Source organism: Triticum urartu, chromosome 3, assembly GCF_003073215.2.
Source record: "Triticum urartu cultivar G1812 chromosome 3, Tu2.1, whole genome shotgun sequence".
Lineage (NCBI taxonomy): Eukaryota > Viridiplantae > Streptophyta > Magnoliopsida > Poales > Poaceae > Triticum > Triticum urartu.
Genome location: NC_053024.1, coordinates 195,604,589 through 195,658,112, shown reverse-complemented (window position 1 = coordinate 195,658,112; position 53,524 = coordinate 195,604,589). Strand labels below are relative to the sequence as shown.

The 53,524-nt window shown below is 47.2% G+C and overlaps 2 protein-coding genes across 3 annotated transcripts; one reads left to right on the top strand and one right to left on the bottom strand.

Annotated features, from left to right (window-relative positions):
- Positions 1-3,038: 3,038 nt before the first annotated feature.
- Positions 3,039-16,706, top strand: LOC125543573 (serine/threonine-protein kinase RUNKEL-like). The gene is made up of 10 exons (XM_048706946.1): positions 3,039-3,325; positions 3,476-3,565; positions 4,390-4,442; positions 4,607-4,682; positions 5,746-5,807; positions 5,893-5,971; positions 6,068-6,127; positions 6,221-7,798; positions 14,147-15,016; positions 15,214-16,706. Exons 1-10 carry the CDS (start codon positions 3,278-3,280, stop codon positions 16,330-16,332), a joined length of 4,035 nt encoding a protein of 1,344 aa, XP_048562903.1. The 5' UTR covers positions 3,039-3,277; the 3' UTR covers positions 16,333-16,706.
- Positions 16,707-24,453: 7,747 nt separating this feature from the next.
- On the bottom strand, positions 24,454-35,786 carry LOC125543571 (probable serine/threonine-protein kinase PBL7). Of its 2 annotated transcripts, none has more exons than XM_048706945.1 (5): positions 35,335-35,786; positions 34,539-34,723; positions 34,198-34,387; positions 32,993-33,384; positions 24,454-25,314 (listed from the first exon to the last, which is right to left on the bottom strand). In XM_048706945.1, exons 1-5 carry the CDS (start codon positions 35,441-35,443, stop codon positions 24,805-24,807), a joined length of 1,386 nt encoding a protein of 461 aa, XP_048562902.1. In that variant the 5' UTR covers positions 35,444-35,786; the 3' UTR covers positions 24,454-24,804. The 2 variants fall into 2 exon arrangements, with proteins under 2 accessions (XP_048562902.1, XP_048562901.1); XM_048706944.1 differs by having other exon boundaries at positions 34,539-34,732; positions 35,335-35,775.
- Positions 35,787-53,524: the final 17,738 nt, after the last annotated feature.

Here is a 53,524-nt window from a genome sequence, read left to right as displayed (position 1 = left end):
TTTATTACAACCAGAACTTTCCTAACGTATAACAAATCACGGATCTAACTTCCTTAAATTATACAAATTAATCGATTCCTTTTATTGGTTCAATTTGTCTTAGGAAACAAATAACAGATTTTCAGGAAACAAATAATATATTTTAATCTAACTTTCCTAACTTATCTAAATCAATCGATTTCTCTCATTAGTGAAATTTGTTTTAGGAAACAAATAACAGACACGTCACAAACTTTCATCCCAATAAATAGTTTCTTAACATTTGCAAACTTTCCTAATCAGACACGTCACAAACGGGCAGGTACTGATATCACGTTACCAAATAATAAAACCACATTTGCATAGAAATTAGTTCAAAATCCCAACTTTCCTAAATTTTTACCTTTTCTTGATAACAACCAATATTTCCTATGTTTTCCACCTATAGAAGGAAATCACCCCTTCATCGATATTAGCATTTTTTTTTGGAATGAGATCTCCAGGTTATGATTTTTTTTTGCGATTCTTTCCAATTGTGACCTCTCCTTCCGCTCCGGCTCCTTCTCGCATAAACACCTCCACCACAGCCAGCTGACGCCACCCCAGACCTCCTGCCTCTCCACACCTTCTCCGCCACCTCCTCCTCGTACTCCATTGACAATCCCTCCGCCATGTTTGTCCACGGCGGTGTCGAGGACATGGCGCAGCAGTGTACCAGCGGTAGAGCAGCGCATAGCAGCAGGCGAGGCAAGCGACCGGCGTGGCTGAGGGGGCGGCCGGCAGAAGATGGCCGTGACAGGAGGGGGCGCGAGGCAGGGGCGCGGCTGTGGGGCGAGCGAAGGGATAGGCGGCAGTAGACGGGGCGAGCGCAGCTAGCGAGAGTGTGGCACGTGGCCAGGGTGTGCGTCGCGCGGGTCACAGTGGTGCGGTGGCTGCGGCGAGCGCGACGGCAGTGGCGGGCGCGATCGACGCGGTGTGGCACAGGTGTGGGCGTGGAGAGGGAGTGGCCCCGCGGGCGCGAAAGAAGAGCAGCAGGCTCGGGCATGGGCGCGCATAGGAGCGGGCATGTGCCACGGGGTCAATCCGAGGAGCTTGGTGGCTACCCCTGCAATGGCCACGGCGGACGGCGGTTCTCGGCCATGGCGAAATACCTAACGAGAGCAAACGAGAGGGAAAACAGGGGAAAGGCAAGAGAAGATCAAAGCGGTGTCAATGGCGCCCTAGGGGAAGACAGGGGAGCTCGGGGCGGCGCGGATCGAACGGCAATGTTACGGTGGCCGAAGGTTGAGGAAGACGAAAGCGATGTCGATGCGGGGGTGCTGGACTTGATCTCGTTGGCGCAGACGAAGTAGCGGAGGAGCTCGGAGCTCCTCGACAAGCTCCTAGCCTGCAGGGAGAGCAGTGGTTGTGTGGACGGGGTCGGTCATGGTGGCCGTGGCCTCTGACTTTGTCCAGATCGACGGGATCGAGCGAGCGAGGAGGAGAAATGGATCTGGGAGGGGGCGTCGAGGAGTGAGGCCATGGGGGGAATGGGAGGCGGTGCTTGACCCTTATCCATTCCCCTTCGATGCCGGCGAGGTGGTCGGGCGGGAGCTCGGCTCTGTAGCAACGCAGCTCGGGGAAATATAAGTTGGGGTGGCAAATATCTATACCTACTATTAAAGGGAATATGTATTCTTGGTTTGGTTTAGTTCTTTTCGTTTGACTCATACACAGGCTAAGCCACCTGGGCCAGGTACTTATATGTTGTTGGGCCTTTTATGGGCTTTCACAGAGACCGCGAAAAATAATTGGGTCAAAATAAATCAACATTGTTGGAATTGAACACATGACCTTCTGTCTGGATTTTCGATATAACAACCCACGACCTATGCGCCATTCATATTTACTAATCTCAACTCACTCTAAATATATGAGTGGCAGTTCTCATGTTGAGAGCGAGCTAATCAAGTGAATGAGCTAATTAAAGAAAGGATTGTGGGCTTAAATAAAATATTTAAGCGGATGTGGCTAATTAAAGAAAGAATTATGGGTAAACCGGTGGAATAATTGAAGCAAATATTGTGGTCTTAATAAATAGAATATTCAAATAGACAAGGCTAATTAAATGAAGGACTTGAGGTAAAAATGTAGGATAAAAGGAAGGATTAGTAGGTTTCAATGTGTTGGGGCTGCTAAACTAGAAAAGGAAGGATTTGACTCCCGACTAAAACGAGTGAGGATGTCATGGTAATTAAAGAAAGGATTATACTTAAATTAAATCAGCGAGAGATTATGCCCGGCAAAGAAAGTATGAACATGACTAAATTGCATCATATTTTTTATGTTCATTTTGTAGAAGGATGTTGGGTTGCAGCATGTTCTTCATAGTGAATCCGGTGCTGTGGGACATTATACTCGCACAAAGCATCAATTTTACCGTTGCAACGCACGGGAATATGTCCTAGTAATACACATAATCCATATTGTTATGCACTAGCGCGTGTGCGTGTGAAATAGATGGATTATGATCCTGTACCCAATAAGGTGGATATGTGTGTGCGTTAGAGAGAGAGGGAGAGGGGAAGAGAGAATGAGGAAGAGGGAGGAAGAGAGTGTGTGTGAGAATTTGATGGTAAAAAATGCCCTGTTCAAGAATTTATCCGATTAACCAATTAACTTGCCGATTAATCCCTACTCATAGGGTCTCCGAGTAACCGATTATCCGATAAATCGTCCGATTAATTGATTAAATGGCCGATTAACTTGCCAATTAGCTTATTAATCCTCTACTCACCAGCCGATCGAGCAGCTACCAGTTAACGATTTCCTCAACAATGAAAAAATGTCGCCAATGTCACTTATATGTATGAGAATATTAAATGTAATATTAACATAACTGATATTAAACTCTTAAAGTTAATGTGACCCGTTGCAACGCACAGACGTTTAATCACCTAGTTTTTCATACTCGGTTGAAGATGCTCTTGTATATAATAAAGATCAAAGGCAGGGTCTCATATGAAACAATCACAGCCAAACCGAAGACGACGAAGACGACGAAACGATAGAAAATTCGAAATCAACAGGAGCGCCTCCTCCGAAACCGAAAGCCCCAAACCAGTCCAAACTAGCCGAGCGGCGGCCATCTCAAATCCAAATCCCGCTCCCCGTCTCTCTCTCTCCCCTCTCCGCCCCGCTCCCCATTTCGTCCACTTCTCCGCCCGCCTCAGATCACAAGCCCTAACCTAGCCGGAGACCAGAGGAGGAGCCCTCTTCCTCCTCCCGACCTCCCCCCTCCAGCTGTTGCTGCTCCGCCATGAACAACTTCCACGTCTACGAGGCCATTGGCCGCGGCAAGCACTCGGTAACCCTCCGCCCCCTTCTCCTCCATCTCCGTCGGTCTCGCCCCCTTCTCCGGCCTCGGATCCGCCCGTATCCGGCCGGGGCTGGCTCGAATGCGAGGGATTTCTGATTGTTTCTGTTTTTTTTTTTCGGGTGGGGTTGCGGTGCGAAGACTGTCTACAAAGGGCGGAAGAAGAAAACCATCGAGTACTTCGCCGTCAAGAGTGTCGACAAGTCGCAGCGCTCCAAGGTCCTCAACGAGGTGAGCCAGCCCCTCCTCTCACCCCTATCCGAACCCTCTTGACCCCGCCGCGGCCATTTTGGGGGTCTTTGGGGGGTATTTTTGAAATCGAAGGTTGTGCGGGTTTGCATTGGTTTAGGAGCGGCTTCTTGGTCTGGCGACCTGTGTTCACGTGCTGGTGCGTGTATGTCGTGATTCGCATAATTTACTTGATAAAGCTTCCGTGGCTCCAGGTTGAGGCTTGGTACAATGTCAGTATTTGATTAAGTGTTGTTTGCCGAAGCATTTCTGATTTCTGGTTAGTGTTCTGCTTGAGAAATGACGCAGTATGAAGGGGAAACTGCCCCAGGCTAGATGTAACTGTGACTAAGATAACGATAAGCTTGGCGTGCTGTTTTTCTCTTGCCACAAAGTGACACCAATTCTTATTTTTCAAGTGCTGGACAAAAGATGAACTTCCTAATAATTTTGCACATAGTTTGCTTCTCATACCCAATTATAGAAGAGATGTGCCCATGAAGATAAGTTACAACCTGTGCTCACTAATGGATGCTGTTGACCTATCAGCAAGTGCTATTCTTTCATCGGGTTTGTACTTAAGTTTTTGTTATTGTCCCTTCCAAGGACCCGTTTTTCTTTTGGATGTGCCTTTGTCTATCTGAGCAACTGCTCAGGGTAAATATAAAAAAAGGTAGATAAATTGTTACCAGATAGAGAACCATTCTCAAGTTTCGTAAGCATTCTTAGATGTTCTATCATAAGTTTGATCAATGCTTATGCACATAATTTGTTTATTTTTGCTTTGTTCCGTTGTGCCAATGATGCTTTTGAACTTATATTTGCAGGTCCGGATGCTTCATTCTTTAGATCATGCAAATGTCCTGAAATTTTACTCTTGGTAAGTTTTCAGGGATTCGTATTGACTTATTGCTTTGGCCTGTGCTAATTTTCAAGTATAGCCTGACAAGTACTTTGCTATTCTTGTTGAGGTTATCCTTATTGTTCACTTAACACTTGACCACCGTAGTGCATACCATAACTATATCTTGCTTTTCTCCCTAGGTATGAAACTTCAGCACATTTTTGGCTGGTACTGGAATATTGTGTTGGTGGAGACCTCAAGGGCTTGCTTGAGCAGGTATCTTGCTTATCCTTTTAAACAATGCATGTATGTCTCTAATTTGAAGAAGGGAACACAAAGCATCCACTTGCATACGTTTGTAACCGATATATTCTGCAGATATCACAGATAAGTGAGAAAAGCTGCACCTAAAATTTAGGAGCTCGGAATATTTGAACTAGAAGTACAAGGAACAAAACTTTACGTTTCATTAGCTTTTAGGAAAATTCCACATGAAACTTTATATCACAGCTTGCTAATTGCTCTTCTAAGAGGAATAGATGTTTCACACAATCTTGTTGTTGTTGCTATTTATAATTGTGTACCTTCAATCTGACAACTTGAAGTTGTGAATGCTACTAAAACTATTTTTGCTTGAGAAAACTATTTGTCATTACATTGAAGTATGGTCAGCCCGAACCAGCTGCTTTTATGATCTTAATTCTATTTTTTCTTTTATAGCATTTATGGTTTAATACTTTGTGTTCATGCACTGAAGTATGAGCTTTAGTCCCGTTTGTGCTCAGCTTGGAAAAGAATTAGACAATTAACTGTTTCAAGATGGGAAACTGGAGTGCTGCTCTCATTTTCTCCACTTGGAAACACTCAATGCACGCTGCATATTCTTTGGCTCTAAGAAATGCTTGATTTATCTGCTATCCTGATAATGTTGCTCTATTGTTTTTAGTAGTGTATTATATTGTTGCGGCGTAAAGCTTTTGCAAGCCTGTTTTGCCAGTACTTGCCTTTCATCCTAGGCAGGCGACCCACATAATTCTCTGCGGTGATTGTTTGTGTTCCAGAGACCTGTTGTGTGAGTAGATATGCAGACCTTCTTACTATATGTAACATCAGTGAAGACAAAATGCTACCCCATTTTTCTGCTTGCTTGTCATCCTACAAACACGTGTTGATAAGGGCAACCCACACAATTCTCTGTGGTGCTTGTTTGTGTTCCAGAGACCTGTTATATGACATATGCAGACTTTTACTATATGTAACATCAGTGAAGACAAATGCTACCCCATTTTTCTGCTTGCTTTGCCTCTATGTATTCTGTCTCATGTCTATTTTTATGCAGGATAAGAAGCTGCCTGAAAGTGCCATGCATGACCTGGCTTACGATCTTGTCAAAGCCCTCCTGTAAAGTTTCTTTGATAACCTCGTTTCAATATATCTATTGTGTTACGGGTGGACTTTGATTGACTGAAAACATGTTGGGTGTTAGGTTCTTGCATTCACAAGGAATTATATATTGTGATCTGAAGCCATCTAACATCCTACTTGATGAGTTTGGATGCATGAAGGTAATCAGTAGACCACTGTGAAATATGTAAATACAGTAACAGCAAAGGAATAGAAAATTGTTGGGAGCTAACAGTAACTTCCCCTTATTGTTCTAGCTGTGTGATTTTGGATTAGCAAGACGTTTAAAGGACATCGAGAAGACCGACCCTGGAGATGTGAGGTCCCATTTCCTTTTCTTCAAGCATTTCGTTTTGTTCGGTTTTATCTTATTTTAATGATTCCCTTTGGTTTGAACACATGTCCTTTAGGTGCCACAACCTATGAGGGGGACACCATGTTACATGGCTCCTGAGTTGTTCCAAGAGGGAGGGGTCCACTCATATGCTTCTGATTTCTGGGCTCTTGGTTGTGTGCTATACGAATGCTATGTAGGAAGACCTCCTTTCGTGGGCCGTGAATTTACCCAGTTAGTCAAATCCATACTTTCAGAGCCTGCACCACCTTTACCTGATAATTCGTCAAGGTCTTTTCAGAATCTGATCAACTGCTTACTCATGAAAGACCCAGCTGAAAGACTACAGTGGTCTGAACTCTGTGCACACAACTTCTGGAGAAACAGTATGCCAATGATTCCGTTACCTCCTCAACCTGCCTTCGACAACATGGTTGGACTTCCCACTACACCATATCTAGCTGAGCGAAATGGGGATAAACCCTCCAGACAGCTGACGCCACCCAAGACTCGTGAACACCTACGCAAGAAAGATGAAAATTCTGCCAAGATGTTCACGACCCCTGTTAAGAATGTGCTAACTGGTAAGAAAAATAATGCAAAACCTTGTAAGGCTGATGGTTTGAAGGGTGTAAATGTCCTTAGAATGTCTCGCATAGCTAAGAAAAATTTGCAAAGGGAAAAAGACAAGGAGAACTACAGGCGTCCTCCCACAGAAACAGACGAAAATGAGGCTGAAGTTAAGATAGAAAATAATGACATGGAGCTTGATTTTGGTGAAAATCCAGAAGGCGATGCACCTGATGATAATGATGGATCAGATAATGTTGGATCCACAGCAGATGAAAAGCATACGACCGAAGGAACTGATGGAAATGAAGAGAACTGCATAAATCAGGTGGATATGCTCACGGATGAGTGTTCTGTTAAGCCTGATACCATGTTGAAAGCTGAGCAGAACTGCTCAGAGAATCCTGATGTGGTGGCCACTCCACCTAGTTTCTGTATGAGGAAAGCACGTCCGAAGATAACTTCTGGTGCTGCAACGGGTTCTGAGCCGTCTAACATCTTTGAAGCATTCTGGCATCCAACAGATCTTGCTGTTAAACCAGTTATGCCCAGTAAAAAAGGAGATAAAGCTACTGAGACTGTCACTGTGCTTCCTTTTGAAGCTCTCCCTGCTGCTGATTACATCAGGTTACCACGAGAACAGATGAATGCATTCCATAGCCAGATAATTCAGAGTTTGAGTGGATCTTTTCAGGTTTCAGAAAAACAGAATATCATCAGATACCTGGAGTTGCTAAGCATGAACTCTGATGCTGCAAATATAATCACTAATGGCCCAATTATGTCATTGCTTATAAAAATGCTTCGACTATCAAAAACTTCAGTCTTGCGTGTCCAGGTTGCTTCACTTATGGGACTGTTGATACGCTACTCCACTATCCTTGATGCAGAGCTAGCTAGTTCAGGAATTGTTAATGCCTTGTCAGATGGCTTAAGGGACCGGCATGATAAACTGAGGAGATTCTGTATGGCAACACTTGGAGAATTACTGTTCTACATATCAACTCAATCTGATCAGGATAGCAAAGAAAGCAATGCCCAGGAATCTCCTATGAAGGACAACAAAGCTGGTGCTTTGTGGCAGGTTAGAAACTCCAAATGAAAAATATGCTCTACATGTTTATTTGCATGTCAGTGGTTGATTTACCTGGACTTACCTTCTAGTATTACCCTATACTGCATCACGTTGTGAAAAGAAAAGTTGTGGCGGTAAGATACTGGAAATTAGATTCCAACATCTTTAGTACAGTAGTTGATACTGATTCTTCTATAGGAGCATATTCCCTTTGCCCACCGTAATGTACTGAAGTAGAAATTTATTAGAAGTTGAAACTGTATTAACTGCAAGAACTAAATCCACACATAAACATAAACCAGTGTATAGCCCACACTAGATATTTTAGTGAGTTTTTTTTTGAGAATTTAGTTAAGTAGAAATTTATTAGAAGTTGAAAGTATATTAGTGAGTTTATTTTGAAATATTTTTAGATAAAGTTTGCGTTTTAGACATAGAGTTGCAAAGTTCATATGTTGTTGAAGTGCATAAACAAATTGAAATGGTAAATTTTGGTACATTAGTGTTCTAGCATAGTTAAGGCAATTACAATGGTCACATCTTTTGGGAAGTTAATAAGAAGACATTATTTTAAGGGGTGTTTCTTTCCACGAAGAGACATTTTTTCACCAAGGGACATGTTTTCCATAAGAAGACATTCATTCACCAAGGGATGTGCCTTTCAACTAAAGGACATGACTGTTCGTAGGCCCTGTTAGAGTTATAATATAAGTCATGTACCCCTTTGTATTTATCCCATTGTATAAGGGGTTTCCTGCATATGTTCCACACCTGTACATGTATATATATCGGCCTATGGCCTCATGGGAATACAAGTTGCATATTTCCTAACATGGTATTAGAGCTAGGTCAATTTTTTGCACGCTGCAACTCGTGCTGTTGATCCACCTCGCTATGGCCGCCGCGACTACCCTATCTGTGGCCGCCGCTCCTTTTTCTCTATCACCGCTGCCTCTCTGCGCCTGCTGATCCCCCCGCAGGTCAATCCCAGCCGGCGCGTGTCCCCTCATCCAGCCCGCTCGTGGTCCATCCCAGCCAGCGCGCAGGTCAATCCCACGCGCTCCTCTGGCCCCGATCGAGCCGACCGACTGCTGCTGCTCTCCGCCGCCAGGAGTGCCGCCCGTCGCCGATCTTCGCTGTCCTCGCGCCCTCGTCAGATTCTGCCGCCAGCCGCCGTTCCGTTTCATCCGCTCCTGTGATTCAGATCGAAGTTGTCACCTTCCGTCAGTCCAGATCAAGCAGCCGCCGCTCCAGTCTTCTTGTTGCATGCAAGCTGCTGCAGATCGAGACTCCTATAGTCTGCCTCAGAAAAAAAAGAAAAAAAAAGAAAAAAAACAGGCATGATGTCTCAGTCCTCGGGTTATGTTGCTGTCCCTCGCTGTCCAGTGATCTTCGATGGTACTAACTACACTGAGTTCACTGGCTTCATGCGCATTCACATGCGTGGCATCCGTCTCTGGGGTGTTCTTTCTGGCGAGGTCTGTTGTCCGCCACGTCCGGTTCCTCCGGTGGCTCCTATTCCGCCGACTCCACCGGTTCTTCCTCCGGATGCTAATCAGGCCGCCAAGGATGCGGCTAAGCTTGCTGATGAGGCTGCTGATCGTGCTTATGATGAGAGGGTTTTGGCTTATGAGGAGGCTCTTCAGACGTATCATGGTGCTCTGTCTGTTTACACCCAGTGGCTTGATGATGATGCTCGTGCTGCAGCTGTTCTCACTGCTAGTGTTTTGCCTCAGTTTGCTTCTGAGTTTCTGGGTCTTCCTACTGTCTTTGAGATGTGGACCCGTCTTCGTCAGCGCTATCAGCCCTCTGGTGATGCCTTATACCTTTCTGTGGTCTGTCAGGAGCATGCTCTTCAGCAGGGTGACTCTACTGTTGATGACTTCTATGCACAGAGTTCTGCTATCTGGCGCCAGCTTGATTCTCTCCGCAGTGCTGGTTGTCGTACCTGCCCTTGTTGCCAGGCTGTCCAGGCCAATTTGGAGTTTCATCGCGTCTATGAGTTCCTGTCTCGGCTCCGTAAGGAGTTTGAGCCCCGGCGTGCTCAGTTGTTTGCTCGTGGCCGTATTTCTCTCATGGAGGCGCTTTCTGAGATTTGTGCTGAGGAGACTCGCTTACGTGGTGCTGGTTTGCTGGAGGTTCCCTCTGTGCTCGCTACTCGTGCTCCTACGCCACCTGCTGCACCGACCCCTTCTCGCTCGAGTGCTCCGCCGCTCTTGCCCACTCCTTCTGGAGGCTCAGGTCGCCCCCGTCCACATTGCGACTATTGCAACAATGATGGTCATCTTGAGTCTCAGTGCTACACGAAGAAGAAACACCTGCGCAAGGCGCGATCATCATCTTCAGGGACTTCGTCATCTACCTCGACAGCTTCAGCCATTGCTTTGACTGACCAGGATATTTTGAAACTTAAGCGTCTGCTTGCGGCTTCAGGTTATTCCTCGACGGGTACTGCTGGTTCTGTGACTGATACTTCCCGCACTGAGCAATCACCCTCTACACAGTCAGGTACATCCCCATGGGTTCTGGACTCTGGAGCTTCTTTTCATATGTCTTCTCATTCTTCCACTTTGTCCTCTCTTCGATCACTGGATTCTCCTGTTCATGTCTTCACTGCTGATGGTACTCCACTTTCTGTTGCTAGTAGAGGCAATCTTACCACTCCTTATTCTGTTCCTGATGTTGCTCATGTTCCTCAACTTACCATGAATCTGTTTTCTGCTGGTCAACTTACTGATTCTGGTTGTCGCGTCATCCTTGACGTTGACTCTTGTTCTGTCCAGGACCGTCGCATGCACACTTTGGTTGGGGCTGGCCCTCGCCGCCGTGATTCTCAGGGTCTTTGGGAGTTGGACTGGCTTCATGTTCCTTCCGCTGCCACCATCATCGCCAGTTCTTCCGCTTCTGTCGCCTCCGTTACTGGTTCCTTCCAGCAGTGGCATCATCGACTTGGTCATCTGTGTGGTTCTCGGTTGTCTTCTTTAGTTCGTCGAGGTCTTCTGGGGTCTGTCTCAGGAGATGTCTCTTTAGAGTGTCAGGGTTGTCGTCTTGGCAAGCAGATTCAGTTACCATATTCACATAGTGAGTCAGTGTCCAAGCGTCCTTTCGATTTAGTCCATTCTGATGTATGGGGTCTGGCCCCTTTCGCTTCGAAAGGTGGTCATAAATACTATATTATTTTCATAGATGATTTCTCTCGTTACACATGGCTTTATTTCATGACTTCTCGTTCTGAGGTGTTGTCTATTTATAAGCATTTTGCTGCCATGGTTCATACTCAGTTCTCTTCACCCATTCGTGTTTTTCGTGCTGACTCCGCTGGCGAGTATATCTCTAAGATGTTCCGTGGTGTTCTTGCTGAGCAAGGGACTCTCTCTCAATTCTCTTGTCCTGGTGCTCATGCTCAGAATGGTGTGGCTGAGCGAAAGCATCGACATCTTCTTGAGACGGCTCGTGCATTGATGATTGCTGCCTCTCTCCCGCCTCATTTTTGGGCTGAGGCCGTCTCCACATCCACCTATCTTATCAATATACAGCCTTCCGCTGCTCTACAGGGTGGTGTTCCTTTCGAGCGACTTTTTGATCGTTCTCCCGATTATTCGATGCTTCGCTCGTTTGGTTGTGTTTGCTATGTTCTTCTTGCCCCTCGCGAACGCACCAAACTGACCGCTCAGTCTGTTGAGTGTGTCTTCTTAGGCTACAGTGATGAGCATAAGGGCTATCGTTGTTGGGATCCTATCGGTCGTCGGATGCGTATCTCTTGAGACGTGACTTTTGATGAGTCTCGTCCCTTCTACCCACGCCCATCTTCCTCGACTTTTTCAGTGCATGATATCTCTTTCCTCACTTTTTCTGACTCACCTATCACCCCCGTCAAGCCTGTACCTCTTCGTTCCACTTCCTCTCCTTCTCCACCTCTAGTTGATTTGCAGCCACCATCCTCCCCGGTCTCCTCGCCTAGCATGTCACCGGGTTCTCCACCTTCATCTCCGGTGACTTCCTCCTCGGTCTCCTCTCCCAGCATGTCACCGGATTCTACACCTTCATCTCCGGTGACTTCTTCGTCGCCACCCCCCGATTCTACCTTGACGATTCCTCTTTCTATTATTCCATCTTTTCCTCAGCATTACACTCGTCGTCCACGACCAGTCGATGCCTCTGTGGATGAGTCGTCATCTTCCTCTCAGCCTACTTATGGCTTGCGTTCTCGTCCTCGTCCGCCTGTTAATCGCTTTGGATTTCCCACCGCTGGTGCTGCTGTTCTTGAGCCGACTTCTTACCGTCAGGCTGTTGTTCATCCTGAATGGCAGTTTGCGATGGCAGAGGAGATTGCTGCTCTTGAACGCATTGGTACCTGGGATCTTGTTTCTCTTCCTCCCGGAGTCCGTCCGATCACTTGTAAGTGGGTCTACAAGGTTAAGACTCGCTCCGATGGTTTTCTTGAGCGTCACAAAGCTCGTCTTGTGGCTCGTGGTTTTCAGCAGGAGCACGATCGTGATTATGATGAGACTTTTGCTCCTGTGGCCCATATGACCACTGTTCGTACACTTCTTGCCGTTGCCTCTGCACGCCACTGGTCTATATCTCAGCTTGATGTTAAGAATGCCTTTCTTAATGGTGAGCTGCGTGAGGAGGTGTACATGCAGCCACCACCTGGGTATTCTGTTCCTGATGGCATGGTATGTCGTCTTCGTCGCTCTCTCTATGGCCTTAAGCAAGCCCCCCGCGCCTGGTTTGAGTGCTTTGCCTCTGTGATCACTGCTGCTGGTTTATCAGCAAGTGCTCATGATCCAGCATTGTTTATTCACCTTTCTCCTCGTGGTCGGACTCTTCTTCTTCTCTATGTTGATGACATGATCATCACGGGGGATGACCCCGAGTATATTGCCTTTGTAAAGGCCCGTCTTAGTGCGCAGTTTCTTATGTCTGATCTTGGACCTCTTCGCTACTTTCTTGGGATTGAAGTCTCTTCTACCTCTGATGGCTTTTTTATATCCCAGGAAAAGTATATCCAGGATCTTCTTGCTCGTGCTGCTCTTACTGACGAGCGCGTTGTTGAGACTCCTATGGAGCTCAATGTTCACCTCCGTGCTACTGATGGTGCTCCTCTTCCTGACCCGACGCGTTATCGTCATCTTGTTGGCAGTCTTGTCTATCTAGCTATCACTCGTCCGGACATCTCTTATCCGGTTCATATTCTGAGTCAGTTTGTCTCTGCTCCCACCTCGGTTCACTATAGTCATCTCCTTCGTGTTCTCCAATATCTTCGAGGCACGATCTCTCACCGTCTATTCTTTCCTCGCTCCAGTTCTTTACAGCTTCAGGCCTATTCGGATGCTACGTGGGCTAGTGATCCTTCAGATCGCCGTTCACTTTCTGCTTACTGTGTTTTTCTTGGTGGTTCTCTCATTGCCTGGAAGACGAAGAAACAGCTTGCAGTTTCCCGTTCGAGTGCCGAGGCTGAGTTGCGAGCAATGGCTCTTTTGACGGCAGAGGTGACTTGGTTACGGTGGTTACTTCAGGATTTTGGTGTTTCTGTCACTACACCGACTCTGCTCTTATCTGACAGTACAGGTGCTATCAGCATTGCGCGTGATCCTGTGAAGCATGAGCTCACCAAGCATATTGGTGTTGATGCTTTCTATGTGCGCGCTGGTGTGCAGGATCAGGTTATTGCTCTTCAGTATGTGCCTTCTGAGTTACAGTTGGCGGATTTCCTGACGAAGGCCCAGACTAGAGCACAACATGGCTTTTATCTCTCCAAACTCAGTGTTGTTCATCCACCATGAGTTTGAGGGGGGGGGGGTGTTAGAGTTATAATATAAGTCATGTACCCCTTTGTATTTATCCCGTTGTATAAGGGGTTTCCTGCATATGTTCCACACCTGTACATGTATATATATCGGCCTATGGCCTCATGGGAATACAAGTTGCATATTTCCTAACAGGCCCAACTGTTAAGATCTAAGACTTGATTGATCCTCAATATAATCCAACGACTGCAATTTCAGGGGTGATGTGGCTTAACGTGGATGCTGCATTAGGAGTATGTTCTAGATTAAAGAGGGAAGGGATATGCCTAGATAGTAGATATCGACTTCACGTTCCAATACATATTCTTTTCTTTATTCATGTGTCTAGGCACAAGTCTATTATGAACGTGTGCGTTGAGCTTTTGCAGTTATTATAAGTACATAAAAGAGTATGTATTGGAACATGAAGATATATAACATATGTAAATATCTTAGTTGTATGTGGTCATGTAGTGTAGATATACATATGAATGGCTCCTTCCTTATTTGCAGCTACAGATTCAAAGTACTGTCTTCTCGTGATTTAACTTGGCAAACTTTGCAGGTTCCTAGTTCTGTAATCGCACTAGTGTCATCTATCTTGCGTAAAGGGGAAGATGATCTAGCCCAGCTTTATGCCTTACGGACAATTGATAATATATGTAGCCAAGGAACAGATTGGACATCACGGTTTGCTTCCCAAGATGTAATTGGTCATCTTTGCTACATCTATAAAGCAACTGGGAAGCAAGAGAATACAAGGCTTATTGCAATTTCTTGTTTGAGCCGCCTAGCTCGATTCAGTTCGTCATGTACTCATTTAATACTGGAGAAGCTAACATTTAAGGATATTGCATGCACACTCCTTAAGGGCAATCCACGTGAGCAACAGATAAGTCTGAATCTTCTGAACTCGGCATTAGGGAACAGTCATATCATACCAAATATGAGCCGCTATATTCTGTCATTAACTGAGGAGAAACAGTTGGTCCCTGCACTTATTTCTCTGATAGAACAGGGAACTGACATTCTGCGTGGGAAAGCCCTTCTATTTGTTGCTCTTCTTTGCAAGAACAGTCGAAGGTGGCTTCCGCAATTCTTTTGCAATGCAAAGCTACTATCAGCAGTCGATAGATTGGGAAAGGAGAAGGATGGTTTCATTCATCAATGTACAGAAGCATTTGTTCAGTTAGTTGCTTCGTTGGTCCCAGGCATTCTTGACACTGTATCCAGTGATATACAGCAGGTCATGGGTGGCAAACGTCATGGACCTATTACTGCTTTAACTGGACGTGCTCATCCAAAGAGCACAATTCATTTGTTCCCTGTCATCCTTCATCTTCTTGGGAGTGTATCCTTCAATCACAGAGTTGTGACAAGTCAAGTATTGCTCCAGTTGGCTAATCTTATGAAGATATTGGAGACACCATTTCAGGTATGGCCTGTAACTATCTGGACCCAACCTGATGAGAAAATACGGAGACCATTCATTATATATTTGTACTGCAATGTCTAAAATAAACTCGTCCTAGAGTTATTGTTGTCTTGCCTTAACAGTCTTTGCATTACGCAATGTGTTCACTAAACTCCTGTCTTTTGTGATAATTTGTGTACACTTTATTGTACTTCCAGGCTCGGGATGATTTCCAAATGACATTGCTGAGGGTTCTTGAGGCAGCTACGGAGGAGCCTTCTGTTATACTTAGGGAACACAAAATATTCACAAGTCGATTCCTTCCAAGCTTATCCATCTTATACAAGGGCAATAAAGATTGTGATGCCAGATTCCTGTGTTTGAAGATACTGTCTGATGTGATGATTGTGATCTTCAGCGATTCTTCATTGACTGCAGATGAACAATGTTTAGCTGACCTGAAAACAATCTCTCACAAATATTTTCTCCCAATGTACCCTTCATTTGCAGAGGATGAAGATCCAATACCTATGTATGCACAGAAACTTCTAGTAATGCTGATGGAACATGATTGTGTTAAGGTATCTGATATCCTGAATGAAGCGACAGTATCCCAGTGCTTTGAATTCTTGCTTGGAGATCTTTCAAATGCAAACGTAAGCAATGTCAAGCTTTGTTTTGCTCTGGCATCTGCTCCCGACATGGACTCCAATATCCTTTCGCAGCTTCAGGTTGTCAGAAGAATAGGGAATCTACTTGAGTTTGTGACTGCCAAAGATATGGATGATTTTCTGGAACCAACCTTGGAACTGTGCAGAGCTTTCATTATCCGTGGCACCGGCAGCAACAGAAGTATCGTCCTCAGCAAAGAACCTGCACTCCTTGTTGATAGCGCCTTCAGCATGAGCATTGCTGTTGATCAACAATCTTGCATCATGGACATATGCGACCTTGGTGGCAGTATGGCTATATTTCTGGAGGTGGTTGGAAATTCAGATCCACAGATAAGCGATTTGGCGTCAGATTGCGTGGTGTTGCTGCTCAAGGCAGCACCTCGAGAGGCCACAATGGGCCTGCTGACAAATCTTCCTAAGCTGAGCGCTCTTCTGGACTCGTTGAAGCATGGCGCCCCCTTGCCGCTGACTCGCCTGCTATACAGCCTAGCATTCTCTTGTAGGCAATACCTAACCCAAGGAATGATACTCTCAATATCAGTGCCAGCTCTGATGCGAGTAGAAGCGCTTGTGTCGTCTTTCAAGGGCTCACAGGATAGCTGTCTTGCTGATGCTGCTTCGTGTGTGGGTGCCGAACTGCAGCGCCTACCTCGCTGTGGTTGAGCAGAGATGTGGTGAAGGAACCCGTCAGTTGGCTGCCATTGCATAAGTGATCTTAATAGGAGGGTCTTGGCTCGGCTTGGTATCTCTGGCGCCAAGAGTATGAGCAGGGCCATTGCCTCAGTTGCTACTGTCTGGCACGGGAGTGCTGTCCGTGCGCAGGACACCGTTACATGTTATGTAATCTTTATCCGCGATGATATGGGGCTGCTGTATATGGTACTTTTGGCCAAATCTGTATTCGCCTTGCCAGTTTTGGTTGGCATGTAGGTTTTCAGTTTCATGTAATTCCCTAGTTGCGCATCATGATCATGTATACAACAATACATTTGTCTTATTTCTGTTACCAAGCAAGTGGTGGAAATTTCCATTGTTCAGATCGCTACGAAGTCCGTATAAGCAACTTTTGCTTCAGTGTCTATAATGAAGCATGCAATTTATCTCTTGTTGGGTTTTGCTGCGGGCCCAGGTAGGCAATAACACACGATGAGGCCAAAAGAGTTCAGTTTCCATGATTGATCATTTGTTGGCATTGGCTTCCCCTGCGTGCGCATAGTGGAGCAGAGGCGACGAATAGTTCAGACTTTGACCACGTCCTTGTGGCCAGTCAATCTCTTCTTGTAATCATTACCTTTCGGCTCTCCGGGGGTGTTATCCCACGCGGTTCACATGATGTGGACGCATCACAACAATCAAAGTCATTACCGAACACGGTGTTTGTCCTGTACCCCACCCGACTTGGCAATAAATCTTTTTTTTTTGCGAATGACTTGGCAATAGCTCTCGTTCACAGAATTAAAGAGGGAATGCGTTTTTCCTAAAAGGAAGAGATAGAGGACGGCTCCTTTTCTTTTTGTCTTCCGGGAAGAGACGACGACTTAACAGATGCACGTCCTTATCTTGTCCAAGGAAATTTCGGCATTTCTTCTTCTTCTTCTTCTTCTTCTTCTTTTTCTTCTTCTAAAAATACACACAAGCATGCGTATCACATATTAGAGGAGAGAATAAAACACCCAATAGCACGCTCATGATCGAGCGTGTGGATACAACTAATCCACTATGCAGTTAAGGCTCACCGAGAACGAGCGCCATATCATCATCCGAGCTTTTGACATGCGTCGCCGTGCACTTACCATGGTTGTTGGTTGATCCTCATCCCCGAAGCTACGCCTAAATCCACCAGGATTGCCAAAAATACCTCCACGTCTAGCTCCCATAGATCGAGGAAAACCATAACATCATCCGTGAAGATCAATAGTCTTTGGAACACGGCGGCACGGTGGCCTCTGAGAGTGTGCCGGACCGGTGTGTACCCCAGACCCGACAATGTGGCTTGGTTGGGGCCTCCGGCTTTAGATGTTAAGCTATGGTGTGAGGTCTGTTTGGTATTCAGCTCGGACTATCGGCATTCCTTCATCACATGGATAGCCGTAGCGACAGATTGCCAAGATGGTGACTTTAGACGTACTGATGTATTACTTTGTAAGATCTTTGTGAATAGTTAATAAAGTAGTTGCATGTATCGTCCAGATGCAGAGGCCGGGGGTCTTCCTCCTTTTCTAGAAAAAATAGTCTTCGGAACAAGGTCGGCTTAACAAACGGTCCAACAACCCCACATGAAAGCATGAGCGAACATGCGATGCGAAATTTCCATGGCCAAGATGAATACCATCGCTAACAAGGGTCTCCCTGCCGCAATCCACGCCTATTTTTTTAGAACAACCCCGGGGGGGGGGGGGGGGGGGGGGGGGGGGTGGGGTGGGGTGTTGGTAAGACACAAATGGCTTCTGGACAATGAACCCACACCCAGCCTCTACATAAGGATGCACACATCCACACTAACGCACGCACACGAAAACACGTTGGCAAATAACAAAGTCACATGGGATCAAAGTTATGCGGAGATGAGAAAAAAAATCAAAGCGATTAGATCTGCAATCGGCAAACTATAACAATGAGCATATCCACACCAATCATCTCACGACATCACACATACGACGAGATTCCTCAATAGCAATGCCTTTAGAAAGGGAGCGAAAGTGTGTTTCTCACCGGATCCAACCAAGGCATATTAGTGACATGATATAGTATTAAACTGGATGATACACCGCGCGTTGGTGTGGGAACCTTGCTAAAATAATGAAAATAGTTGCTACATAAACATTTAAAACTAACAAAAATCACATAAGCTTAAAACAATATGAAGCGTATATTGTAGCAAAGAAAAGTCATTTTTAACAAAATGGGAAGGATGAACTCTAATAAAAAATTAAATTTATGACTAACATGCATGAATTGATGATGTGACAGCATTGCATGCATAGAATTTAATGCAAACGTAATTTATGGCTCACATGCATAAGTTGCTTATGTGACATGGTTGCATGGCTAGAAAAAATAGGTAGTGGGTTGTAGCTATTTAGAAAAAGAAGATGGAGAAAGAGCTGATGACTATGTTATCATCATATAACGCTTCCTAACAAAAAATGAGTCTACGAGCTAATAAATAAAATCATACTCCCTCCTTCCATCTATATAGGGCCTAATACGTTTTTCAAAACTAACTTTGATCAAATGTTATAGCAATAATATATGACATGCAACTTACACAAAGCATACAGTCAAATTCGTATGTGAAAGAAGCTTTCAATGATATAATTTTCATATTATGCATGTCATGTACTATTAATTTTATCAATAGTCAAAGACGGTCTTAAAAAATACATTAGGCCCTATATAGATAGAAGGAGGGAGTATATGACACTACCTATATGTTACTTTGCACTATAAAAATAGTAACATAAACTAGTGTTATATATTACATGAGACATGAGCCTTTCTAAGAAACATGTACTCCCTCCGGTTCTTTTTACTCAGCGTATTAGATTTATGACAAGATAAAGTTTGATTAAATTTATATTGAAAAATATTAACATCTATAATACCAAATATAGATACTATGAAACCACATTTATAAGGGCATCTCCAACGCGGGCGCTAGCCCCGGACGCCAGGATTGATTCCCCAGCCGTTACGGTCATATCCTAATTCATCCTAGGATTTTATCTGGCATCGATGCCTACTGAGTCGGCGGGCGCCAGCGGAAGATTCAACGTACCAATAAAAGGAAAAATCTGCACAAACGCCCATCAGATCGTTCTTTGCGTTGGAACGTGAGGCGCTAACAAAGCCACCAGATTAAAATATTATTTACTTCTATATTTTAAGCGGCGCTTTGCATTGGACATGCTATAATGAATCTAACAATATTGATTTGGCTCCCTTGAGAAACTGCATTTCAAAAACGACCTCCAATGCATTTAGATATCTTCGTTGCGACTTGCAAACCCCCACACGACTTGCCTATAGCTCTCGTTCACAGAATTAAAGAGGGAATGTGTTTTTCCTAAAAGGAAGAGATAGAGGACGGCTCCTTTTATTTTTGTCTTTGGGCACGAGACGACGACTCAGCAGGTGCATGTCGTTATCTTACCCAAGGAATTTTCGACATTTCTTCTTCTTCTGAAAATACATACTCCCTCCGTCCCAAAATATAAAAACGTTTTTTACATTATATTAGTGTCAAAAATGTTCTTATATTATGGGACGGAGAGAGTACAAACTTGCATATCACATGTTAAAAAACAAAGAATAACCCCGCAAAAAAAAAGAGAACAAAACACCCAGCCTGCGGATACGAACTATTCCACTGTGCAGCCAAGGCTTGCCGAGACGAGCGCCATAATATCATCTGAGGTTTTGACCGGCATCACCGTGCACTTATCATGGTTCTTCCTCATCCCGGAAACTATGTCTAAATCCACCAGGATTGCCAAAAATACCTTCACGTCTAGGTCTAGCTCCTACAGATTGAGAAACACCATGACATCATCCGCAAAGATCGATAGTCTTTGGCACAAGCTCAACTTATCCAACAGGCCAACAACCCCACATGGAAGTGTGAGCCAATATGCGATGCAAAACTTCCATGACCAAGATGAATAGCATTGCCGACAAGGGTCGGCCTGCCGCAATCCACATCTATTATTTTCTTTTTTGGAACAACCCTCAAGTTTTATTGCATGGTGTCAATAAGAATACAAGCCGGGGGGCGAGAATACAAACACGAACACACACTTTGTCTCTTCATAATAGGATGTACACAACCAATACTAACACACACACATAAAACACGGGAGAATATCACATGATACCAACACTTATATGCTCCCATGATACCAATTTAAAAAAAATCAAATTTAAGCGTGTCAAAAAATTCCAAAAAAATCATAGATGTTCTCAACATACGTGTCTACAAGCCCTAAAAAATTCAGATCCAAATTCAAATTGTGCAATGAGAAACAAAAAAGACAAATTCAGCATGAATAGTGTCAATAAAGACAAAACATGAATAGTGTAAAAATACATTATTCCCAACAGATTTGTCTTTTTTGTTTCTCAATGTGTATATCGAATTTGGATCTGAATTTTTTAGGGCTTGTAGACACATATGTTGAGAACATCTATGATTTTTTCGGAATTTTTGACACGTTTAAATTTGAATTTTTTGAATTGGTATCATGGGAGCATAGAAGTGTTGGCAAATAACAAAGTCACATAAGACCAAAGTTATGCGTATGTGAGGAAAAAAAATAAAGCAATTAGATCCACAATTGGAAAAACTACAATAATGACCATATCCACACCAACCATCTCATGACACTACTAAAGAAAACCCTATAGGCATGCGCTTAATAGTGGCGCGGGCTAAGGGACCTGTGTTGCTATTAGTTAGTACTTAGTACTAGTGCGGGGTCAGACACTGACCTACAGGTAGAGAATAGTAGTAGCGCGGCTTGTGAAACCCGGCGTTACTACTAAGTGTGCCCCACGCTACCCCCCGGGCCAGGCGATAGTAGCAGTGCTGGGTATAAGACCCGTGCCAGGTATATGCTATCACACAGACGATGAGGTTCTTCAACAACAATGCCTTCAGAAAGGGAGCGACACTCAAGTGCGTCCGTCACCGGATCCAACCAAGGCATATTAGTGATATGACATAGTATTGAACTAGATACTGCCTTGCGCGTTGCTGTGGGAACCTTGCTAAAATAATGCAAAAATAGTTGCTATAAAAATATATAAGACTAGTGGAAATCACATAATCTTAAAACAATATGAAGTGTATAAAGAGAGAGAAAAAAATACAGCTAAAAAATGTTGGCTAACAAAATGTGAAGGATGAACTCTAATAGAAAAATAAACTTATGACTAACATGCATGAATTGATGATGTGGCAGCATTGCATGCATAGTCTAATGCAAATGTAATTTATGGCTTGCATGCATAAGTTGTTTATGTGACATGGTTGCGTGGCTAAAAAGGAAACGGGTAATAGGTTGTAGCTACTTAGAAAAACTAGTTAATTTCCCCGCGCGTTGCCGCGGGAATATATAAAGATTAGTTACATATGACATATATTTCAAAAGCTCTAAATTTAACATATAAATATTCCGTACTTGCATTCTGTGTAAATCATGGCATTTCACAACCTTTAGGAAGTAAATAAATTAAATAATTATCTAATCTACCACATATGTCCAGTGACAAAAATAAATATATTATAATGGTTTGCGTGGGCTGGAAAAAATGTTAGTGTATGGTGAAGTGGGATGCTTGCATATTGAGAGAATTAGTGATAATGAAATAAGGTTTGTAGGGGCTAAAAAATATTGTTAGTGGATGCTGACGTGGCACACTTGATGAGATGGATGGTTTGCATGTTGAAAGAATTAGAAGTAGTGGGGATCAACTATTTATGTATTATAGATAAGACGAAGAAAAAGATGATGGTTATGTTACCATGATGTAACACTTTTCAACAAAAATAAATCTACAAACTAATAAATGAAGTCATATATGATACTACTTACATGTTACTTTGCACTACTAGTGTAATACAAACCTTTCTGATAAACATGTAAATGATTGTTTTTGTTCGTCCGCGCGTAGGGCGAAGGGCTCGCTAGGCGGAGATGGCACCTGCATGGACCCTCCACTCGCTGACCCAGCCCAGGCGCCATGGCCAGGCCTAGCGTTGTGCTGGTCGGCAGGGCGGAGGGTCGGAGACGATGTCGCCGTACTCAAATTTTAGTGTAGCGACTACGCCTCGTGTGTTCGCATAAACGATGATGTACGTATGTGTACATCATCCATCTAATCTAAATCACGAAAAGAAACGAGGGTAGACGGAGTCATTCCAGGACGAGAGATGATGGTCCAGAATAATAAAGATGGTCCTGGAAAAATACCTTTACTTACCAAATACTCCCAATTGGTGTGGTGGTGGTGGTTCGTCTACTAGACGGTTGAACGGGTTCCAATTGACTAAAGAAACGAACCCGCAGTTGACCGACATAGCCACCCCACTGTACGTAGTTTTCCTTTTCTTTCAGAAATGTCTACTGTACACACGTCACATATTTTTGTTACGACATGCCCCCTTTTATACCCCTCCTCTTGGATTAGTTCCTCTCAGTGGAGAAAAGAAGCCACCGCCCAGTTGCACCAGACACGCGCGGCCATGGGGAAGAAGGTATGCCTGCTCTCGCTGGACGAGGACATCGTCATGGTGCTCATCGTCGTCGCCGTCGTCGTGGTGGGGCTAATACTCGCCGCCCTGCAGCCACCGCCCCGCCGCCGCGCCGTCGCCTGCTTCTACGGCTGACTCCCATCGTCAAAGATCGACCCTTTTCTTAATTTTCTTTGGTAGTATAAAGTTTGCAGTTGCAGATAACGTGAGCTACGTCGTGATTTGAAGTCTTGTCATGTTTTCCTGATCTGGAAGCTACACTCTGCTCGGTTTAATCCTTCTGGCCGTGCTTTTCAGTACTGTAGTGCAGTTGTGTGATTTCTTTCTTTTTAGAAGAAACGTATCGATCCCCTCTGTAAAGAAGTATAAGAGCGTTTAGATCACTACCTGTAACCACCATGGACTGTCACCGGTTGTGTTAACGAGAGATTTGGACTTGGTAGTGGTTTTGACGATGTCTGTCGTATTACTATCCTGTTTTGGGATTTGAAATGTGTAATACAGTATATGTTTGATCACTTTCTCGCATAAAAATACAACTTCCTCTCGTATAAATTCCTGTGACTGGGAGTCTGGGACCCTCACAAAATGAAACTGTCTCGCATATAAATTCTTGCCCTGTGAAATATTGCATCACACAACAAGGCTCTGCCGCTCAAAAACCTTCACAAGTTGTACTACCACTTTGATCTGCCATGGGTCAAGTTCATATTGGAGCACCCATTACAATACTGGCTGGCCCCATTCAATTCAATTTAATCTGGCCTTTTCCAGCAGCAATTCCCTGAGCTATGTACCACCCTGGCCAAGTTCTTCAGGCAGGGGATTTTGCAGAATTTTTCCAGCCCAAGCTTATGTCCAATGTGCTGATTGAGGGTACCCTTGCTCATCTTCCTTGTCACTGGGTATGGAAGAGTGCTTGCCAGCTCAACCACAAAATTTTCTCCTGGCTGCTGCTCCAGGAAAGCTTGGACACCAGAAATCTTCTTCAAAGGAAGTCTTTTCACCTGCCTGCATAAACATGTGTTCTCTGTAATGTTCAAGTGGAGGAAGCACAGCTGCACCTATTCTGGGATTGTGAATTTTCTCAAGACTGCTGGCAGATTATTGCCCACAGTAAGCTCAGAGGAATTTCTTTCATTCATGAAATAGAACTATTGAGATCATCATTTTTGCGCTATTGGACATTGATTTTTAATCATGAGAATCCAAGTGTTGCTACTTGCCAGAGAAACCTCAAAGAGGATCACACTCTAGTTACACACAGAGTGAAGCCAAAGCTTTTACTTCCTTTCAAATCCTGGACACATCACTTCCTGAAATCTTCCTCTTTTCACTTTGTAGTTTGTACATAACATTGTAGATATTCTTTTTTTTTACAGTAGGACCCTTTCCTAATGTTTTCCTATCAAAAAAAAAGCAACATATAAACTCTTCCTTGGGTTTACATAACTGAGGCTTAAAAGTTGGATGTTGGTATCGTTAAGGCACTGGCAGAAAGAGAAAAGGAATAGGACCTGGACCGAAATGTATATGCTGAAAGACGTTGCCATTTCATCTACATGGACACAAAACTCTGGCTGCATCCAGAGCCAACAATGTACTGAGAAAAGGGTTGTACACACTGATCCATCAATTAAGGGGGTTATTACATTTATTTACAAAGCCCCTGAAACAATACCTACATGTGAAATTCAGACCGTGTAATGTATGCAGCGAAACGATGGTGGACGTGACAGTGACAGGCTCCACCGGTGAAACCTTGCGAGCGCTCACTCTGGTGGTGCAGTACTACACACCTCGCTGCGCATTATTCCTCCTCTCCTAACAACGCTCTCTTCAAAATCGCCAGCATGCCAAAACATCAAGCAGAGCTCAGCTCACTATCCGAGGATTTCATCGGTTACACGCACTTTGCTTGCCTTCTCATGGCGTCTCCAAGCCTCGGCCCAGACATTCGCATCTGCAAGTGCGCGGTCTCTGTCGACACCGTTTAGAACAACCCTGCCCCGTCCTCCACGGTTGGAGCCACTCCTGCAATGTTCTTTTCCTTCTGGGACGAAGTCATTCATACGGTCATGCATCGACGTTTGAGCTCCATGTTGACTAGCCAAAGCATCATCTTGGTTAACCTGATCGTCTGACACTTTTGATGCTGAAGGGCCATCAAGGTAACGGCGAACAGCAGCGTCATTCCCATCGTATGTTTGTGATGACAAATAGGAGAGAGCAGCAGCAACTTCCCTAATCAGAGGGCGATTCCTTGACTTCTCCTGCAAACACATCGCTGCAATAGCCAAGGCCTGGTACAAACCCCTCTTTGGAAAGCGGCGACGCAACAAAGGATCAGCCATCTTTGGAAATTTCCTTTGGTCTTTGAACAATGGACGAGCCTGCAAATGGATTGGTAGAACATTCAATCAACATCAGCATACTTATGCTCAATATATCAAAGGAAATATATGAACACACTCGATTTATGACTGCATATATATTTCGAATGAAACTATTTCTTTAGATGTTCAGGGACCTAGATAAATAAATTAAATGATGTGTCATGTTTGAAAATGACGAAAATCCTGGAGATGTAAGATGATTAGTTCCTGGGCATATACAACTAGGGAAGTGTGCCTAGCTCATTTGGTTACGGATGCGAATTTAGGCTCCTATTTATGCTGTAGGGGTCACCTCTAATGTTCTCCATCGAAAAAGATGTATACGGTCGGCAATCATCCACCACTTGTCCCAAAGCCAAAGCCAGAGGAAAGTATGAAAGTAGAAGGCCGCTGTAGGTAGCCACCCCTCCCTTCCTGCGCCGTTGGCCGCGGCGGCCACCGCCCCCGTGCCCAGCATGGGCGCGCCGCCCCATCGCCCTGCTTCCGCCTCGGATCCGCATGGCCGCCCCGCTCCTGGCTCTGACCCGCGGGTCTCCTCGGCGCCCCCCGCTCCATCCCCGGCAGAGATCCCGGGCCCTGGCGCGTCTTCAAGGCCGGATCCGGCGGCCCCGCCGCGCCTGCTGCTGCGTGGGGGCTGCTCTAAGGCGCCTACCTCGAAAGACCCGACGGATCTCAGCCCCCCCCCCCCAGCCCGACGCCTTCAATCCATCATCGTCGTCCCATCCCCAGCGGTCGATCATTCCCCTACCGGAATGGACGGTGACTGGACCGAGGTCTCCTCGCGCAAAAGCCGTAAGGCAGCCCTGGATCAACCGGTTCCTTCAAAGAAGAGCGCGGCTCCGCGCTCGGACCGGCGGCCGAACTTCAATGCGGTGGGTGGCTGGGGAGCTTTCTTAAGCCGCTTCCGCGGCCGCTGCTTTCGCTGCCTCAGCAAGCACCACCATAGAAAGGACTGCCGCAACCCTCTCCGCTGCGTGATCTGCGAGCTCTGCGGCCACTTTGCCAGGGAGTGCCCCCAAAATCCACGGAACAGCCATGGCGGCCCTGTCTCCAGTAGGATAGGTCCGCTCCCCCCTCGCTCCTCGGTCCACACTCGCCTCCGTTTCCCCACCCCGCCCCCGCCACCCCCGGCCCCTCCATCCCCAACGGCTGCTGACATGGCTGAGCTCAGCTTGGTCGACCCGGCCAGGCGCCCCCGCGCAAGCCACAAGGTCGGCGAGTCCACCCCGGCCATCGAGCAGAGCGTCTTCTTCCTTCGACGCCACGTCGTCATGCTGCGCGCGGCCGACGGAATCTGCGCCACCTCGCCCATGGCGGTGGGCCGCGAGTCCACCCCGGCCATCGAGCAGAGCGTCTTCTTCCTTCGACGCAGGTCGGCGAGTCCACCCCGGCCATCGAGCAGAGCGTCTTCTTCCTTCGACGCCACGTCGTCATGCTGCGCGCGGCCGACGGAATCTGCGCCACCTCGCCCATGGCGGTGGGCCGCGAGTCCACCCCGGCCATCGAGCAGAGCGTCTTCTTCCTTCGACGCAGGTCGGCGAGTCCACCCCGGCCATCGAGCAGAGCGTCTTCTTCCTTCGACGCCACGTCGTCATGCTGCGCGCGGCCGACGGAATCTGCGCCACCTCGCCCATGGCGGTGGGCCGCGCTTTTGAGGCGCAGCTGTGCGTCCCACCGCACCACCTGCGGGTGACAGCGCACAACCCGGAGGATTTCTTCGTCACCTTCACCCAGCCAGCCCACCATGACAACGCGGTGCGCCGCGGCACCCTGCGCGTCGACGGCGTCAACTTCAACATCGCGCCCTGGGGTGAAAACGACCACGCTGGCCACGGCATCTTCAACCTCCATGTCCGCTGCATCATCGAGCACCTGCCTCAACAGTGCTGGACCCTGGAGGGTGTCCACGAGGTGTTCGGCCACAAGGTGCGCATCGACCGGCTCGACAGCCGCACGCTGGAGCGCGACCACACCAAAACCTTCGCTTGCTGGGTGTGGGTCTGGGACATGGCGTTCATCCCCACCCGGCACACCTACTGGAAGCTCCCTCAGGGCGCCGGCCGTGTCGAAGAGATGGAGGGCCACTCGCCGCCCGATCGGCGTGTCGCCCTACCGCCCGGTGCCGAGCGCTACGACCTCCTCATCCATGTCGACAGGGTGGAAGACTGGTCCCCCCGCTCTCCGCGCTCATCCCACTCAGCTCAGAGCGGCCTGCCCTCCTCCGACTCCGACCACGACGACAGCGTGCCGCGCACCTACTCGGGCACTTGGGTCATGCATGTGGAGGACAGCCAGATGGAGGAGCGCCACCGCCGTCTGCAGCGCGCGCCGATGGTGAACACGGGCTGCCGCGGCCTGCCTCGTGGCGGCCCCCGCCGCGACGATGAGGGGACGAGGGGCGGCGCTCCTGGAAGGATACGCTGCTTGGGCGCGGGCGCGGCTCCAACGCCTCGTCAGGAGTGGACGGGGCCACCAGCAGGGTGCGCCAGCGCAGCCGCTCCCCTCCCCCCCGCCGCTCTGGAAGCTCAAGAAACCGCGGCCAACATGGTGGCCGCGACCGATCGTCCGGCAAGGCGTACCCAAGCAAGAAGAAGAGCGGCAGCCAGCGGCTGGCAAGTCAGCTGCACGTGCCCACACCTACCCCTCCCGCACGTGTGCCGGCCCCCGACGGCGTCGACGGGTTTTTCGCCACGACTGACAAGGCCATCCCCGCCCCCCTGCTCTCCGGAGACGTCGTCGCGGCCCAGCTCGACGAGATGATCGCGGCGTCGACGGCCGTGCCCCTTGACTTCGACGAGGGTGCAAGCAAGAGGAGGGGCATGGAGGCGGTGGAGATGCCGAACGCATTCAGCCCCACGCTCTCTGGAGCGTGCCACAACCCGGCTCTCCTCAGCTGCCAGGCACCGACGGCCGTGGCCACGGTTGTCGTCCAGCTGGGAGAGGTGACGCAGCAAGTTCAACACCTGGAGATTGCAGAATCCTCTGCCGCCCCACGACGCCTCTTCTGCGACAAGCCGGCCCCCCTGCTCGGCCTGCCACCGTCCAAGCGAAGCTCTGCTCCACCCAAGGTCTGTGCTACGTCAGTTCCCCCGTCGCGTCAGAGCGCGCGTCAGGCGGCCCAGAACTGCAAGGTGCCGGTGGCGCAGCGCGGCTCGCTCCTTCTGGTCCAGGGGCTGGGCCTCCTTGGCCCGAAGGAGAAGATGACGAAGAAGGCTGCGGAGGCGCTCGTGCGTAGGTTCGATGAGCCCCTGTCCGACGAAGATATCGCCGTCATCGCCAAGCTCACCAGGCTGGGCAAGGACGCTCTACGCATCACTGCTGGTCTCAACGGGCCGGAAGGAGTCGCCGAGGAGGCCATGGTTTAATCATGTTAGGAACCAACCTGTGTTGTAGCTGTAGTTCTAGTTTCCGGCGACGGCCAACACTCGGCTGGTCGGAGTTAGGTTTGCTTCAATCCTGTACCAGTACATGGCTGAGGCCGGTCCGGCGCCATCGTGATTTGGGGCCTATTGGTGGTCGACGGCGTCCCCCGGAGAGCTGGATGGTGTACCTGTTCGTCTTTAGTCGTTGTAGTCGCCGGAGAAACCATCAGTGTCCAGATGAATGACGACCTTCAACCCCCCCCCCCCCCCCCCCCCCCGATCATGAGCTAGAACGTACGTGGACTGAACTCGCCGGCGAAGAGAGAAGCGGTTAGATAAGTAGTTGCTGCCCACCGGGCCGCCATTCTGTGCATGCAAGAGACCAAGATAGACGTTTGGTCGCCAGCCCTCGTCCGCGAAATTGGTGGCCAAACGCTGCAGGGCTGCGCCGTCATGCCTGCAATCGGCACCCGCGGTGGCATTGCCATCCTGTGGAACAAAGAATTCGTAGATGTCGTCACCCACGCTGTCGGCCAATTTGCAGTCACGATCAGGGTCACCGTAGCTAGATGCCACACATCCTTCTGGCTAACCACGGTCTACGGACCGAACGACGACGCGAGCAAAGAGGCTTTTCTCGCTGAGATCTCGAGCACGGCCCCGCCCATGTCTGAACCTTGGATTATTTGCGGTGATTTCAACCAAATCTACGAGGCAAGGGAGAAGAACAACCTCAACCTCAATAGGAGGCTAATGGGCCGTTTCAGGACGGCTATTGATAGAGCGGGTCTTCGTCAGCTCAAATGCAGCAACCGCAAGTACACCTGGAGCAACGAGCGCGACAACCCAATCCTAGTGGGCATCGATAAATTCTTCTGCAACGTGCCATGGGAAACCCTTTTTCCCCTGACCATGCTCATGGCCGCCTCCACTGCCTGCTCCGACCATTGCCCGCTGGTGCTGTCCGATGCGGCGGGGCCCCGCCGGCGCAGGTGCTTCAAGTTCGAGTCCTTCTGGCCGCGCTTCCCGCGCTTTGCGGACACGGTGACCGCGGCCTGGGCACGGCCGGTGGCTGCCTCCTGCGCATTCACCCGCCTCCACGTCAAGCTTGCCCGTACGGCCAAAGACCTACGCATCTGGAGCCAGGGCCTCTTCGGTGATGCAAGGCCGCAATTCCATATGGCCTGCGAGGTCATCTTGCGCCTCGACGAGGGCCAGGAACGGCGCCAACTTTCGCCGGCCGAACACGACCTGCGCAGGAGCCTCAAGCTCAGATTGCTGGGGCTGGCAGCGATCGAAGATGCAGGAAGAGGCAGGCCTCCAGGCTCACCTGGCTGCGCTCCGGCGACGCCCCAACAAAGTTCTTCATGGCAAAAATCTGCTCGCGGAAGAGAAACAACTTCATACACTCTCTGAAGGTCTACGATACAGTAGCTACGGCACACAGCGACAAAGAAGCAGCAATTCACAACCATTCTGACAGCATCCTTGGGGCTACACAGCAGCGATCGTCTACGATAAACTGGGGACAACTTCACATGCCCACAATCCAAGGTGGTGGGCTGGATAACCCTTTTTCTGAAGAAGAGGTGTGGGCGGCGATTCAGGCATCTCCGGCAGAGAAGTCCCCCGGGCCGGACGGCTTCAACGGCACATTCTTCCGATCGTTCTGGCAGATGATCAAAGAAGATGTCATGCAGGCCTTCAACCAATTCTACAACCTGGCGGGTAGCAATTTTGGGTTGCTAAATTCAGCAATCATAGCCCTAATCCCCAAGAAAGACGGCGTGAACGGCATCAACGATTACCGGCCGATTAGCCTGATACACTCCATCGCCAAGCTAGTCTCCAAAGTGCTCTCGATCAGGCTCGCCCCGATCGTCCAACGCATCATATCGCCGGCCAGACAGCTTTTCTGAAAACAAGATGCCTACATGACAGTTTCGTCTACGTCCAAAATTGTGTTAAAGCTCTGCACCGGAAAAAGACGTCGGTTGTTCTTCTTAAGTTAGACATCTCCAGGGCCTTCGATAATGTTTCGTGGGAATATCTGCTCGAGCTCTTGGTAAACCTAGGTTTTAGTGCGAGATGGCGGGACTGGATCACCATGCTGCTCGCCACCTCATCGTCGGCCTTCCTCAATGGCGTCCCCGGCCAAACCATCATGCATCGGCGTGGCCTACGGCAGGGCGACCCCTGTCACCGCTTCTGTTCATCCTTGCGGTCGATCCCATCCATTGCCTTCTTAAAGCGGCTGAAGAAGAGCTCCACATTACGCTGGTGCCAGGCAGGGAGATCAAGTTTAGGGTTAGCTTATATGCGGACGACGCCATCATCTTTGCAAACCCCAGTAGAGAAGAGATCGACTACCTCATGGATATGCTTGAGAGCTTCGGCGACGCTACGGGCCTGAAGATAAACAACGCCAAGTCCACGACAACTCCGACTTGCTGCCACGACATCGACCTCAGCACGGTGCTTCAGTCTTTTGGGGGACCTATCGCGCAATTCCCGATCAGATACCTGGGGCTTCCACTCACAACTGGCCGGCTTAGGCTAGTACATCTTCAGTTCATCTTGGATAGAATGCGGGCTAGATTAGCGGGCTGGAAAGGGAAAATGCTCTCCATGGCCGGGCGCAGGGTCCTCGTCAGATGCGTCCTCACCGCCATGCCAACGTTTGCCCTCACAGCCCTCAAAATCCCAGTGAAGCTGCTGAAAGAAATAGACAAATGCAGACGTCGCTTCCTTTGGGGCCACGATCAAGAGCTCATCGGTGGCAGCTGCAAAGTGAATTGGGCGCGGGTCTGCTCCCCGATCGAGCACGGTGGCCTTGGCATCCTCGACCTGTACAAGTTCAACCGTGCTCTCCGCCTTCGCTGGCTCTGGCACGCCTGGAAAAGCCCAGAGCGCCCATGGGCAGGAACAGAGCTGCCATGCGATGCCTCCGATCACGCCCTTTTTAGTGCGCCCATTGGCAATGGCAAGATGGCTAGCTTCTGGCACTCGGCTTGGATCGATGCGTCTCCGCTGAAGCTCCTCCACCCCAACCTCTTCAAACACTCCAGAAGAAAGAACAGATCGGTGGCGCAGGCCCTACTCGAAGACCGCTAGGTTTCTGACCTGGCGCACGGCGACACTGGTTCTATAGCACAGGAGGTGCTCAATTTGCACCGTCGGCTGCAATCGTACCACCTTCAGGAAGCCAGCCAAGACCAGATCGCTTGGAAGATTGAAGCATCCGGACAGTACACTGCACATTCAGCCTACCGCGCCCAGTTCCAGGGTTCTGTGCAGACTCAGTTCCGCGAGCTGATCTGGACCACCCGAGCGCCTGCAAAGCTGAAGATCTTCGCCTGGCTGCTCCACCAGAACCGGCTCTGGTGCAATGATAGGTTGCAGCGGCGAGGATGGCTGAACAGCTACTTCTGTCCGTTATGCCTCCGCAACCTGGAAAGCTCCGAGCACTTGTTCTAGCTTTGCCCCCTCGCGACGGCAACCTGGAATGCCATTGCTACATGGAAGTGCTGCCGCACACTAGGCCAGGAATCCTGGATCGGCAACATAACCTCGCTGGACAAGTTCAGAGCTATGTCAGATGCAACGCCGCCATCTCACAGGAAAGCGATCAAGTCTCTTGCATTGCTTGCCCTATGGCAGATCTGGCAAGAGAGGAATCACTGTATGTTTTGGGCAAAAGAGGCCAAGGTGGAAGACATCCTCAACGAGATCAGGAGAGGGCTAAGCCTCTGGCAACAAGCCGGCATCAAGTCAATTCAGAGCCCCTTCGGGGACCCGCCGGGAGAGTAGGCTAGCGGCCTGTGCCTGCTGGCACTTTTTGTTTTTCTCTGATCTTCTTCTTACTTAGTCTCCTTGATCTTCGGATCTCCACCTTTATCGCTTTGTCATCTGCTCCCTGCTTATGTTCAATGAAACACCAGCCTTCGCTGGTCCTTCAAAAAAAAAAGATGTATACAACTAGGCAGATAGTTAGCAACAGACTAATACTAGTTCCCGGAAAAGACCACACTCCATACCCATAAAAGTTGTACAGTTTTCCAGTATCAAACGAATGCACTGTTATTATATTCATCAGTTCAACCGCCACATTCCACATAACCGGTTTTTTTCCAGTATCAAACGCATGCACTGTTATTATAAGGAACGTAATCAGAGTGAAATAACAATGCATGCCTATTAAGCTTTATATAGCCTTTTCATACTTCTCTAGACATGTATCCATTTTTGTTTTTTTATTATAAAATCATGATTATTGGACCAGTTAGCTGCACCGTGAGATTGTCAAAACCTACCCATGAGACCAAGTCCTGTTCCTCACGAGGCCGATTGCTATCGAGTGCCCTTCGTCCTGTAATTAGCTCGAGGAACACCACACCAAAACTATAGATGTCAGACTTAACCGTTAGCTGTCCAGTCGCGGCGTACTCAGGAGCACAATAGCCATAAGTCCCCATGACACGGGTTGTCACATGAGTCTTATCACCCACAGGACCAAGTTTAGCAAGTCCAAAGTCGGACAACTTCGCATGATACCCTTCAGAAAGAAGAATGTTTGATGGCTTAATATCTCGGTAAATAACTGGTGGATTTGCCTTATCATGTAGGTATTCCAAACCAGCAGCTGCGCCAGCAGCTATCTTCATCCGTGTTGTCCAATCTAGAGGTTCTTTATTGGGTGGAAGGTCTGTTTAAAGCATCACAGTAATTTATTAATGGGGGTATCCAGTAAACAACAGCATAACAGTACAGAGCACATTCATGTGTAACTCTAATAAATGAAAGTAATAAAATGGTAAATTATCACAGAAAATATCTTAAGGTTTCAAGGTCAGTGACATGTCAAGGAGCATGTTAGTTCTTCACTTCTTACTGACGCATGTGATATAATAATACTAGAAAGGAACACGAAGTTCAATAAAAGATCCACTGTTTAAGAAAAATTATCTATTCAACAAAGTGATTATGATTAAAATCTGAGTTTTCTCAAGGGTGACCAATCCATCACTGAAATATTACCCCCTCGATGGATTCTTGTTTAGGGTAATCCCATCACTAGATTATTAGATAGCTAGGCTCATTATTTGATAGGTCATCAGAGCATCCCATTCTAGCTTAAGCTTTTGGTCAAATATAGCAAGCAATGGAAACAGGAACAACCTAGATCAGATTTAATTGGGACCTACTGAACAAAGAATATGATGCCAAAAATACCCTCCCCCCCACAAACGTAAAGAAATAAATACTTAATTAAATCAACTGACAAGAACTGATAGTTAGCTAATAGCATTTCTCACAAGTTAGAACAACTTTTCACCATGTTCAAAGCACCCAGATATGATAAGTATCACAAACTAAAACGTGCCGACATTGAGAAAAATAAAGATCCTACAATCTACATATATGCTCTCATTACTAGAAATTAACAAACGTTTTCTGAATTCTGATGATTGTATCCTGATAATAGTATAAGTCCGCACATTTTCCAACATAAACTAACCGTGTAGATGGTCTTCTAGTGATCCCAATGGCATATATTCATAAACAAGCAAGCGTTGATCACCGTCAACACAGTACCCTATCAAATTGACAAGGTTAGGGTGATGCAAGAGGTTGAGCATGAGAACCTCCACAAGGAATTCTCGGTTCCCCTGAAGCCCATTTAGATCAAGTTGTTTGACTGCAACAACCTGCCATACAGCAAATGCTGAAACAATATTATCATACAATACGAAAATATGAGCAAGATTATTATAGTTTCCACATCTCCAATAACTGATATTCAATGAGAATTATATTACTGTTGGTGAGAAGTATAGTTTATAACTACCAAATACAAACCTGACCATCATTCAGATATGCTTTATACACACAACCAAATCCTCCTCGCCCCAACTGAAAATCCTTGCTGAAGTTTTTGGTAGCATCAACAAGCTCACGCAAAGTGAAGATCGTCGCCTCATTATGTGTGCCATTTCTCTGGATTCCTTCCATATGTGCGGATTCAGTCTTCAGTGGGGCACTTTCTGATGACTCTGAAGAGATCCACTATTAATGAGCAATTCAAAAGAAACAAATACACATCCACATTTAAATAAACTAATGCTCCTGAAAAAGAAAGGACGCTGGGACAAACAGAAAAACAAGAATAGCACATAAGTTTTTTTTTTTGCGGGAAGTATTTCATTGTGCCTTTTCAATTTTCTTGTCATGGTCTTCGATCATCTACTGTTCATCTTGTTCATAATTTTGGTTTCCACTTTACTAATCGTGTTTCAATTTCTGTTTCCTTGGTAAAGCTGTGCAGCTACTCATGAACAAACTTCTTTCTCTCACAAACAAAAATTCTACGTAACTGCTGCTAGAGCCTAGAGGAACTGCAACACCACAAGAAAGTAAAGGTGGACTCGCCACTGGAAATTTCTGATGGCTGAGTATAACACATCGTCACAAAAATACCCTCCAGCTGGGAACCATCCCCAACAGAGAACTTGTTGGGACCATGAGCTGAAGAGAGTCGATTATTTTTCCTTCCGCGAGAACAAGATACAGACCGACCAACACCAAGAAACGAACATTTCTAGCCTGGTTAGTAGGTAAAGCACGGAGGGATTACTAGGGCAGGAGGCATCATCACCTGAGGCGACTCCATGGTCGATTCCGCCGGAGTCCTCGTCGTCATCGTGCTCCTTCACCACCCGCTCCTCCTCCTCGGGGCACCGGAATAGGCACGACAAGAAGCCCATCTCATAATCCGGCCTCGGCAGCCCCAACAATAGGGCTGAAATCAAGAAATTTGGCAAATCCCCAACCCCCAGCCGCCGCGGGGGAGACTTTAGGTCGCCAGGACAGCACGGATTTCCTCAGCAGACGGGAAAATTAGGCAATTGCTTTCTTTCTCAGAGGGAATTGATCAATCGTTTAGGTCGGGCAGAAGAGGAGAAAGAAGAAAACGGGAGAACGGATAAAATGGATGAAGGCGCAAAAGTCTCCTCCCACAAACGAAACGAATAGAAAATTGAAGGCGCAAAAACGGAGCAGTGAGTGACGCAAGTCATCAAATCCAAGGATTTAATTTGGACGCAAGTTGCATTCGTGCCCCTTCGGGAACAGTCTATTTCTCTTTTGCCCCACTAGTACGTGTCTAAAGGCCGCGTCTGCTATTTGTAAGGGTATCTCTAACACTCGCCCGCATAGATCTGGATCGTGGTAGCAATCCAATTTAAGTCCGTATCAGTTTGAAGGATAATCCGGACGTGTTTTTTTTTCCATAAATTGGAGACGGAGGAGGGTTGCGGGAGTCCGGACAGCAGTTACATAGGACTCCGACACCACGGCCCATCCAATCTCCCTTCCGATCCCATTTCCTTTGACTACGTCCCTTCTCTCCTTACTTTGCATCCGCACCGTTCACCTCCGCCGCCGTCAATGTACGTCTTCGCCCGCCACATAGGCATCGCGGGAAGTCCGCAACCAGCATCGACGTGTCCGCTCGTCTTTATGACGGTGCTGTCCACCCTAGAGCCGTTTGTATCCAGGTACACTCCGCCCCCTGTCCACGACCGCCATGACAGACACCACGCTCAACAAGTGTTCGGTCAAAGGCCATTGAGCTTATTTTCGAACGGTATGTCGTTTTTAGAGTATGAATAATGACGAGCTATTCGCCCATGAAGGATGAGTTGTAGTGTGATGCGTGGTTGGCCGTATTCACGGATTTCGTAGGCAGGAGAGGGGGGACATTTTGGTAGCAAGTACATGAATCGTTTCATGCACGAAAGCACAATGCGCCTTACGACATGTACATCATTCAACAACACAATGTGAGATCGTTACTGTATCACTAGTATGTTATCCAGACCAATGTCACCAAGTTTTGTCAAGTAGTTCGTCAGCTGGAGGCAAGGTGGCCATTGCACGCGGCAGAGGAGGAGATGATAAGTTTTGCTTCATCTTGCTCAACTTGTTTAAATCATTCATTCACTCAATGTTGGTCTACACATATGTAGCCCGCACACACAGTCGTGATATATCACAGGACAGAGGGATGGCGATTTACGTACACAGATTGTTGGATGAAACTAAAGGAGGATTATGTGCGGGACGATATGATCCGTTGATGAAAAACTTGTTGGACAACCGGTTAATCTAGTTGAATTAGAGACATCGTTGTACTAGATTTAAGTTGCATGTTATGTCCTATCTGAACTTTGATGAATATCGTCAGGTTTGCATAAATTTTGTCTGATTAATTAAAATACGGGTTTAAATGTATGCGGACAACGTTGGATGGTGGCCTTCCGTATCCGTGTCCGCGGACTGGCAACCCTGTCCGCGGACAGATGCGGAAGGAAGTTACAGGTTGCTGTTGGAGATGCCCTAAGCTGCCTGAATTTGCAACTTGTGTCAATATATTTTCGAATAGCACAACCTCAAGGTGGAGGCGGGGGCGGTGCGCTAAGCGACGACAAAACCACGCCAGGGACAACACAGCAACGACGTCATTGGTAGAGGGAAGGAGGGTTTCAAGGTTGACTGGTTCAAGTGTGGTTCTGAAAGAAATGCTCGTCGGAGCTTAAAAAGATAGCGTGGTTTGAGGAGTGATCACATACAACGATGTACGGACATATGCAGTGGCTTGGAGTAGGCAGGGCAGCGAGGATCGCACGACAACAAGCGGCGTTAGAGGGTGGTGGGAGGAAGGGGACGACTAGCAAAAGGAAAAAGGCGCCTTTTTTAAAGTCAAATTTATTTGAAAGCAACTTACAAAAAGGTTGTCCCTATCGTCTCAAAAGGAAAAAAAAAACCCCTTTAAGAATGTCGTATATGTGCTTTTTAATATGGTTGATCGCCTACTGTTTGAGGTAGCCTGTTTGCCCGTTTGGTGGTGTTCTAGGTACAGTTTAGCTAAGCCAGCTTGTGTGTTGTCAACATATTCTAATCCTTAGGATTGTTTCCAGCGTGAATTTTTTCCACTCCAGTCTCATTTGAAGAATCCTATATTTTTCATGCGCACATTGAAACGCTTATACTAATCCTGCAATATTGAAAATGGCATGCCACTCTATTCCCCTGTTTTTTCTATTCTTACGCTTTACAAATTCTGCAATTCACAAAAAGAGGCCCTTACCATGTTTTAGTTTAGTGATAAGCCATGTACTATGAACTTTTGTTTGTTTTCTTATAAACGAGACTATGTCTTCCCTTTGACGATGATTGTTGTTTCATTGAGAAGCAATACTTGAAAATACACATTTCTCTGAACTAGTAAATGTGTACGAATGCAATGCACCTCGATATTAGACAAATATTAATTTAGCTCATATTAATTACAAATAGATATCATTGTAGTAGGGTATTATTTGCGTGTTAATTATGTGATTAGCAATGGCATCAAATATTTGATATGTAATTAATTGCATGCTAAATATATTGAGCGCTTACCATTGAAGCAATTTAAGTCGTTAGATTGACCCGATTTAATAACCGAGATTAGCTGGATCTGTCCGTTTTAAGTCTCTTCATACGAGTGTGACTAGTTCTCATCTAGATGAAAATTAACTAAATCTCGTATAACTCATAAAACATTTAATTTACATGAATATTTGTGTGATATTTTAATTAATTAAACGGTGTAAGAATTTGATGAGACTTTGTTAATTATCATCTGATGAAAATTAGTACTGCGTCTTTATATTCATATATAGATATAGATATCAGCCCAAACGTTGTTCAATGTTCTTTTTTTTTTGCGGGGAAAACGTTGTTCAATGTTCTTTAGATCGAAGAAACCATTAGCGAGGCAACTGTTGGGTGCACACTGCACAAGTACGAAACTTCCAGCGCCGTCATTGTCATCTTTTGGCACCACAGCACCTCACGTCACGTTGCTCTTTCACACGGTCAAGAAAGCGCGATCTGGCTAGCGGTGTGGTCGGCATGGCCCCGCGCATGGGTTGAAAAGTCAAAGAAACGTCTAATTAGGCTGAAGGATTTTTTTTTTGAGGAATTAGGCAGAAGGATTGAGAAATCTAATTAATCTTTTTTCAGAGATAATTTAATTCTTTCAAGAAAACTTCTAATCTTTTCATCAACTGTTAAGATAGTACAAAGAACTCTAGAAGTAAATTTTACAATCAGGTCTGTAGACCACCTAGCGGCGGCTACAACACTGAAGCGAGCTAAGGCGCGTCACCATCATCGCCCCTCCCTCATCGAAGTCGAGTACACATTCCATCTTCAAGAAGTCGCCACCGCTCATCTTCTAGAGCATGGCACGAACCCTAACAAAACTCAGAAAAGTATCTAAAAACGAAACCCTCCGCCGGTAAGGGTCGGGATCCATCGCGTCTCCATGGTCCAAAGATCATATAAAACAAGGCGGACTCATGGCGGCACCGGCGAGAGGCAAGGAACCCTAGATGAGTTCGCACAGGGCACAACAGGACAGGTTTCTGGGGATAATCTAATTAATCTGTGCTACCTTCGTTTTTATTTACTCCAATTATGACCTAAGTCAAATTTTATAAATAATTATCAAAATTAATCTAAACTTTCACAATAACAAATATATATAAAATGAACACATATTGTGGATGTTAATAAAATTTTATATAAACTTGGTCAAAGTTTAAAATCTTGACTCGAAACAAAGCTAATATGCAAAATAAATAAAATAGAGAAGTTATTAGTAGCGGTCAATAAGTAATTTAAGTCGTCTATAACCGGAAAGCGACGGCAGACAAGAGAAGTGAAAATTCAACCATGCATCCTGACTGTTGTGGTTGAACGCAGTGGGCACGCGCGGGTAGAAAACGAGGTGCCAATGTTTTTCCTTTTCTTGAAAATTAGCCGATGCATCTCATAACCAAAAAAAGATAGCTCAAATGTTAGAAAAGGATAGCTATGTTGAAATCACCAGTTAAGAGATACCTCTTGCGAAGGAGAGACCCCCTCCCCCTCCTGCGTCGTCCTCCTGTGAGGACTCGGGGGCGACTAGGTTTTCCCCTTCCCACCGCCACCCTCCAAGCGCCCCCCCTCGCAACCGCCGGCTGGCTTGCGGCGGCGGCGAGGCCTCTCCGCCTCCTTCCCTCCCCTGCCAGCTCCTCTCCCGATGCTTCCTCCCTGGCAGGAGGTCGTCTTCCGGCCAAGTTCTACGCGCCTCTTCTCCGAGTGGTAAGGTCTGGCCTACCTCGTGGGCGTCGTCCCCGGCGGCGTGGCTGGTCGCCGGCCATCATAGAGCAGCGGGCTGGCGGTCCCCGCGCTTGCTCCGTCGGCCGCCGCCGCGCATGTGGATCTGACCAGGGGGTCAGTTCTCGGCTGCGTGCGATAGACCAGCCCACGGCTTTGGGTGGCGCCCCTCGCGGCCTGATCCGTGGATCCTTGGCCGTGGCTGCCCCCTCCTCTCGGTCGGGTACATGAACCTTGGGGTCATGTGGATCTGAGTTGTATGGATTTCGTCTTCGTGCTGGTGGTGGTTGGCAATGGTGGGACTATACGCTGTGGAAGAGCGTTAGTGCGACAGCGAGGGTGGATGGCAACGCATCGACGGCTCGTCTCTCTGATATAGGCGGGCAAGGTTGGCCTCCTGGATGCCAGAGCAGGGCTCCGGGTGGTGGGCTTGGCGGTGATTTCGCGACGGGTGACGTCGGGTTGGTGCTGGTGTGCTATCTTGGCCGTGTGGACGGTGAGGCAGCCCACGCGGGAGGCATGCAGGGCCGACTTCGGACAAGGTATCATCCTTCTTGGTTCTTGTCGTGGTCCTCCTCACTACTCGTGTGCTCATCTCTTCGCCGTCCCCAATGGGGTGCGATTGAGGTGTGGTTTGTGGTTGTTGGGTGGATGGTGGCCAATACCTAGCGAAAGCTCAGCCTGATTACATTGGTGCTGGTGACGGCGACGCCCTATGGCGTCGTTCCCCTCTCTGGAGGCATCACTATAGGTTGCCCCTCCCCTATGCTCGGGGTGAAACACATGGTCCTTTGTCGGACCGGGCGGTGTTGACACTTTTGCTCTGTTCCCTTCATGGAGGCTCCGTCTTTTGAGCAAGACCCTTCCTGTTGGTGGTCGTGGTGTGGGGATGGACGACAACTTCCTCTCTTCGTGTTGACGGTCCCGTCGCCTAGACGGTGGCGCTCTTTAGGCATGCATGTTTCGACTATGGGGTGGTGCTCGGAGCCCGCATTGCTGGACCTCGGCGACAATTCTCATTCAAGCTCGAGGGAGGTGAGCGCAGCCATCGCCCGGTTGCGGTGCCCTTTTGCTCGAGAGAGTGGAAGCAAGGGGCTCCTCCAGGCGATGGAGCTAGATGGCGTTTAGATGTTGGCGATGGCATGGCCCCATGTCGGCATGTCCCCTTCAAGTGGTGGCTTCGTTCTCGGCTCCGGTTGCTTGATCACGAAGCTGAACTCAGAAGATCCCAAGTGGTTCTCCTCTTCCATTCAATGTTGGCTTGTAGTTTTCTAGGGTGTGTGACTGGTCCCCCACACCTTGTATCATGTCGTGGGTTTTCTTTTCTTTGTTGTGTGTGTTGTATTGTTCTTGGTTGATATAAGGGCTTCATTAATTTAAAGATAAGCGGTAGTCTTTTCTCTAAAAAAAGAGATACCACTTGTGGGGTCACCAGCGTCTTCCGCGAGCGACAAGTGCTACAACGTCACACGTCGAGGCCGATCTCTGTCGTGCTCCGTGTTTGCCAAGTGGTAGAAGAAGAGAGGGCGGCGTTGATTTCCCTTCCCTCCCACCTTTTTCCCTTTTCGATTTGGATATGCTCCATCGCATGGAGCACACTTGTATTTTGTCATTATTACAGTGTCAACTCAAGACATCAGGATTAAGGATACCCTAAAACACTCTGAATCCTTGTGAAAAAAATCACACAAGACACAAGGATTTTCATACGGGTTCAGGTCGCCAATGATAGCATAAAACCCTACGTCTATTCTTCATTGATATGAAAATGAGGGATTACACGTGTAGTTGTACTACAAGAGTGGTGCTCGGGGTATGTGTGCCGCGGTGGTCGGGGTACTAGCCTATGTTCCTGAGCACTCCTATTTCTCCTCCTCTAAACCGGATGAACCACTTCTTTGTGTTGCTTGGGATGGGTGAAGTGGAAGTTACTAGTGAGCTTGTTTTTGCGTGTCTCAAAACGCCCACAGTCCCCCTTATATAGGCCTGGGGCACCAAAATAATTGGTTTAGTACGCGTAAATGGATACAAGTAGAAGTAGGCGTCCGCCCTGTGTATGACAATTTGTCTTCGGTCTTCGCAAGTGATAAAATTGACACTGCAGCGCGTCAGACACTTGAGTGCTCCTCGTAGATGCTTTGGGTCCAACCTGCTATCGTCCTTCTTGATGTGTCAAGATGCACCGATTCCCTTGGTCAAAATGTCGTCTAGGCTTTGTCACCCTCACCTAACTAATAATGCCTGCACCTTATCGGCCCGAGGCACTCATATGTCTTCAATGTATCTACACTTTTGTATTGTTAAATGCTATTATATTATCATTTTTATATACTTTTTATATTATTATTCTGGACTAATTTATTAATTTAGTGCGTGTTTTAGTTCTTGTTTTTTTGCTTGCTTTTGGTCTCACAGAAAATCCACATGTAGGAAGGTCCAAATACGATGATAATTTTTGAAGATAATTTCTGGACAATGAAGGACCTAGAAGCTTTGGGAGAAATTGAGGGAACCCATGAGCCAGTCACACGGACACGTGGCATGGCCTGGGGGCGCTTCCTGCCCGTGTGGGCCCTTGAGCCCCCGTTTGACCTAATTCTTCCGCCTATAAATAAAGATATTTCCCTAAACCCTCATAAGCGATCACGAATGAATTGTATCTCCGCCGCAAGGCTCTGTTCCGAAGTGATCCCATCCGAAGCTCTGTTCCAATGTTCTGCCAGATGGAGAAGTCACCATGGGAGGCCTCTTGATCAACTTTGTTGCCTCCATGTTGATGTGTGAGCAGTTCCTTTAGGACCTACGGGTCCATAGATGTAGCTAGATTCTTTTATCTCTCCTTTTGATCTTCAATACAATGATCTCCTCTGAGATCAATCCGATGTAATTCTTGTGGTGTGTTTGTTAGGATCCGATGATTTATGGATGGGACATTTACATTTGTGCCCCTAACACGAACCCACTGCTCAGATTTGCCCCTAATTTCGAAGCATGCTCAATTTTGCCCCTCTGCTGTTAGTTGCACTTATAGAAATACCCTTCCGTGCCCTTGTTGTCCGGTCAAAGGGCTTTTGACCGTTTTCAGGACATTTGCTGGACATTTCTACCCCTATCTTAATGAGCCACTTACATGCGGGACCCACTCTAAAAAATAAAAGAAAAACCCTCTCTCTTACCTCTCTATCTCACTTGCACGTGGACCCCAATGAAAATAATTAAAATAAAAAATTTTGTTTGTCTTTCTCTCTCTAAACCCTCCTCTCTCTCCCTAAGATGGACATGGCCTACGTGGCTCGGTCAGTGGCCATCGCCCGCGAGGGGGGTGCGCCTGCAGGTGGCATCAAAATGGAGACACCGAGGACATGGCCTCCGTTGGTGAAGGGCGCGCGTGCAAATGGCAGCGGATGGCGATGCCATGGACGTGAAGGCGACGACAGTGGCGGTATTCAAGGAGCAGCGTACCAAGCATGAGAGAGACTAGGGAGAGAGGGAGAAGTAGGGGATGATCATCTGGAACATGTTCGCGTGGTTGAGCCCGTCGAGAAGAGACTACGACGATGTCTGCATCATTGAAGGTGGCCGACAGAGCACCAGTTCGAGGCAGGAACGCTCGATGTCATGGAGATCGAGGGGTGAGCGCTAGCGTCTTCTATAGATATCAGCTAGCCTAGGGAGTCGGGGACGATGGCTAGGTGCTTTGTCTGAGGAGATCGCATTATGGCGGAGCTCCAGTGAAGCTAACGAGGATGAACGTGATGACAACAATTGAGGCCATTCGGGTTTGATTCATTTTGTGGGCTGACGAATTTGACCGAGTAGAATCTCCCAGACATGTTATCGGGCCTCAAGGAGGTCTTCGGCCGCGCAAACAACAATGTCGGCTGCGGAAGGTGCACCCTGGATGCCTGTGACGCCCCCGATTTGGCCGTACACTAATCATACACGTAAATGTGTACGACCAAGATCAGTGACTCACGGGAAGATATCACAACACAACTCTAGACACAAACTGAAATAATAGAAGCTTTATATTACAAGCCAGGGGCCTCGAGGGCTCGAATACATAAGCTCAAAAACACAAGAGTCAGCAGAAGCAATAATATCTGAGTATAGACATAAGTTAAACAAGTTTGCCTTAACAAGGCTATCGCAAAAGTAGAAACGATCGAAAAGGCAAGGCCTCCTGCCTGGGACCTCCTAATTACTCCTCGAAGTCGAACTCCACATAGAATCATCCTCGGGATCCTATGGCTCCTGAACTCCATCATCTGGTCGCCACAACCGGGTATAGAAAGGGGAAAAAGGGGAACAAAGCAACCGTGAGTACTCATCCAAAGTACTCGCAAGCAAGGAACTACACTACATATGCATTGGTATCAATGAAAGAGGTAGTATATGTGGACTGAACTGCGGAATGCCAGAATAGGGGGGGGGATAGCTAGTCCTATCGAAGACTACACATTTTGGCAGCCTCCATCTTGAAGCAGTAGAATAGAGTAGATGGTAAGTTAACCAAGTATCATCGCATAGCATAATCCTACCCGGCGATCCTCCCCTCGTCGCCCTGTGAGAGAGCGATCACCGGGTTGTATCTGGCATTTGAAAGGGTGTATTTTATTAAGTAACTGGTTCTAGTTGTCATAACACTACAAAAAATACACTTTCGTGATGATACGTGTTTGTCACAGTAGGTCGCGTTTTTTGTCATGCATGTACATCCATGACGATTTTACGACAGAATCAAGATAGTCATATCTGTGCTATCGTAGAAGTGTTCCATGACATTACCAAAATTATCATCACAAAAGTGTCCACTTCCATGACGATAAATCGCGCGTCACAGAAGTGCTTTCGTCAAGGGTGACTGACATGTGGCATCCACCGTAACGGAACGCCGTTAAGCTATTGGGTCCGGTTTTGGATCCGATAACCCACTAACAGCCCCGACCAATGGCGATTTTCCACGTGTAAAATCATCATTGGCTGGAGGAAACACGTGTCGGCTCACCGTTGGGACATATGTCATCCACTCATTGGACCAAAGGCGCCTATGATACGAAGACATGTGGCACGACCGAACAGAGGCCCATTCCTGTGAAAAGGCCGGCCCGTTTGACTTGGTCAAAAGGTGGCGGGCCGACCCACAGAAAGCCTGTTAACGACCTATTCGCATATAGCCCATTTACAACCCGCTAACCCAGGGCCCGTTACGACCTATCCGAATTAGGCCCAGTAGCGCCATCTAGGCCATCCAATATGATTCCAGCCCATTTTAAGTTCTAGCCCATGTATGGCCCATGACGTCTTTCGGCCCATATGAGGCCCTTTGCAACTCTTGGCCCATTAACAGCCCGTGGTGAAACTGGCCCATAATGAACAGTGTATCACTTTATACCCATTAACAGCCCATTAATCCATTGGGCCATTTGCAGCCCATGTTATCTTTCGGCCTTCTCAGGGCCCATTTATTCTTGGGCTCATTTCCAGCATTCGGTTACTTACGGCCCGTTACTGCCATTTTCTGCTTGTGGGCCAAATTCAGCCCGTGGTTACAGTCGGCCCGTTTGTGGCCCGTTAATACGTTGGGCCGTTTTCATAGCGTCATCAAATACGGCCTATTAACGACGACCCGTTATGGTCGACCCATGAATGGACGACTCCAACTCTAGCCCATCTACGACCAAAATGCGGTCTGTTTTTGGCCCATGTTTGGCCAATCGATCATACGGCCCGTATAAGGCCCATTGATGATACGGCCCGTAGAAGGCCCATTGTTTCTATGGCCCATAGGAGGCCCGGTGTCACTACAATAAATATGTAGCCCATGGACTGTTAAAGGCGGGAAACTACTATAGGTTTAGACCTGCTAATGGACCAAGATGATTGTAGGCCCATGTTTTGGCCCATATGAGTAATGGGCCGGCCTGAAGACCGACAACATTGAGATCCACTGAACCTTCTGGCCTAAATTATAGCATACCAACCAAAGAATAAACCTAGACTATACAATAAAGAAATTACGACATATTACATCCATTGGGAATCAAAGTTCGCTACCGGTGATAATAAAGCGCAACATGACCGTGGATTACATACACTGGGCATCAAAGGTCGCCACCAGTGCATATAAACGCGCCGATAAAAGAATATACAAAACCGAGAGCACTTCAGAAGGCAATAGACCTGGCAAGGTCGGGCCCCGCAAGCAGCCGAACAAACTGATGAGACCTCAGTTGTGTCAACGATAGATGCTTCATCGCTAGCTGTATGTCGCCATAGTGTGCAAGGCAGTCCCCTGACATCTTCATTACATCTTTGGCTTCAAGTCGGAGCTGAAGCAAGCCTTTCCGCTTTAAGTTGAGACTGAAGAAGTTGAACTGATGGAGGCAGTGACTGCACAGAGGTTGTCTCACACCTGCTGGTGAGTAGCTTCAACTCATTGTCTTCATCAAGACATGACCTTGGGGTCATCTCGCTGTCCTCAAGATGGTTTGGCTCACTATATTTCCTAAAGTTCTGCCTGGCATAAGAGATACGACTCTGAAAGAGAAACAAGGAGACACGTAACAGGTTTCACAATTATATAAGCAAATAAATGGATCTGTTCTGCATAAGGAACATGTTTTTACAACTAAAATTTAAAACTAGTAGTTGTTGCAAACATCCAATCAGATGTAAACAGCAGTGGAGGAAATGATGCCTATCCAAATCCATACTAGAACAAAGTTTGAAGGCTTGAGAAGGATGAACTTACATTACATGTTAACACGGACTGGACAAAGCCCTTCTCCATGTTGATGGAAGGATAATTCAATAAATTCCCCAAAGAAAATTCTTTATAAGCGTTGCCATTATTCTACATTTTGCAAAGAGTAAATATAGATCAAATAATATTGGAAAAAATAGAGGATAATGAAGCTCAGGTGCAGACTGATTATACGTCTCCGTCGTATCTACTTTTCCAAACACTTTTGCCCTTGTTTTGGACTCTAACTTGTATGATTTGAATGGAACTAACCCGGACTGACGCTGTATTCAGCAGAATCGCCATGGTGTTGTTTTATGTGCAGAAAACAAATATTCTTGGAATGACCTGAAACTCCACGGAACATCTTAGAAAAAACAATAAAAAATCCTCGCCAAAGATGAAGACCAGGGGCCCACACCCTTCTCACGAGGGTGGGGGGCGCCCCCCCTAGGGCACGCCCCCCTACCTCGTGGGCCCCCTGGAAACCCTCCGACGCCAACTCCAACTCTATATATTTGCTTTCGGAGAGAAAAAAATCAGAGAGAAGAAATCATCGCGTTTTACGATACAGAGCCACCGCCAAGCCCTAAAACCTATCGGGAGGGCTGATCTGGAGTCCGTTCGGGGCTCCGAAGAGGGGGATTCGTCGCCGTCGTCATCATCAACCATCCTCCATCACCAATTTCATGATGCTCACCGCCGTGCGTGAGTAATTCCATCGTAGGCTTGCTGGACGATGATGGGTTGGATGAGATTTATCATGTAATCGAGTTAGTTTTGTTAGGGTTTGATCCCTAGTATCCATTATGTTCTGAGATTGATGTTGCTATGACTTTGCTATGCTTAATGCTTGTCACTAGGGCCCGAGTGCCATGATTTCAGATCTGAACCTATTATGTTTTCATGAATATATGTGAGTTCTTGATCCTATCTTGCAAGTCTATAGTCACCTACTATGTGTTATGACCGAAGTGACAATAATCGGGACCACTCCCGGTGATGACCATAGTTTGAGGATGTAAGTGCATCTAGTGCCACCCCTAGTTGGTTTTGGAGTATTGACGACAAACCTAGTTGAGGGACTAATGTGTTTGTGAGAATTGCAGGATAACACAGGTAGAAGTCCCTCATTGATTCGGCTTTACTACCAGAGATGACCCCTAAAAATGTATGAAGACATTGAAGCCAAAGGTGGTATATGAAGTTATTCACATTGAAGACTATGACAAAAGAAGACACGTTATGAAGCCTATGGAGCTCGAAGACTTAGATCTTTCGTAGTTCTTTTTCTTTTGTGTTGAGTCATAGGAACCACCGTACTGTTAATGGGGTCCAGGAGAACCAGTCAGAATGACTGAAGTGATGCCTAAACCAAAAACCTATGTCTTCGAGTGAAGACAATGAGAGCGAATCTTGTCCAGAGCCGGACAAGTCAGCTTTGCTTGTAGCCCAAGTAAAGTTGCCATGAGAGTTTGAAATCTGACCGTTGAGACACGTGTCAGTTCCTTAGTGACCCAGGGTCATTTCGGACAAATCAGGTCGGGTTGCCAAGTGGCTATAAATAGCCCACCCCCTACAACCATAAACGGTTGGCTGCTCAGATTTCAGTGCACGGCTTTGTCGTTTGAGAGCAACCCACCTCGAAGCCTTTGAGAGAAAATTCCTAGCGAGGAGAAAAGCCCTAACCACCCAGAGCCAGAGAACATTGGGCATCACTTAAGTCTTCTTGTCTGTGTGATCTGAAGACTTATTACACTTGAGGACCGTGCATCCCCAGACGGTTAGGCGTCGCGTTCAGAGCATCCAAGAGACATTGTGGATTGCCAGTGAACGAAGTCTGTGAAGGTTTGGGAGTCTACCTTGAAGGCTTACCAGAGTGATTGGGCGAGGACTATGTGACCTTAGCTCAAGGAGAATACGGTGAGGACTTGGTGTCCTGAGCTGCGTGTTCAGGATTGGGTGTTCGGGACTGTGTGTCCTAAGGTTTAAATACCTAGCCGCTCCAACCAGACGTACAGTTGTCACAGCAACTGGAACTGGTCCAACACATCATTGTCTTCAACGAGTCACTGGTTTCATCTTCACTTCCTTTTACTTACTGATCACTCGTTGTGAAGTCATTGCTTGTCTGTTCTATCTTTTGTCTTCACAACGTGAGTGTATGATCTGTTTGGCTTCATAGTATCTTCCTACCTGATCCTTATTACACTACAGCTATTTGTCACTGTGCTTTCACTCTGTTGACACTTGACCATGGCTTGCCTAGTGTAGTCTAACTTCCGCTGCATAGTAATAGGCATATCTCTACTGTCTGTCTTCATAACTTCCACGTTTTGAAGACTTTCATAAAAATCGCCTATTCACCCCCCCTCTAGTCGATATAACGCACTTTCAGAGGAGTTCATGTATTCACTATGTGCTAATGCTTTGTTCCGGTTCTCTATTAAAAGGAGGCCTTAATATCCCTTAGTTTCCAATAGGGCCCCTCTGCCACGGGAGGGTAGGACAAAAGATTTCATGCAAGTTCTTTTCCATGAGCACGTATGACTATATACAGAATACATGCCTACATTACATTGATGAATTAGAGCTAGTTCTGTGTCACCCTATGTTATGACTGTTACATGATGAACCGCATCCGGCATAATTATCCATCACTGATCCGGTGCCTACGAGTTTTCCATATACTGGTTTACGCTTATTTACTTTCCGCTGCTACTGTTACAATCACTACAAAATACCAAAAACATTACTTTTGCTGTTTTTACTTTTGTTGTCGCTACCACCCCTATCATATTACTTTGCTACTAAACACTTTGCTGCAGATACTAAGTTTCCAGGTGTGGTTGAATTGACAACTCAGCTGCTAATACTTGAGAATATTCTTTGGCTCCCCTTGTGTCGAATCAATAAATTTGGGTTGAAATACTCTACACTCGAAAGCTGTTGCGAACCCCTATACTTGTGGGTTATCAAGACTAATTTCTGGCGCCGTTGCCGAGGAGCATAGCTCTATTCTTTGAGTCACTTGGGATTTATATCTGCTGGACACTACGAAGAACTTGAGAGATCCAAAAACCAAGATCTATCCCTCAACTACGAGGGTAGGTAAGGAACTGCCATCTAGCTCTGCACTTGATTCACCTTCTGTTATGAGTAAGTTTGTGACACCTACACCTGCTTCTGCTATTCGTTCTGATATGTCGCATGTTATTAAGGATGCCACTTCTGCTATGCATGATACTTATGATGAAACTGCTTCTATGCCTGATACTACTGTGCCCCTTGGTGAATTTCTTGATGAACAAATTGCTAGGGCTAGAGAAAAAGAAATTATTGAATCTGAATACGATGATGATAGTGATGATGAAAATATGCCTGTTATTCCTGAGGGCTATCTTTTTGATATGGAATCTTCTGCCGCTATTTTAGCTTGCAAAGATAGATATGAGCTTAAGAGGTTATTAATTAAATGGAATAAAGAATCACTTAGAGATAAAATGAAACCCAACCCTGCTTTTGCTACTTCACCTATATGTGTTCCTGATAATGATTATGAATTCTCTGTTGATCCTGATATAATTACTTTGGTTGAATCTGATCTGTTTTATGGCTATGAATCCGAAACTGTTGTGGCACATCTTACTAAGTTAAATGATATAGCTGCCCTATTCACTAATGATGAGAGATCGCGTTACTTTTATATACTCAAGATATTTCCGTTCTCATTAAAGGGTGATGCTAAGATATGGTTTAATTCTCTTGATCCTGGTTGTGTGCGTAGTCCCCAGGATATGATTTATTACTTCTCTGCTAAATATTTCCCTGCTCATAAGAAACAAGCTGCTTTGAGGGAAATATACAACTTTGTGCAAATTAAAGAAGAGAGACTCACACAAGCTTGGGGAGGCTTCTCAAGTTACTTAATGCTTTGCCTGATCATCCTCTTAAGAAACCTGAAATACTTGATATCTTTTATAATGGACTAACCGATGCTTCCAGAGATTACCTAGATAGTTGTGCTGGTTCTCTTTTCAGGGAAAGAACACCGGATGAAGCTGAAATTCTATTGAATAATATGTTGACAAATGAAAATAATTGGGCACCTCCTGAGCCAGCTCCTGCTCCAATTACTGAACCTATTCCTAAACCAACTCCGAAGAAGAGAGGTGTTCTATTTCTTAGTCCCGAAGATATGTAAGAGGCAAAGAAATCTATGAAAGAAAAATGTATTAAAGCTGAAGACGTTAATAATTTACCTCCTATTGAAGAAATACATGGTCTTAATATACCGCCTGTTGAAGAAACATATGATCTCAATTCTTTATTTACTGAAGAACCTCCTGATCCCGATATCCCGACACAGGTAGTAAAGGTAAATTCTCTCTATAGATATGATAAATCTTAGATCCCTCCTACTAAAATTGCTAGTCAGTGCTTGATGAAGCTATGTACCTAGGGTAGGGTGATGAACCTGTCCAAACTGACCTACCCAAGGACACCTCTAGAAGAAATCACATTTCAATCGACTTGGCGGTGTTTCACTCGACGGACTCGAAGACACTCGACCAAGAAGCAACCACTCGACCAAGATCCAACCACCCGACGGCCAGGAGACCTAAAGTCACTCCGCACGCTAACGGTCGGTAATTAAGTAGCTTTTATGGTCATCATAGCACTTTATTAGGGGCGTTACCAGTAACGCCCGACCTTAATGTACTTAAAACCCTGCATAACTGAGGGCCAGAGGGGTCTGGCGGACTCTATATAAGCCACCCCCTCCTCAGTGTAAAGGGTGGGCACCCCTGTAATTCATACTCTCATAATCCAGTCGACCGCCTCCGGGCTCCGAGACGTAGGGCTATTACTTCCTCCGAGAAGGGCCTGAACTTGTAAACCTTGCGTTCTTACAACTTCTCCACAGCTAAGATCTTGCCTCTCCATACTTACCCCCCTACACTACTGTCAGACTTGGAACCACGACAGTTGGCGCCCACCTTGGGGCAGGTGTTTTAGCGTTTGTTGGAGGAGTTGCGACCTTTTCCGACCCGAATCATCATGGTTTCCGGTGGAGTTTTGGTGGAGGGCCGCGAGATCCGTCTCGGTGCGCTCACGTTCATCGTCGACGACTCTGCTTGGCTCCAGGAGGCTCCGCTCGACGTGGACGCACTCCCTGTTCGCGGGCAACGCACTTTAACGCGTGCGTCCGCGGCGTTCTCCTGCGGCAACCGTCGACCCCCTACCGGTCGGCTCCTGTGTTGTCCTCCCTCCCCGTCTCCCGCCGGCGCAAGCGCTCCGGTCGGTCGAGACTTCAGCGGTGGGTGAGACACGCGGTGGCACGTCAGTCGGCCACCCCTCAAGTCGCGGCGATCGAGCCCGACGAATCCCTCTACGGCCTGTTCAACTGGCTCCGCAGAGACCGCATCCGAGTGCGACAGCAGCGATCCGGCGGCGGAGGTTCTGATGGTCGATGGACCGCCCAGTCCTCCTGATTTTCCCCGCACCGACGGAGGCATGGGTGGAGGTGACCCGTCGCGTCCCCATGAGGAGTATCTTCCCGAGCCTCTCACGTCGCTGCAGAGAGAAGAACTTCGCCGCTGGAACGTGGATGCACTGCACACTCCTATCGTTGGAGAAACCCCCGAGGCTCGCGCCTTGGAAGACGCGCGCCTGGCAAACTTGGACGAGCGCACTCGACTGGAGAACCTCCAGCGAGCACTCGACGAGTGTGCGCGACAACGGGTTCCCGAATCCAGTCGGCGTCAGCTCTTCCCGCCCCCGCAGGTATATCGAACTCTGATTCGGAATTTAGCAGCTGCGGCCCGTATAGCGGAGTTGATTCAGCCTTCCTAGTCGGAGGCTGGCAGAGGCTTGCTGCAGATCAGAGCGTTACTCCGGGCAGCAGGAGACCAGAATTCCGCTGTTTCTCAGTCGTGGAACAGGATTCACAGCAGATCCGTTGCCGCAGACACAGTCCAGTCGGCTCACAGCCCGAGATCGCCCCCGAGGCGTGAGGGACGTGGAGACAGGCGTGACCAGTATGGGAACCATGAGTAGTATGATCACCGAGTCGATCGTGACGGTCGACGTCGAGTGCCCACGCCTCCCCTGAGGAGCGGGTCGTATGTGCCTCGCCAGCAGGATGACAGGCTCCCTCATAGTGGTGGGCGAAGGATTCCAGTCGACCCCAGAGGGCCAGGCTTTGATGCGAGATCCATTCTCGTCCAAGGTTTGGTCGACAGGAACAGGGCTCACCGAGAAGGTCACGACAGAGATGCACCTACCAGCAGCAGAGTACATGTTTCGGGGCCAGAGTGCTTTAGTAGAGCCATCAGGGCCGCTGTGATTTCTCCCAACTTCAGGTTGGCGACTGGAGTCAGTAAGTTCACTGGCGAGTCCAAGCCCGATACTTGGCTTGAGGACTACCGAGTGGCTGTCCAGATTGGCAGCGGCAATGATGAAGTGGCCATGAAGCACCTGCCTCTCATGTTGGAGGGCTCGGCCAGAGCGTGGCTGAACCAGTTAGCGCCTAGCAGCATTTACACTTGGGAAGATCTCTCCCGAGTGTTCGTCACCATGTTTGAAGGCACATGCAAGCGACCGGCAGGGCTGACGGAACTGCGATCTTGCGTGCAGAAGCCGAATGAAACTTTGAGGGATTACATCCAGAGGTGGATCACGTTACATCACTCGATGGAGAATGTGCCTGACCACCAAGCAGTTTGTGCCTTCAAGGAAGGCGTCAAGTACAGAGAACTGAATTTGAAATTCGGTCGAACCGGAGATATGTCCCTGAATCGGATGATGGAGATTGCCACCAAGTACGCTAATGGTGAAGATGAGGATCGACTCAGGAGTGGCAAGCTCAAGTCAGTCGCCCAAGAAACCG

Coding starts and splice junctions, on each gene's coding strand:
- LOC125543571 (XM_048706944.1), bottom strand. CDS start 35,443: ATGGGCTTCTTGTCGTGCCTATTCCGGTGCCCCGAGGAGGAGGAGCGG. Junction 34,733..35,334: donor CGACCATGGAGTCGCCTCAG/GTGATGATGCCT, acceptor GGATCTCTTCAG/AGTCATCAGAAAGTGCCCCA. Junction 33,385..34,197: donor ACTAGAAGACCATCTACACG/GTTAGTTTATGT, acceptor TGCTTTAAACAG/ACCTTCCACCCAATAAAGAA.
- LOC125543573 (XM_048706946.1), top strand. CDS start 3,278: ATGAACAACTTCCACGTCTACGAGGCCATTGGCCGCGGCAAGCACTCG. Junction 3,326..3,475: donor TTGGCCGCGGCAAGCACTCG/GTAACCCTCCGC, acceptor TGCGGTGCGAAG/ACTGTCTACAAAGGGCGGAA. Junction 15,017..15,213: donor TATTGGAGACACCATTTCAG/GTATGGCCTGTA, acceptor TTGTACTTCCAG/GCTCGGGATGATTTCCAAAT.